Raw genomic sequence first — 72,089 nt, forward strand, 5'->3', positions numbered from 1 at the left:
TGAGAGTTCCTTATGATCCAATGAAGTCTGGGAAGAAAGACAGACACCAAGGTGGAGAAAAAAGAGAGTGTGACAAAAGGGTCATAGCTTTCACCAGCTATTGTGAAATCCCAGTCAGAGGTGTGGAGTTAATTGAGGGGAAAGACAAATCAGAAGGGGTTTTGCCCACTTCTATTTTGAACTCTGAAAAGACAACCTCCACACTGCGGTATTTATAGTAACATGGGTCAGACATGGCACAGAAAAAAATGAAGACATGGCAGCATTAAGCAGACAGAGTATCTGAGAAAATGGCAGAATTAAGCAGAGAGGGTGTCTGAAAAAAGGCTCAGAGCTGCCCTTGTTTTGTGGCGCACGGAGAAGACTCAGCAGTGCCCAGTGCCCCGTGAAGGGGGTGGAAGGTGGCTGAGGCCCGAGTCAGGAGGCCTACCTGGGGCCTCCCTGACAAGAGACAGGTGATCATGGCGCAGAAGCCACAGCACAAAGGTTAATCGGGCACCACGTGGGGGTGAGGGTGGGGGCTGTGTTTGAAAATAAGAGGAGTGGACCGTCACGACCTGACGTGTCTAAGAGACCAAGTGACAGGTTTACGCCGTACCTCAGAACATAGTGCAGGAATCCTGAGGAGGGACCAGTCATCCTACAGCTGACACCTGGGAGCACCTGGACAGCCCAGAGGTCAGTGCAGGAGTCCCAGGTCTCTCCTCCACTTCTGCAAAGGCATGAGATTCCCTTGTGTCCCCTCTTCACACTCCCATTTGCCACTTTGAGACTTGCGTGTGGCAGTCTGGAACACAGAACACTTTCCTGAAACAAAACAAAACAAAACAAAAAGCAAAAAACAACAAAACATTTAATCCAGAGCCTGAGATGCTATTAATTAGCCAGTTAAAATTTCTACCATGAACTCTGTCCTTATTGGGCAGGGTCGGGCCTGGGATAAAGATTAGATTTGCTGGGCAGTCGAGAACCCTCAATTACTTTGCACGTTGGAATGTCCTGAGTGTAAATGTGCGGCACTACCTTGGCACTTCGATTTAATCATCATGCCATTTATTTCAGTTCACTGACAATATATAATTAGTACACATATAAAAATGCATGTTTATTAAGATATGTGTACTGCTATTAAAGAAATTCTCTGAAATGGAAAGTATTCTGAACCTGAGTAAGAAATCATATGTTCTGTGGCTGACACTGTCACTGCCACCAACTGGCTCTATAACCTGGGGCTAGTCATTTAATTTCTCTGGGCATTAATTTTCTCTGAAAAATGAGGAGACTGGACTAAATCATTGCTAAGGTCAATTTTGATTTCTGATGTCCGTCATGTGAGTGCTAAAATGAGGCCTGCTGAGATGATGGTGGTTAGATTTGCATTAATCAAGAAACAATGATAATAAGTGTAGAACCATTTAATGAGTCCAGGCCATTTGCCTGGCACGAACTAAGTCATTTTACATGGGTTATTTCTAATCATCTAAATAAACCCATGAGGAAAGAGAGGTTCAGAGAGGCTGTAATTTGCTCCACGCTACAGAGCTGGTAAGTGGCAGAGCCAGGCTTGTAACCCACGTTTTCTCTGAAATTTTTGAATTAGATTCTGTGGTGCTTATAATCCATCTCCTCATATGGTTGGTTTTTGAAGATTCTGCTTTTTAGGCATTGTTAAAATTCTGTTCTTCGAGCTCCTTATGCTATGAAGCTATTTTTATAGCATCAAGGCAGAGCAAACTTGCCCCTCAGTTCCTGAAGAACTCACTTATTCATTTAGCACTTATTTTCAAGTCCTATAAATATCTCCTGTGTACCCACAACCAAACTACCTGTGTTCTGAGGGAATGTCAAGGGCCTGGACTAAGGAATGCTCGGGAAATGAGCGGCACCAGCAGGGCTGGAATTCAGCTGAGGAGAGTGAAATGCCAAAGGTGCAAAAGCCCAGGAGGCACTCACGCCTGGGGTCATTCATGCCAGTGTAGGGTCACGTCGCCCCAGCCTTGGCTCTGGGAGGCACAGAGCAGCTGGTGGCTAGCTAGCTCACTGGGATCACTTGAGGTTCAGCAAGATTAGTTTTCAGTAGTGATGCTTACTGAAGTCTGGCTGTCCAGGGAGACCCTATGTAGGTAGACCTTCCCTGGCAGCGTATCCTACAATAGGACAATAGGTCACCCGAAGAGCTGTATAGAGTAACTGAGCAGATATCTCTTGGTGCAGTCATTCCTTCTAACTAGACCGTGATAGAGCCGTGTTATAAACGGCTGGGTTTCTGAAGTAACTCCTATGAGTTGCTTCAGGCTCTTATCCATAGGATGTATTAATCTTCTAGGGCTGTCATGGCAAAAACATCACAGACTATGGGACTTAAACAATAGAAATTTATATTCTTACAGTCCTGGAGCCAAAAAGTCCAAGGTCAAGTTTTCAGCAGGTTTGGTTTCTTCAGAGGCCTCTCTCCTTGGCTTATAGATGGATGCCTCCTTCCTGTGTCCTCATGCAGTCTTTTCTCTGTGCACTTGCACGCCTCGTGTCCCATTGTGTGGCCAAATGTCCTCTTCTTGTAAGAACACCAGCCAGATTGGATTAGGACCAAACTAGAACACCCCGGAGCCTCATTTTAACTTTGTCACTTCTTTAATGGTTCCATCTCCAGATACACTCTTATGCTGAGGTACTAAGGATTGAAGTTTCAACATATGAATTTGTGAATTTGTGGAGGACACAACGCAGTCAACAACACCATGGGTCTAGAGAATTACAAGCTCTCACAAGTATTCCATGATGGCTAGCCATGTGCGTTAATAAATAATAAACATCTAATTTCCTCATTCATCAAAATCCAATTCTGATAACATCTAGGGAAACAATAAAATTTCTTGAATCAATATAATTGTTAGAATAAATGAATTTAAGTTTCATATCTCGGATGGTCACCATCACACTAACTAAATAGTGAAATTAAAGAGTTAGAGATGTTGCTGAGATGCAAATTGATAAATCATCCATTTTTTTATTACTTAAAAGTTAACATTTTAAGGAATTGAACTTAAGCAATGCTACAATTAAGGAAACAATTCTATATAGAAACATCAGTCTATTTTTAGTAAATATGTAGAATTGAGTTTTTCTCACTTCTTTATTATTAGCTTCAACCAGACCTACTTCATATACTCAGGTATAAATTGGGTATTTATTAACCTATATTAATACTAGATCATTTTGGGACTGGCTTTCTAGTTTCAGATTATCTTAAAGAAAAAAAAAATCACATTTAGTTTAGCTGCCAAAAAGGCATTTGCATCATCCATGCATACTTTAAATATTTATTTAACCCATTATGCTAATAATGGATAGCTTTCCTCGTATTTTTATTTATTTTATTTTTCAGGTTACACATCTTCAGTCAAAAGATCAGCATCTTTTCTCTTATTGCTTTGGCTCTAAGATCTTCTGATTTCTCTTTTTTACATAGCAATAGAAGGAAAAGAAAGAAAAATAATTGTGTAGTTTTCTTATTTTACACATTACAGTGTACCACCAACATTCTTGTCAACATTCTGTCTATTCAGAAGATTAATTTCCACTTGACTCTTTAAAATAAAATAGCTCATCACTCATCAATTATTACTAGCAAAAATCACTGACTTATTTTAACTTGAAATTTAAATTGAATAGTTCCCTCTCAGCAATATGCCAGCAGCAGTTGAGCTCAGAGTGTAAGCAAAAGCTCTCAAAACATCTGTTTTTGGTGAAGTCATATTTTTATTTATTAAATTTATTTTCATATTCTTTTTTACTTATGAAAATTGGGACAGATTATACATTAGGAGATGAAGCGATATATTCGTATACCAAGTAGAATTTCTTTATGAGTTTTCACAAGATTAATTTAAAACAACACTTAGCAAATAGAGCTTGTGCCAAGTTTAAAGGAGTACAAAAGACATAAATTCATGGATTATAATAATTATTCCAACCATTCATTTTACGGATAAAGAAACTGGAGCTGAGATAGTATAGGCCAAGTTGTATACGGAAGAATGATGTTGAAAGGGCTTTGATTTTTAGGTTCAGAAATTGCTTAAGAAACTTGTTCCAGATGGGACTGTTGAGGAACAAATAACTGCTTGGAGGTAAGCATGCATGCACCCAATATAACCCACTAGGAGGAGTGTTGAGTTACTAGCGGTAGGTTTTAAAGCCAATAGGAAATTGAGTTTTGCATTTTGGAAGAAGAGAGTCAGTTGAGAAATGGCATGGCGAAAGTTCAATATGACTTATTGGCATAGCCTGTGACAATGCTGGCTAACAAAGTGGACTAGTGATGGGAGAAGCCAATGCCACCCATGAGAACATAACTACACTGGATGCATCTGTGAATAAAATGGGATCTGGGGAAAGACTACGGTGATGAAAATGTGGTGGAGAAAAACAAAAGGAATCGCATCATGCATTCTCATATTAAGTTCTAAAGATAGCCTCATGACTACAAATCAGTCACGTCAAAATTTCAAGAAGTAATGATAAGAAAAAGTAGGAAATTTTTAAAAAGTTATCAAAGAGAACAAAGACAGTTAAAGATGAAAACATCTAAAATTTGTTCCTAATTATTTCTTGTAGAATAAATGAACCAACTCCACATTCATCTTTCCCCAGGAATTATTGTTCACAAATAGCTTAAAAATAGTAAAACATGGTAGGTTCTTTAAAAAAAATCATAATATGTATTTCAATTGGTCATGTGAAAAGACTTTAAAAAGCACCTCGCCCTTTATACTTTGTTTCTGTGTATAGCAGCTCTATTCAGAGGTCTTATATTTTATAGACCTGTGGGCCGGTCTGCATAGCAGCACATATTTGCAGTGATGAGGCCAGGGGGGAAAAATCCTCTTTGCTTTCACACATCCTTTGTGACCAAAGTCATTTGACAACAAGGAGAAACACCCTTTTCTTTCTTCCCAGTGGTGTTTACGGGAAGGAGGCTGCATATTGTTTCACAGTATGCATTTGCACGTTGTTTGGAAGCTAAGCGTCCCACCCCAGAGAACCCTGAGCTGGTGGGAAAGCTTAGAGTCAAGTCACTTGAAGTGGGAAAACAACTCTGATGTATTGCCCCCTTCTCTCTGTTTTCCTCAATTGCGCAGCCCCCTACAGTGTGCTCAAACCCAGAAGTGTGAAGAGCAAAGCACCGTAAAAATATCACCAAGGCTAAGGCTACGTCTCATCTAAATTCGTTCATATGCATTTAGTCATTAATTGTATAACACTTTCTGAAGAGGGAGCATATCACAGTTAAAGGCTGAGCAACTTCATGAAAAAGTACTAACTTAATTGGGGTTGAAGAAATAACTTCTTTTCAGGTGCTTCTCTGAGGTCATGAGACTTGATGGTTTAATTGAATAAGAAATATCCAAGGTTCGTTACTTCACCCCTTTTTTTAGTAGATGATTTGGCTTGTGGAAATTAGGGTTGAAAGGCTAATAATTACTTGATAATTATCTATAGTGGGTTGAATTATGTTCCCTCAAAAGGCTATGCTGATGTCCTAACCCCTGGTATCTGTGAATGTGACTTTATTTGGAAATAGGGTCTTAAAGATATAATCAAGATAAGGTCAGACTGGGCCCTAAATCAGATGGCCGGAAATTTTATAAGGAAAGGAAGATTTGGAGACACAAAGACACACACAAAGGGAAGAGAGCGTGTGAAGGCAGAGGTAGATATTGGAGGAATGCAGCTACAAGCCAAGGAATGGCTGTGACTGCCCACAACCATCAGAAGCTAGGGAGAGCCAAGGACAAATTCTTCTCTAGAACGTTCAGAGAGAGCATGGACCTGGAAATACTTTGATTTCAGATTTCTAGCTTCCAGAACTGTGAGAGAATACATCCCTGTTGTTTTACGCCATCCAGTTTGTAGAAAATGTTTACAGCAGCTCTAGGAAACTAATATATGCTCCAAACTACAATTTTTCACTGGTTATAAATTATCTACTCATTGTTACAGTTTTTTGAGTTCCTCACTTAAAAAAAAAATTCAACTCCTGATTCTGATTTTTTTAAAGATTGATTGATTGATTGATTGATTGATTCATGAGAGACAGAGAGAGAGAGAGAGGCAGAGACACAGGCAGAGGGAGAAGCAGGCTCCACGCAGGGAGCCTGATGTGGGGCTCGATCCTGGGCCCCCAGGATCAGGCCCTGAGCCAAAGGCAGATGCTCAACTGCTGAGCCACCCAGGCATCCCCTGATTTTTTTAATATAGAAAATATTGAGATATCTTAAAATACTTCTGGTAAACTTGGGGACTTCTGAACATAATATGCAGATTTAAAGGGAAAGAAACATTCATAATTTTAATGAATCAACATCAATTGTGTGAAAATAAATATCTTCATTCCTACCTGCAGGCTGGCCTTGGCCTGCTTTTACAGGCCTCCCACAATTAAATCATTTGGTCTGTTACCTTTCTGTGAGTCTCAGGGGGAGAGACTGATGATGGTGGTGATGGTGGTGGTAATTACTAGAAATGGGATAATTCGTTTCTTAAATCTTTTAAGGTTGATAATAATTTCTTAACATGTATTGCTATGTCACACACACGTATGTACAAATAGTATAATGTGTGTGTGTATATTTGTCTTTTAGTTTTTTGAAAGATTTTTATTTATTCATGAGAGACACAGAGAGGCAGACACAGGCAGAGGGAGAAGCAGGCTCCTTACAGGGAGCCCGATGTGGGACTCGATCCCAGAACTCCAGGATCAGGCCCTGAGCCAAAGGCAGATGCTCAACCGCTGAGCCACGCAGGCGTCCCATATATTTGTCTTTTAGATAAAGATGTTGTAAGTTTCCCTTTCCTTTTGTCTTTGCTTGGGTTCCCTAGAAAACAATGTCTGAGGTAAAAGAGTCTGTGAGAATTTTCTAGGAGGATACGAGATACAGCAGAGAAAAGCATGGAAGGAGGGGCATTTACTGTAGTTTTTTTTTTTTTTTTTTAAATCAAGTTGAGCACTTCTTTGGACAAACTTGGAGTTCATACCTTATGATAAAGCAACACCTCTCTATCCACAACAACTGTAATGAGTATGGCCTTCCATCTCCTTGACTGGGATAAGCTGGGCCTCCAAGGGTCACCACTTTTCTTGCAGTGGACCCAAGCAGAGAGCTTAATCTCTCACGCTCCACATATCTATGTCCCCAGTGAGATCAGAGATTTTCCTGACTTCCCTTGTCATGTTGTTACCCGATCTGAAGTTTGTGAATCCTACCCTTTGAATCTCGTGATTTTCTGTGCACTTCGGCTCCTGTCAACGTTGTAATGACTTCAACATTCACATGAAAGATGCACCAGAAATGTGGACTCAGTTCCCAGACCTTCTAGTTTCCAAAGACCTTGAACACTGGAGGTTAGCTAATTAGCTAACCTTCCACTATTTTTATCTTAACCTTTTAGTTTTACCAATACTTGAAACTACCTGGCCTCTAAATCTCACAAATGAAGGCCCACATCTAGAAGACACTCATGTCCAAGCTGTTTCCCAGAAAGCTGACTGTTGTGTTTGAGCTGTAAGGAGGGGATGTGGCAATGAATTGAGGGCAGCCTCTATCTATCCCAAAAGCCAACAAGGAACTGGGGCTCTCAGTCTAACAGCCTGCCAAGAAGTAAATCCTGCCCTTGACCACAGGAGTGAGCCTGGAAGCAGATCCTTCCTCAGTTGAACCTTGAAATGACTGAAGCCCTGACTAACACCAGGATAGCAATCTTGTAAGAAGCCCTGAGCCAGGAGTACCCAGCTAAGTGTGCCCAGATTTCTGACCCACGGAAACTGTGAGATAATAAAAGTTGTTTTTTAAGTCATTAAGCTTTGGTACAATTTGTTATTCAGCAATGGATAAAAAAAATGCCATTATCAATGGCCAAAAAAGAAAGTCCTCTGTTACTCTGGAAACTGACATGAATGCTGGGAACTAATGTTTTGCAATTAGGTAATTGTTAAGTGGGAAGTAACAATAGAGCCTCTGTGAAAAAGAGAGAAAATAGCTGAAAGGAGGAACATACACCCCATGATACACTCCATGAATGCATCCAAATTTCTGCCTTCCCCATAAAAGTGCTGTTGTTGCCATTGCTACTTATGATCAGCTCCTAAGGACTTGCTTTTCTAGTCAAACAGTACATAATGTGTAGAGTGACTCTAATGCATTCTTTGTGTCCTCTTTCCAGATTATGTGAACAATTTAATAACTACTTATTTCTTCCTGGTCCCAGCCTTCCCCTGCTCAGACAATTTTATTTTGTAATATTTTCATCTTATCATCCTATCCCTACTAGTAGAAGTGGAGGGATAGGATTTCCCAAATTCTCCTTCGCCACACTTTTCTGCCTGCTGCTATTTCCATGGACTATGATAATAACACTAACAAAGTGATCATGACATAAAAATCCAATCTTATGCAGTGATGGGCCATTCAAGAGCAAATCACTATCATTAACCTTGTCCTTCCATGACTGGACTCCATTGTTCCCATATGGACAATTCAGACGTTTAGAGTCTCTATTCTAACCTCATCCTGAGATTGTCTGGTACTGTATTTTAAGGACTTGTACCTCAAAATGGTATAGCTAAACCACTTCAGACTCCAGTCTACTTGTCCCGTAGCATAAGTATCTTACCAGTTTAGTCAGTGGCATCCATAAAACTTCGGTATAACATAAGGATTAACAACATGGATGAGTTAGTCGCTTAGTGTTTTAGTTTACTGATGATCTGTCCCCAACAGGGACAATAATCATCTCTACTTCATGGTGGTTGTGAGGATTAAGTGAGTTAAATACTTAAATCGCTTAGAACAGTATCTGGCACAGAGGAAGTTCTAGATGTCAGCTCTATATACCAAATATAAACTCCCCAGAAATAGGAAAACCTCACTTTTGTAAACAATCCTAAAAAGGTTCTCACACACAAGTATTTCACCCTACTGTGGCAAAAAGCATTGAGGAAGAAATGGCAGAGGGTATTTTACAGTATTTTCATTTTACAGATGAAAAAAGAGGTTTAAAAAAATTAAATAGCTAGTATCAAATCTCTTGTCAGGGATAAGATTGAAATCTAGGTTTTCTCGTGAAAATTCTTCTGAAGCTTCATCAGCCTGTCCTAGAGAGGAGATTAGGTGCCAGCAGATGGTCTCATCATATTGGATGAGGTTCAGTGGGTTGTGATTTTCCCACCTTTCTCCAGCACATGGTCAGCCTCAGGCTTTCATTGCAGAATAAGGTGGGAGGTGTGATGAGATTTAGCAACTGAGGTGAATACATGTAAAAGTCTTGCCACAATATATGGACATCCTTTTGGACAATCATTATCTAGTAGCTCAAGCTTGAGATGATGTACTCTTTATTTTTTCATTTGCTTTACTGTCATTGTTATTTATTTCTTTTTCAATATCCTATGGTAACATAGTAATTTGTGGCCAGTGTTAAGACTGTTGGGATAATGATGCTTGCGACACCACTTCTCAGTCTTTCTTGGGAAGTGCAGATTTGTTTTGTGTTTGTTTTCAGAGTAAGAAAATGTCTACTATCACCATTTGATAGAAGGAAATAAAACCACAAAATAAAGCATGATGTACACCTTATATTCTATGGTATTTGAATGTTTCTTGCTTTCACGTAAGCCAATATATTCTTTTTAGCCGTACAGAAATACAATAACACAAAAGAAAGTACACATGCTAATGGAAGGGAGCAGACCATGTATTAACCAGGGAGTTAAATCCCTCTTTTTTTTTTTCCACCTCTCTCCCATTTAATGCATCATTGCCAAGAGTTCTGGATATCATACTTATAAAATATCAGAAGAATATAATGAAAAATATCCAGAAGCTTGCTTTTATGTCTGGATTTAGTGTCTTTTTATATTTTACTTTTTTATTTTTATAGGAATTCACTGTCAGCAGAGAGCTATCAGGTCCTAGTGTTTATCTATAGTCCTGGTGAAAGCTCCGCCTGTCTACTTCTGGCTTGTGAGAGTTTCTTTCCTTTGGGGTGGTGGCTGGTGCCAGAATGAGAGGAAATATCATGCCCTCCGAGAGTCAAGAGCAGCTGGCGCAATTGCCCTGGTGTTTATGGGATATTATAGGCATAAAGGCACATTTGGAACTGGTTGGGGAAAGAACTTAATGCTTCTTTCTTTTATCTTTATAATCCACTTTCCTAGCAAGGATTATCCTACCGTTCATACTAAATTTAGCAAATGCAGATTAAAAAAAAAAAAGCTAGGCTGCCACAAGGTACTGTGAGAAGGCAATGTATGTGCTGAGTAGATAAACTGGCTTTTATCAAATGAAACAATAAAACACAAAGAAACTTGTTCAAATTGTTGTGAGTTTTTTTTTTTTTTTTGAACAATGAAAGCCATTTTTGTAAGAATTAACCAGAGGGAGTTGTGCATCTGGAAAGCGGTGAACACATAGTTTCTGTTGGGGAGAAAACTGGCATTATTGCCAAAAAAAATTATACATCCACAGTATGATCCAAATTTGTCAAGCTGGGGGTGTCATAGAGAGGAATTTGATACTAGAAATTTGCATTAGATGGCATTTTCACTATTTATTTTCAATGACATCTTTTGTTTTTGGCAGAATCTCTAGTGTTTGTTTTGTAAAGAGCTACAGAAGGAAGCCTAATATAATAAAATAAGTGAAGTATCAACAGGGCAAAATTAGGGCCTGTAGGGTCATAATGGTGACTTTTGCTTTACTCCCTATAGAAGTCAGGTCTTAGACCAAATTTTGTAAATCACAGAAGTTATTCCTTAGTGCTTTGTTGTCTGTTTTTTTATACTTCATATTTTCCATTATTCTTTCTAATTATTTTTTTTTCCTAATCCTATAAGGTAGGCCATTTTGAGTGCTTATTCTCCACCTTTCTAACAAACATCAGTATTTTGGGTGTTTGTGTCTGCTTTATGCACTTATAAATAACTAATTCAACAAACATTTGAGCAACTGTGGTACACATTTGAGGAGGTCCCGGAAATACAAAGGTGAATGCATATCAAGTCAGTATGGCAGAGTGAACTTCTGCTTCAAATACATAAAAATGCTGTAGAGATAAAAACTATTAAGTATCATATGGTTGAGCTCAAATAATACAAATGAAAAGGAAGCTGTCAGCTGCTACGAGTGAGGCAGGAACACAATCAATGCAGAACTAAAGTCAAGGTGGGGCTAGGGTTTTCCAACATAAATTTAAACCTTATGCGGTGGTTGGATCATGGGTTTTGATGCCCAAATAAGGATGTGAGATGAAGCTCTCATGCCTTAAAAGTCAGGAAGCCTCCAAATACATTTAGGAACCAAAAGGAATAGTCTGCTGTGTATCCTGGAATATGGAATGGAAGCTTTCCATTTATCCACAGTTCTGGTAGAAGAAAGTCACCTGGGGGAAATGGAAACCCAAGCCTACCCACAGGCAGGTAGGAGATTCAAATTCTTCTCAATGTTTTGAAAGTGAATTTTGCCTCTCCCAGGGGCAAACTTAAAAATCATGTGTATGCTTACACCTGTCAGACAGGTTTTTCCCAGGAAAGACAATTCCCCCTGGAAATAATCAAAACACCAAAAATTGCCAACTGCATAATGAGGTAAACATCTATGAAAGAGTCAATAGATGTAACAAAGATAAAGCAGCTGGAATTCAATCTTAATAGTTGGTAGTCAATGTAGAACAATATTAGGAACAATATCTTCCTCTTTGTTACAATATTTTAATTTTTCTCTCAGAATTTCTTTAAAAAATATAGAGGAATGAATTCTCGTTCCTACTTATGTATATCTGTTGGCTTGCCCTGCACTTCAGTTGGAAAAATTTTGTTGGATTCTGGAATTTAAAGGGAGATTTAATTTGCTTGCTTACTCATTCCTTTAACAAAACTTTATTGAGAGCTATGTTGTACCAAGTACAGTGCAGCATGCTAGAGGTACAGATTAAAGATGAAACTGACAGCGTGGCTATGGAGACAATGTCTGGTTGACAGAGAGATGAGAAAGTAGGAAGTTATAGTTCAGAATGATAGATGACATAATTAAACAGCACAGCACACACTGCTCTGGAGTTAACTCTGAAATTCTGGAGAGGTATTGGGTTAACCTACCCTGGTTACATTTTTAAATTTAATATATTTTTTAAAACATCCGATAAGCATCCGATTAAAATAAACATTTGCCTTAATAGGAATTATATGTTGGATTTGCTTTAAATGTCTACTCTCTAACCAAACCTCCAGAAGATTTGATGATGTCTGTGGAATTCTTGGTGAAAAAAATGGGTTGACCCAAAATTCCATACATCTAAGTTTTTGATCACATGAGAAATTGACTGAAAAGACAACCTTACATATATAGAAGCTAATTCCATGCATCTAAGTTTTTGATCACATGAGAAATTAACTGAAAGACCACCTTACATATATAGAAGCTCAGAAACTATGTCACTATGTTACCCAATAAAAATAGTTAATGGAAAGCACATGGCAGTTAAACCAGAGATAAATCGCTTCTCGGCCTTTTGGCTAAGATCAAGTGTAAACCAGAGATAAGCTGAAAAAAGGAAAAGGAAATTTGGGTTATAAAAGGATTTAATTTTGGACCACTTAGGTAGCTCAGTCAGTTGAGTGGCTGATTCTCCATCTCAGTTCAGGTCTTGATCTCAGGATGGTGAGTTCAAGCCCTACCTTATACTCCACACTGGGTATAGAGCCTACTTGAAAAGAAAAAAGAAAGAAAAGAAAAGAAAAGAGAAAAGAAAAGAAAAAAAGAAAAGAAAAGAAAAGAAAAGAAAGAAAAGAAATGAAAAGAAAGAAAAGAAAAGAAAAAAGAAAAGAAAAGAAAAGAAAAGAAGAAAAAAAAGAAAAGAAAAAAGAAAAGGAAAAGGAAAAGGAAAAGGAAGTAACTCCAAAGCAGGTATAATTTCAAAATAAAAGCAAGTGTTAAAAAGTATTCTTGAAGAAGAAAATACATGCTTCAAGCTAATTTAGCAACAATCAAGGAAGGCTCTTTGGCTCTTAGGGTAACATCATAGTAATCAGTAATATAAAGCACCTTATGAAAGCTGGCAAAAAGAAAGTGATTGTCTTTTCTTAAGTAAGATTGATATAATGTGAATCTGTGTTCAACATCAGAAATATTCTGAGGTGCCTGGGTGGCTCAGTTGCTTAGGCATCTGCCTTTGGTTCAGGTCATGATCTCAGGGTCCTGGGATCCAGCCCCAAGAGTTGAGAAGCCCACCTCCCCCTTTCCCTCTGTGTGTGCATTCTCTCTCTGTCTCTCAAATTAAAAAAAAAAAAAATCTTAAAAAAAAAAAAAGAAATATTGTGGCAGCATTAGTGACAGGGGTCACAGAACCAGAACCACATTGAATAGTCTCAAGTTCACTTTTTTTTTTTTTTTTTTTTTTAATGAGCCTTGTCAGTTTTCAGATGAGGACACTGCATCTACAAATTTCAGATTTAATCTAATTACTGAGGTTGTATAGAACAAAAACTGCCTGACCAACTTCCCTGAAATTGATCTCTTCCATGATAAAATGTATATTATTTATTTTTTTAAGAAAGGTAGCCTGTGATTTTAAATTCTTGTTCACATCAAAACCATCAATATTCATTCCTTTTCCTATCTTTCCTGTGTGCTTTACTAAAAAGTACCACAAATAAATACCACAGGCCTCTACAAGTAGTATCAACAGGTTCATCAAATCTGGAAGAAGAGGGCAGCTCCGGTGGCTCAGCGGTTTAGCACCACCTTCAGCCCAGGGCATGATCCTGGAGACCCTGGATCGAGTCCCACGTCGGGCTCTCTGCATGGAGCCTGCTTCTCTTCTGCCTGTGTCTCTGCCTCTCATTCTCTCTGTGTCTCTATGAGTAAGTAAATAAAATCTTAAAAAAAAAATCTGGAAGAAGATAATGGAAAGCATGAATGATCCAAAAGATAGGGACAAATGATTCAAAGTAAGTGGTCAGGCTTCTTCACCATTTAACACTGAGAATGATTAGAACACACTTGCCAGTGTATGTATGTAATATCTATTGTCTTTATCTTTTGTTTATTAGAAAAGTTGAAGAAAAAGCCCAAGTCTATAGTGAGAATTCTTTTTTTTTAAATATATATATTTTTTAATATTTTTATTTATTTATGATAGTCACAGAGAGAGAGAGAGAGAGAGGCAGAGACACAGGCAGAGGGAGAAGCAGGCTCCATGCACCGGGAGCCCGACGTGGGATTCGATCCTGGGTCTCCACGATCGCGCCCTGGGCCAAAGGCAGGCGCCAAACCGCTGCACCACCCAGGGATCCCTATAGTGAGAATTCTAATAGAACTCTATGATGATGTGGTTCTGGGGAAAAAAATTTATCAGTAGAAAATCTAGTCTGGATCAAAATACCAGTTAATCTGAACTAAAATTCAGAAGTTGGAAAGGCAACAATTAAACATAATAAAATTTCAAGGGCCATGTTGATGGTTCAGTCAGTTAAGCATTGGACTTTTGATTTCAGCTCAGATCTTGATATCAGGACCGTGAGTTCAAGCCCAGTGTTGGGTTCCATGCTGGGTGTAAAGCCTACTTAAAAAAATTTAAAAATTAAAAAAACAAATAAAATTTCCTTATCTTATATAAAAGAGAACTCAACCACTACCGTAACTTGTGATTATATAATTTAGAGAATGATCTGTGTTTTAAAATTGTAAATGAAAAGTCTAGGAGAATTAAAGCAAGCTATTTACTCTTCAAATCACCAAAGAATTAAAAATAAACATGAAAATAGAAGAACATAATGTAAAAATAAATTAAAATGAATAAAAGTGACTGGAAAATCTGAAAATAAAAAGAATGAATACTATATTCTAACATGACAGTGAAACACGTAAACATAATTTCTCAACCACAGTCTAGCAAATTTATCCTAAATATATATTTTTATCCTAAGTATTTTTGGAGTTCATAGAGCAGAATACTTTTCTGGACCTTATAAATGTTATTATATAGAGGATTTAAGGAAGTAATTAGCTCACCATATTAAAAAGAAAGACAAAATTGTAAAGATGTAATGGGTAATTACATTCAAATTAAACTCAAATTATTTCATTATGATTTAACTTGCATTGTACGGTGATTCAATCAGTTTTCATATTTTGTAGTTGGATTCATTATATTATTTGTCATAATCAAATGATATTTATTCAGTTTTGTAAAAGCTGTCATTATAAAAACATATTGACTAAATGCCCATGTGTAGACATTTAAACAGCTAATACAAAATACCTTTTTTTGTCAATGAGTGCAGATTTCCCTTTTCAGCTAAAATTAAAATTAGATGTGATACAAAGGAAAGACATCAACTCTTAAACCAGGGTAAGAGTTCTGGGATTTGAATATCCTTTAAATATGTTAAAGGGAAGAGCCTGCTTTCAATTTATAGGAAGCTAAATCTTGGAAATAGGTTGAAATAAGGTTGTTATAACGACCACTCTTTTCTTAATTATACCTTTTTAAGGCCCTGTTTCTTCTTGCTGTGGGATCTTTGCACATGCTGTTCCCTCTGCCTAGGACACCCTTGCTCTCCCCCACCCCTTCCACCCCTGCCCTTTCTTCAGATCTCACCTCAAAAATTAGTTCCTCAGGGGTTTTCTCTGAGTTTCTTAAGAAGGTCTATTTCCTCTTTTATGCTTTCATCACATTTTTTCATTTACTTAATGAATACCTACCATATTTTATTGAAACTAAAACAATGGTGATGGTAAGATATACCTTATTTTATGTGTTGTCACTTGGGAAGACAATGTGATGCCAATTAAACTATGACACAATGTTCATAGGATTCAGAATTTTTATTTTACTCTTTCAACTCTTTCAGAGATAGTTAGACCTCCTTTTACCATATATTCCTCTTGTGCATACATAAAAAAGAACTTTAAAATGAAATAAATATATTCCTAAAATGTTCACATTCAGGATTCAACTTTCAGTTCCTTTTCAAGAAAGATCAATACCCATGTATTTCCACATGCTATTGTCTTTTAAGCCATCAGAAGCATCGTTGGTATAGCGCTTCCTAAAAGTTTGCTCCAAGCTTTAAGTCACTGGCTTTTAAAAGTTTGCTCCAAGTTTCTATTTCACTGAAAGCCTTGCATAGGTAATTTACTGATTTTACCAGAAGGTTTCAAATTAAGTTTTCCTGATATTATCAGGACTCCTTTCTTCTTCAAATGGATCTGAAAAAAATGTCTAATCAAGCAACCAAAAATAAACAAGTCCAAGCACATGTGGATAATGACAACTGTCACACCCTAGGTTAGTGAATATGATATCGTTGATGATGAAAATAGTCTGATCTCCAAAATGTTAAACTACATAATTTACATCGATGAAATATGCTACGTATGTTAATGTTCCAAACCTTGTTTTAAGCACTGTATGAATATTAATTCACCTCATCTTCATGACCATCCTATGAGGTAGGTACAATTATTAGTCCCTTTTCATCTAAGAAGAAATAAGCACTGAGGTTAAATAACGTGCTCAGTAGTCAGAAAGTAACAGAACTGCGTAAACTTGTGTATCTCCTGTAGTTGAAACCAAGTTGTAACTTACATTATCTGTTTGAAAAATGAATTTTTCTACTACTAGATTGTAAACTCTATGAGGGCATATTGTTCTGTCTGTTGAAACCCCAGGGGGATATCACAGTGTTTGATATGAATTAAAAGCTCAAGAGATATTTGTTGTAGATTGGGCATAGACACCCTTCTCTGTACTCTCTCCAACCTCAGCATCTCTCCTTCCCTTTCTTCCTGTTCACTTTGACTTTTGTAATCTAGCTTTGTGAAAAGAGAATACATTTCCTCAGATGTAGTATGATTTGAGGAAAGTCAAGAGATTTTTTTCACTTGAAATGATCTTCTTAAGTGATTAATGAAAGCCCATGATTAGTGATCTGCACCTTTGTGTTTGACATTTTTCTTAGAGGTCCTTTTTAAAAAATGTATACGTGTGAGACTGTGATACGCTACATGATATTGTGTGAATTTGGTAGGCCTATCCGTCCTGTCGACAAGCAGACTAAAGATGGGTGTAATATGAGGACTCAAGATGCCCCTGCTATGGGAATCAGTGAATTCAGGGAATCTGGGAGGATTAAACTCAAACATAAAATAAGAACACACACAAAACAAAACAAAACTCCAAAACCTTTCAAATCTCACCAAACTCAGATGGTTTTAACCTCTATAGAAATATATAATATACACACAGAAAAATGTGCCATTCATAAGTGTATATATAGCCTGTGGGTTTTCACAAAGTAAACATACATTAACAAAACACAATATTATCAATATCCCGAAATGCCTTGTCATTACACCTTCAAGAATGAGACTTTCTGAGCTGTTTCATCATTGATTACTTTTGCCCATTTTTACACTTTATATACACAGAATCCTAAAGTATGTACTCTAGTGTGTATGGCTTCTTTCAGTCAATTTGTGTTTGTGAGACTCATTCATATTTTTATGCGTCATCATAGTCCATTCATTCTCATTGCTGTATCATATTCCACTGGGTAACTACATCATGATTTACTTACCCATTTGATTGTTGGTAGGTATTTGTGTATTTTTCCAGTTTGGGTTTATTGTAAATAATACTGTTATGAACCTTGTATCTGCCTTTGGTAGAAATAGATATTAATTTCTTCTGGGTATATACCTAGTGGAATTTTGGGGTCACGTCAGCTTCAGTAGGTAAGCCAAATGTTTTTTGAAGAGGTTACACTGGGGTGCCCAGGTGGCTCAGTCAGTTGAGTGCCTGACTTGGTTTTGGCTCTGGTCATGATCTTTGTGTCGTGAGATCAAGCCCCAGGGTGGGCTCCCCACTCAGCAGGGAGTCTAAGATTCTTTCTCCCTCTTCCTCTGCACTACCCCCTGCACTCTTCCCAAATAATTAAATAAAGTCTTTAAAATTTTTTATTTTATTTTATTTTTTTTAATTTTTGAAGAGATTGCACTATCCATCTTTTCTTTTTCTTCTCCTCCCTGTTTTTCTTCTTTTTGGTGATAAGGCGGGCCTATCCTGTTTGTCTTGCCTTATTTAGAAGGGATTCATGGCACGTGGAGTCTTCACTTGACATGTACACACTGAGAACATTCCAGGTACAAGGAAATATCAATAGCAAATTTTATGCTTCCGGGTTGAAAACATGCTTGTATATCCATCTCCCATTCAGTCATCATAGAATCACTGTAAATTAAGTGGTAGAAGGATTACCATTCTTTTATATATTTGGATCATGTTGCTCAGGAAGATTAAATGGCTTACTGTTCACAGCTGGTAAAGGCAGTGCTTGAACACAAACCCAAGGGCTCTGACAACACATCCTATGATTATTCGACTTTGTCATGTCACCTCATCTTAAGGATATGACATAATTTCGTCTATCAATCTACTTGTCATCTTTGAAAGGGCTGAGAGCAGGATACTTAGGGAATAATTTTAGCAATCAACTGTACTCTATTGTGACATCAGAGAAGTAACCTCTAATGGCCATCTACCAGCCGACCAGTGGAGTAGCTGGGTGCAGGCACAGTTTGGGGGTAAGGAGGTCAGCTCTTCTTCAAGATGTCCAGAAGTAACCCAGAGGTGAAAGGAGGCCTAACTTTTCTAGTGTGGCAGGTAAAAGCATCCCCCTTGAGACAGAAGAGGCAGGCAGGGAGACTAAACCATCATTGTCCAGCTTGCTCAGCACTGCTGTTTTTGACAACCCCTTATTTCACAGACTTTACTTTTCTTCCTCCCTGACCTAATTTTACAAATTAGTAACTATTTTATCACCTAAAACAAAAGAAACTTTGACTAACAAAATTTAGACTGGATGGAAAGATAGCCTGATCCAACAGATGGATTGTAAGAGGGAAAAGATAGAAGACAAAACGGAATAAATCTTACTTTTGCTCAAATATTGATACAGTATAGAAACTTGATATCCAATATTACTTCACAGATGAAAAATCCCCAGTTACAAAGTACTTTTCCTAAAGAATCAGGCCAAATTACACCTTTTATATGATATACCCATACATTTATGTCAGTGATCCTAGATTCGTTCGGGGTACTGAATAATGTGCTTTAATTGCACATAAAAATCCTGGAACCATCTTTTGTTTCTTTATTTACCTCTATTATAAAATGTCTTGGCAGACTTAGCCATTAACATTTTCTGCTTTCTCAAGGAAAAGATAATTTACCCGCTTAAAGATATTAGGCTCCTGTGTATTGTTTTTCTCCATTTGGTATCCCTGATTCCCCCTCTGAACACTTGAGTGCTTGCAATCAGAGCACATGACACTCACTAATAACAGCAGAACCACTGCACCCGTCATAACGCTGTGCAGCTCCCACATTCACGAGCACTGAGCCCCAGCTACATGCAACAGCACCCCAGAGCAGAGGCCGCTCTTCTCCACAGCTGCATCTGCTTCCCTTCTCCCCCTGGAGCATCTGCTATGAAGTTTAACTCCTGCTGAGCACATGGAGACCCAAACTTGAGCATTTTTCTCTCAATACACTCAGATCCTAAAATTCCCCTTGAACTTGAATACTCAGACTCCAACAGCCATTGGAACAATACTGGTATTCAGAAGAAGTAGTGTTCTTGTTTTCATTAAGGGTGTTTTTCCACCGACAGAAATAGTTACAAGAGGTTAGTGTGACTTTTCTGGCAGAAAAAAAATATATACCTATATTTCGATTTTTCTAATAGGTGGTATCTTTAAAAAAATATAAAGACCATATGAATGCACAGATTGTCCATACTGGAGGAGTTTTGACACTTGGTCAGTTGTTTTATTTTATAGTGCCCTGCCTTCATCCTCAAGGGAAAACATGTCATGTTTTATTTTTATTGTTTATGAATATAAAGGACTTGACCATTGAGCATCAACAGTTCGCATGATCCTCTTGAAATAATGAAGATAACCTACTAAATTATAAATCAGAACTTCTAAATTAAATTAAATCACAAGATAGGATGGAATTTCCTCTTAGAAACAACAGAATCATCAGGTTTCTCCTGGCTATTTTGGGTCTTTGGGGGAAGATCATATTCAGCATTCAGCGGACTATATTGTGGCCGGGCTCCCTCTCCACTATAATCTCTTAGTCCTTTTAAAATGATAACAAATACAAATGGAAGAGGGGAGTGGGGTGAGGTAGAGGGCTACATCTTTTTGTTTTTTAGAAAGAAATCCATCTTTCCTCTCTCCAGTCAGTGCTTCTAATGTTTCATTAGCCTAACAACATTCACATCTGCTTATAGTGTCCCGTTTTTCTCAAGCATTATCTGGCCAAGTGGATCATCTAGTCTATAAACCCCCTGAACACAGGGATCATCACGTGTACCATCCAGTAGCAACCGATGCGGCAGCAAAGCTTGCAGTAAATATCTATTGAATAGATGCATGATTAAAAACATGAATTACAGGGGATCCCTGGGTGGCGCAGTGGTTTGGTGCCTGCCTTTGGCCCAGGGCGCGATCCTGGAGACCTGGGATCGAATCCCACATCAGGCTCCCGGTGCATGGAGCCTGCTTCTCCCTCTGCCTGTGTCTCTGCCTCTCTCTCTCTCTCTCTCTCTGTGACTATCATAAATAAATAAAAATTAAAAATTTAAAAAAAAAAAAAACAAACAAACAAACATGAATTACAGGGTTTTCCACATGCTCAGACTAGACATTGGCCTTAGGAATGCCTATGATTTTAATGCCAAAATATAGTTGATGTATAATATCATTTTTAAAAGTATGAGTTTCCACTTGTTCTTGTGTGAGTTTCCACTTGTTCTTGTGTGAGTTTCTACTTGTTCTTTTGCTACAGCTGGTGCCCTGTAAAGTCCGACAGACATGTACCCTGAGATTAATCAATAAGCACTGATTTACCTCTGGTCCTCTGCTCACCTCCTCTTTCACTAACCAGACAGGTCAGCTATGAACTGGGCTCTGTTTCTCCCCAGGCCAGGCTGAACTAGTGCCAAGCTGCTGTTGGCAGGATTTTAGCCTGTAAAGATATTTGTCCAGGGATGAGACAGCAGTAAAATATTGCAGACACTTCCTCTGCTTTCTCTTAAAGCCCTTTCAACTTCCTTTTATCCCCGGATTTTTGTGATACCTGTCACCATGAGCAAGACCTACTGGAAGCAACCCCTTCAGCCCAAAGCACAAGGGTTCCCAAGTCCCTGTTCTCTGGGTTGTGTACCCAACACCACAGGGTTTTCTTCAGCATTAACCGACCTACTCTATGTGTTTAGTTTGTCTCCCTCCCTTTTCATGGTAGAAATTAGATATAAAGCTCAGCGTTTATATGAACTCCATCATTACCTCTCAGAGGGTTTGGAGGATCAGCTAACTAACATATAAAGGGACCAGGATGTCTTTGGGGACAAGGCATAACATTAATTACTGGCATGCACCTCCTGTCCCCTCTGCAGTAGCAGGTCTGCTGCCTGACAAGCACCTCCACAAGGACCTGGAGGAGCTCTCATTCTGTAAGTAGGAATTCGGCCGAAATTACCACCCATAGTCAGAAAAGCCTTTCAGCAACAGAGAGACTCTTTGTATGTGCAGAGTCTCCTGCCTGTGGCTGGTTGGCGTGGCCAGCCAGCTGCGGGGCACCTGTGGGCACCAGCCAGGTAAGGCCACAGACCAGTGAGGAGACCTGAGTTCCCACACCCCCTCCGCAGATGGGTGCAGCAGGGATCTGAGATGCAAGGGGTTGGAAGCGTGTGGGGTAAGGCAGCGTCAATGAAGATAATGGATCCTCACAGATAACCCAGCCAGGCTGCTCAAGCCAACAACACATTTATATCTCTCATTTTTACAAGGCACTGGTGAGATCACACACACACACACACACACACACACACACACACACAGCATGCTGGCAAAACAGAGAAGTGACTATGCAAAGCTACAAAACAGCAACTGTTTTTTTTTTTTTTCCTTACAAATAAGCAAAGGTTTAAATCACTGCAAAGCTTGCTATTTCCTCTTTTTTGTTTGTTTGTTTTCCGTTCAAATTTGGCCCAAATATCCATGGCAGAGGGAAGTGAGATGGAGAGCTCCAGTCAGGCTCTCTCGTTAGCTGCTTCTAAATCCTCTCAGCCCTACAGGAACCCTGATCTGTGTATTCTGAAAACGGCAAGAGATGCGTATTGTATATTCAAATAATATAGCAGTAAAACCAAGATTCAAGGGTTGTTAATCTCAAACATATTATGGGATTGCAGAGCAACTAAGGTACTGAGTGTCTCCATTTTAATTACCAGGATTGGCAGAGGAATCCAATTATGTTTCTGTGTCCCCAACATAACCCTTTCTGTCTTTGTTTGCTGCTCAGCTATTCTGAGCATGTTTTGATCACCTTTATTTGTTTGTTGTGTTTTGTTTTCTAGTATGCAAGCCTCCTGCTCTAATTTGAGAGATATTTTTGGAGGTTTTATTCTTATTGAAAGAGCTGCTCATCTTCCTCCTGCAAGCATGAAATGTTTCACGTTAAGAATATTTTTCCTTTTATCATTCCCTAGTGGAATTGAGGCAATGAGGATGACTGGCTTCCCATATGTGCCAGACCATTGTTTGAATCTGATGGTTACAGGCACAAATTAGTCTAACTCTGAGCTTCTGACACCACTGGAAATTTCAGGCTAGGAGTAAATTTTTATTCCATATGAATTCTTAGTGCAGTGCAAAGAAAGGATCCTTAGATTTTCTGATTCTATTTTTTTCACACCCTAGGATCTGTAAGATCCCAGGACTGAGTGGAAGTAAAACAAAATTTTTAATTCAAATGATCAATCACTCTCATTGCGAGTTGAGACAAAACATTATCTGCGTGGGTGATGGACAGCACTTTTATGATAAACGTTAAATTAGGCACCAATTTCTTTACATCCTACCCTCTGTTATCCCTGGAATCTAACCTTTCATTTCTGTTCTTATTGCCACTATCTGCCTTATCCCTCATTGTGCTTCGGCAAATATTTCAGTAATTTTCTAACTAATTTCTCTGCTTCTAATCTGTCCTTGCTCTTTCCCTCACTCCCATTTATTCCTCCAAAGCACGGGCATGACCAGCCCATTTTTTCTGCTCAAGAATTTTACAAGGTTCCCTGCTGTCTATAAAATATCACTCACTCTCCTCATCTGACATTCAAAATCTTGTCTGACATGGTGCCGATGTAACCTTTCTATCTGCACTCTATTTCCCCGTACTCAACACTTCCCGCAAACTGCATTTTCAACTCTCCCTCAACAGGCAACATATTTGCCTGACACTGCCTTGTTGTTTTTCTCGTGCTCTATTATTAGTCCAAAATTAGCTTTCACTTCTATTTCCTTACATTCAAATCTCATTGATCAGGATTAAGCAGAATTGTTACTGTTGTCCCCCTCAAATTCAAAGAAGTCTTTATCATAATATTTTTATACCCTATTTTGTGCTTGTTTTATCTTCATTATGTTCATAGTGATCTCATCTAACATATCATGAACTCCTTGATCATAAAGGTTATGCTTTACACATTGTTGTATAGCCCCTATTGCCTTGGTACTCTAGCATTTGTATAGGTGCTCATTCATTCATTCAGCAAATATTCATTGAGCTCCTATGTAGTGTCAAGTGCTGTACTACATGCTAGGGATGTTACAATGAACATAAAAACAGAAACTTCCTGTGCTCATGGAATATATATTCCATTGAAGGAGAACAGATAATAAATAAGAGAAGTTGATAAATATGTAGAACTGAGGAAAACTGTGAAAAAGGTGGGGAAATGTCATTGTACAGAGGGTGACATAGGGGAAGGTGATGTTTGGAAAAGTAGGAAAGCTGAAGAAAGTATGAGGAAAGGTCAGGGAACATCTAAGGGGAAAGAGCGTTGCAGGCTGCTGTGATAGCAAGTGCAAAGGCCCTGTGGAGGTGTTGCTGAAGGTAAGAGACAAAGGGGGAGAGTAGTAGAAGATGAAGTGGAATTGTAGGGTGGATGGAATGGATAGTGATGAGAAGTCATACAGTAGGTTGGAGTTAATTGTAAGGACTTTGGCCTTAATCTGAATATTATGGCAGATTATTGTCAGATTTAGTGCATTCCCCCATTTCTGGAAAGGAAAAAGGTATCAATTATAATTTACAGTATCACATCACTTTCTGAAATTGTAATGGATTGAAGGGGGCCAAGCGTGGAAGTAGAGGGAAGAGTTACAATGTTATGAACCCTTGAATTTGAGTAGGGGGTGTGGTGCATTCTGGATATAACTGCATTGGATCTCTATTAACTCCTCTTTCTAACCAATAGCATAAATGCCAAAAAAAAAAAAAAAAAAAAAAAAGCACTAGATATACACTCTGTGATCTTGGAAAAGAATGAAAGTTTCCATGCCTAATCTTTGTCTATTATAATGATGCTTTGAATGGCAAAGTTAACTAACCATTATATAATGTGACCTAATCAAAATGAGATGAAGAAGGAGGAAGAGGGCAATGGAAGGAGAAAAACAAAAAGATCCTCTTCAAGTATGGCTGCACTGATCCGTGACTGCCACTTGCTCCACTAGATGTAGTTGATAACAGAAAATATGCCATAGCAAGTTGTTGCAGCTTCTTTGATGAATTGTTTTCCGTATATTTTTTTTTACACGCACATGCTTCCTAAAAGAAAAAAATATCTTAATTCTATTTTTTCCACTTAAGACAGGGAATGCTTTATTCAAACTCATCAGGAAAATGGACAACTTAAATCATATTTTGTTTTTTGTGTTTTTCTTTTGTCTTTAAAAATTTTTTTTAAAGGTTTTATTTATTTATTCATGAGAGACACATAGAGAGAGGCAGAGACATAGGCAGAGGGAGAAGCAGGCTCCTTTCAGAGAGCCTAATGTGGGACTCGATCCCAGGACCCCAGGATCATGCCCTGAGCCAAAGGCAGATGCTTAGCCATTGAGCCACCCAGGCATCCTTTAAAAAAAAAAAACTAATTTAAATTCAATTTGGTTAACATATACTGTATTACTAGTTTCAGAGGTAGAATTTAGTGATTCATCAGCTGCATATAACACCCACTGCTCACTACATCAAGTGCCCTCCTTAAGAGACATCACCCAATCACCCAATTACCCCATGCCCCCCACCCACTTCCAGCCAGGTGGGGAGATGGGGTAATTGGGTGATGTAACAAAACATGTTTTAAAGCACAGGTCAGTAATTGTATATGAATGTATATACTGCTATATACAAATTAGCTGATCAGAGCACAACTGATCAAAGCTGTTCATGGTAGGCTTTCTCAGCAGAGATGACAGGAGCATATGCAGTCAGAGGGAAAGTGGATGTGGGGATAGGGTTCCAGACCAACCTGGAGCCCTATCCAGATCAACATTCAGGGCTCCATCAAATCTTAGGCAAGTAGTGATGGAGAACACAATTTGACCTATCAATCTATTCAGGTTAGTGTAGGTTGTATATTCAATATCAAAGTTTCTATAACAGAGGACCTAGAAGGCCTCATTGTCTACCATGAAGGCACAATATGAGTGCTCCAGGGTGCTGTGGGTAGTGAGGATGGAGTTGTAGGACTTGGATACAGCTGTGGAAATCTGGGGGACAGAGTAAATGGGGAACTCTACCTTGGACTTCTTGCCATAATTGACAGAGAGATGTTCCCTCAGCAAGGAGGTGAACCTAGAACCAGATCCACCTCTGAAACCGTGGGAAACCAAGAAGCCCTGAAGACCTGTGCACTGGTTGGCCAGTTTCTGAATTCAGTCCAAAAGAAGATCAATAATCTCCTTGCCAATAGTATAGTGTCCTTGGCATAGCTATTGGTAGCATTTTCTTTGCCTGTGATGAGCTGCTCCAGGTGGGAAAGATAGCAGTAGGTGCCACTGTGAACTTCATCAATGACTGTAGGTTCCAGGTCTACAAATACTGCCCTGCGCACATGCTGGCCAGCACCAATCTCAATGAAGAAGATGTTGAAGGAGTCATCTCCTCCCCCAGTAGTCTTGTCACTTGGCATCTGACCATCGGGCTGGATGCCATGTTCCAGGCAATAGAGCTCCCAGCAGGCATTGCCAATCTGGAAAACAGCCTGGCCAACATGGAGATGCATTCATGCATGGTTGCTGCTTTGTGGCTGCCAAGCAGATGGCAGAGAAGAAGAGGAGAGATTGCTGCCTCTTACAGTGTGACTCTCAAGTTGATTGATATAAGAGAACCTCTTAATTCTATTCTTAAAATTCAGCTATTTTGTTCAGTCTGTGGATACAGAAATTCTCTTTCCTTGGCTGCTCATCAATTCTGTCATATGTGAATCAATAAAAATTACAAGATTTAATAAGCACCTTCAAGGCATAGTTCTATGCATAGAAGCAAAAGTCTCATAGATTACAATGCAGTTGGGAAGACAAATTACGACATGTGTCCTGAATAGGGTAGTGGCTCAACACTAGCAACTGAAAAAACGAACAAACAAAAGCAATGTATAGCCAACTGGTTGTGTCTCATAAGCAGGAAAAAAACCCATAAAACACACTAGTGATTCTGTACAAGGACCATCCATCCATTCTTTGCTAATGTATTAGAGAGATTCTATCGAAGAATGAATAGGAATAAGATAAATGTAAAAGAAGAAAATTCTAGGTGTAAAGAGTATATAAAGAAATTCTTGGGAGAGTGGGCAATACACTATCAGGAATGGATCAAATAAGTTGGAATAGAATAAAAATAAGATTGTCCAGAAATCTTAAGCTCTAATAACAAGAGGCTTAAATACCCAAGTGAATAAAGATGAAATCTGGCCAATACATGAAGAATATCTGCTAAAAGATTTTTAGGAAGTATAAAAGGGAAAGAAAAATTTGAAATTATAAAAACTTCATTTAATAAAGATCAACCAGGAAGCCAGGTGCAAAAAAAAAAAAAAAAAAAAGAAAAAGAGTTCTGGGCCCCACATAACTTAAACATTGATAAATCTGAGACACCTCTAAAAGCCCATCTGCCATCTTAAATAATATGTTTGCATGCAGTCTTTGCAAACCTTTACACTGACATTCCATAAACCATAAAGGAGCAGAATTGTGGTTGAATCGCTTTTGTATTTCTAGGTCACAAAGCCAGTATTTAATTTAGGCTAAATAGTAGCTTGGTCATTTCACAGTCAGTAAAGAAAAGCACAGCATTTAGAATGGGACTTTTCCTGTTATAATCTTGGCTAAAGTGACATTGCTTATGCTATTAGTAGTTAATCCAAAGGCCACAATCCAAAGAGAGGTACTCCATGCATCACAAAGGGACTGTTGAAAAGAAAGCCAAACTGACCCAGCTCCCGTTAGTTCCCTGAAACCTATATAGATTAAAGCTAGGGGTGCATTGGTGAGGACAGGATTTCTTGAGATGAAGGAATTTGTAAGAACAAAGATAACTGTCAGAATTTCCCTCTCTTCCTTGTAGGTACCCCTTAAAATGAGTTATAAAGTTCTAAAATTCTTTGAAGAAATTAGAAGTTGGGGTCAAGGAGCAGAAATGAACTTCTCACTCCCTGATTGCATGTTCCTGAGCTCAGAAATCTAGGGTGTTGCCACCTGGCTGGAGACTATTGACATTTTAGGAGAGCTTGACCTGTTGCCTCCTAGAGTTTTGGCAGCCCGGAAACTGCAACTTGACACTCACACCGAAAGTTTTGAAGCTGGGAGGATGCCTGAAGCACCCCTACACTAAAGAGGTAAAGAGAAGAGAAACCATCATAGAAGCAAACTACAATTTGACATTCTACAATTTGACAAACAAGGGGGTTTACGTTTCTTTGAGTCAGGTGAATACCTGCAAGATAGCTAGGCTGAAGTATTATGGAAGGTACTGCCCCTCCCTCATCAATAAATTTAAACAAAGGATACTTGCCTCAGTGAGGACCTAGTGTGGTAAACTGCCAGAGGCACTAGCTAAGAGTGAAATTGAAAGGTTAGCTCGGCATTGCCATATTTTTGCCAGAGAACATGTAATAGTGGAGGTCATCACAGGGTGGAGAGAGAGAGAAGTGGTTCCTAAAGAACCCAATAGCATGCTTCATAAAAGCCCTAGTGTTTGGATGTCTGCCATGACGGAGGGCAATAACCAGCCAGTGTGAGCCATGAAAGAATAGCCAGTAAAGCCACCTGTGAAACAGACCTTTCATCTCCTTGAAGCCTTCTTTATTATACTTTAGTTCTTGGAAGAACCAAGAGGATGAGGAGGAAGAGAGGAGTGCAAGGTGAAGGCAGGGGTGGATTTACCTTGAAGCTAATGAGGCTCAAACGTCAGAGCCCCTCCTTTGCACAGATTTCCTTGGGATGCCATGGGACACATTTTGTATTATTAATTTATAGTGCTTTTTGGTAAAAGGGGTGCCTTTCTCCAATTGTAAATGCTCTAGGTTCCATAAAGCCTGGGTAGAAGAAGAGACAGTGCATGTCCTTTTCCTTGATACTACTTGCCTGGCCCTATGTTAGACTAGGTTGGGGCTAGTATTTAAATGGAAGGAGAAATTGATGTTTTAATATGGGTTAGGCTGAAATTTTAATATCAGAGATTAAGACACTTCTATTATCTGAAAGTCACTGTAAACTCATGGGATAGGCTTAAGTTGCTACTAAAAGGCAAGGGAAAGGAAATCAGAAAGAAAGTTGGAAGGCTGTGGAATAGAGGGAAAGATAAGCTGCTTCCTGGTGTACTTTAGCAAGTTCAACCAATTGAATATTGTCAATTGAATATTGTTCAACCAATTGAATATCTTGTTAAGAAAAAGATACACAGACAGTATAGCTGTATTTTATGGTGAGACTTAAATGTAATTGGGAAAGAAGGGAAGTGAGCTCTCTCCTTCCCATTTGCATGCTTTATTCTGGGACCAAATTCATATCCTTAGAGCCAAGATTCTGGAGTGATTCAAGGGAAGATGGCTTAAGTGCTACATGCACATGAACACGTACACACACATAAACATACACACATGAATATATATGTTTTTCTAAAAGAGCACGTGAACATATGAGCGGGAGAGGGTAGGAGAGGGGCAGAGGGAGAGAGAGAATCTTAAGCAGGTTCCATGCCCAACATGAAGTCCTATGCGGGTTTGGATCTCATGACCCTGAGAACATAACCTGAGTGGAAATCAGGAGGTGGACACTTAACTGACTGAACCACCCAGGCTCCCACACATACAAATATTTCTAATGAACATCTGTCTAATAAACTGTAGCAAATTTATGGGAAAGTTAAAATTCCCAACCTCATGCTGGTCTCATGCCCAAGGAAATCATTAAAAAGGTGAGAATTTTATATTTTTGCCTCATGCTCACACTAGTGTAATTGAAACATTTGTACCTCGATGAGTGACATATTTTGTTACCTCAGGAAAAATGCTCATTTTGCCTAAGAAACTTCTGCTTCTATGTACGCATAGATATTGTTGACATGTTTATCATCTGACAATAAATAGCTTCATTTAGTCTATAATAAGCGAAAGAGAAGAAATGTTCTCTACGGACAGGAAAACGAAGCAATAGGTTATGATACTAGTGGTAATAAAATGTAATATGTGAAGTGGAAAAAAATTCTGAGCAAAAACTAAATCAGATAGTGAAATTTCAGATTTGGGGTATGTAGAATATATTATTTCATGTAGCTATGCTGCCGTTGTCTTCTTATTTATAAAAATATTATGCACATATTATAATTTGCCCCCCACTAGTTATAATCAGTTCATCCTTTATGTGAGATATGTCATTTTTTCTTCTTAGAACATTGTGCCCTCAAGTCACATTTGTTATACTTCTGGTCCCATCATAAACCCTTTGGAATACAGAGTACTATTGAATTGAGTTTCCATTTGGATTTCTTCCAGAGCTATTGCTTTGAGAGCAGCATATGAAATAACAAAATTGGCATGGGCTGGTTTAACTCCATGGCTAACTCTGTTGTTTCTGTTGATGATAAGTGTGCGGCATGGTTGAAAATGTAATCTACAATATCGTTCTTTTATGCAGGCAGATTACATTATATATAATTTAGCATTTATCTTTAGTTATATTCTGAGGCTTCACACATTTCAGTAAACATGTCTTTTATAGCTTTTGATAGATAATTGATAACACTAGAGTATTGAAAATAGAGAAGCAGAAATGATAGCACTCTCATTCACTAGCTACACATAATAGAACCTTGGGTTTTTCTTTTTTATAGTGACAGTTTTCTGGCAAAGGCAGTAACATGATTTGGGAAATTGAGATTCTCTTTATATTGCTATGATATCAGATAATGGTAAACATCTTAGAATTAATATAACTTGAAGAAAGACAGAGGATTTAGGTAGTATCAGAGTACTTCTGAGATAAATGTGTCAGGATACTATTGGGGAACTTGAGGTCTTCCTTTGGCTTGCTAAAGCATCATTCCTGAAGCATGCTTCTAAAAAAGTCAGTATTTAGTAAAAACACATACCAATGAAGTTTGATATTCAAAAAAATTTACAAAACATGTTTATTCTCATAACCTAGGATGTCAGCCTGGGTGCATCTAGATTTAAGTGAAATTGCCTCAATTCCTGTTTCATACCACATGCCCATGGAATCTTGAGCTCCTGAGTATCTTATAGCTACATCTAATTCCCCATTTCTTGATTATGTTACCTGTAAAATGTATCATTTCACTTGTAATAGTAAAGGAAAAACAACAGATGGATATCATGATGAGAACCTGAAGACTGGTCGACTATATGAAGGCAATGCTTTCAATTTCAACTTTGTCAAGGAATAAATATTTCATTAGTTTACATTTTAAAAATATGTGAACCTTTATTAAAAGCTACTAAGTATCAATTTGAAATGCTAGAAATTTATTCATGTTTAAGAATTAAATTTTTTCTAAAAATTGAATATGAATAAGCCTCAGGTTATTTAAGGAGAAAAGAGAACATAGTGTTTTATTAAGCTGGACCCTTCCCTTCTTGTGAATTAGCTGATGATGTTCAAGTAGTAAATAACAACTAGTCCATAAACTTAAATTCTGATCCTAAATCCTCTGAGATTCTACCCAAACATGTTTCTACGTATTACATCCAATTGGATTCCAGGAGGCTGAGTTTACTTTTACGGTACCTGTATGGCCCAGGGTGTGATCCTGGGGTCCTGGGATCGAGTCCCACATCGGCCTCCCTGCATGGAGCCTGCTTCTCCCTCTGCCTGTATCTCTGCCTCTCTCTCCCCCCCTCTCTCTCTCTCTCTCTCTCTCTGTCTTTCATCAATCAATAAATAAAATCTTAAAAAAAAAAAAAGAATGTTAAAAGGCACCACAGTATGGCAGGATATATTTGCAATTCATTATCTGACAAAGGACATCTCCAGGTTATGTACATACACACATGCACACACACACACATACACACACACACACACACACCTTCTACATATTGATATTACGAAGACAAATAGAAATATAAGCAAATACTTAAATAGGAACTTTATTTTAAAAGATCAGAATTGCCAATAAACATTTAAAGAGGTTTGACTTCATCAGGGATGGGCCCCATTAATATGACAATGTGAGGCAATTTCATAAGTACCATAATGGCAAATTAAGAAGACTGATAATTTCAAGAGTTGACAATGATGTGGAGCAACTAATAGTCTCACACACTTTGGAAACCTATTTTTGCTAGATCTATTATAGTTGAATTTATGCAATTTCAATCCTATATAAATATCAGATATATGAACATAGGTGAACCAGGATCTTCATAGTAGCAATGTTTGTAAAAACCAAAAACTAGAAAGAGCCCAAATGTCTGTCAACAATAGAAAGGATAAACACACTGTAGTATGCCCCATATGCCATGAAATACTATACAGCCATGAGAATGAACTGTTCTTACGTGCAACAATATGGATAAATCTTACAAAGGTTCTGTTAAGCCAAAGAAGCCAAATACACACACACACACACACACACACACACACACACACAAAAGAGAATACCTATTTATGATTCTCTTTTTATAAAATTCTAAACAAAAACTAATGGTTATAGAAATCAAAATCATTTTCTAATCTTTGAAATCAAATAATGACTGGGAAGAAGTAGGAGAAGGCTTTCAAATTGTATATTATAATTACATTTATTGATTTGATTGTATATTATAATTACATTTACTGATTTGGGGGAGGTAATAGGGTATATTCACTTGGTAAAATTCAATAAAGCAGATAGTTGTAAATTGGGTCTTTTTTTGTGTACATACAGAAAAAATCTATTTTTAAAAAATTCTTTTCAGTGCTGTAACCAACAGATGCCCGAAGGTATAAGGTATAGTAAGGAAAGCTTATATTCTTTTCTTACACATGAGTGGCCTCGATCCTCATTCAAAACCTTCTTACTTTTACTTTATATACAATGGATACCAAATCACCTCTCTTGATTTCGAAACAATAGGAGGGTAAGGTAGGGTGGGAGTATTAGTTTCTTAAAGAAGGTTTACTGTCAACAGAAAGATAAGTCAATGAGCCTAAGAAAACCAAACACATGAGCACTCAAAATATACAGAAATCTGGAGACTTAAAGTTCCAAAGGAGCTTACCATATTGCAAGAGAATAAAGTAGCAAATACTCAACATGATAGTTTTCAATCAACAATAAAAGTTAAAATAATTCATTCAGTAAGTTAATTTAACTACATTTTGTATTAGCTCTTATATTAGTACCTGGCATGGGAAGTATATATGAAATATCTGGCATGGGAAGTTACAGTGACTACAATGGGCAGGTACTTTGCTTTCATGGAGCTTGCACTTTAGGCAGGGAAACAAAATAAACACAGGCAAACAACTGCATAAGGTTTCAGATAATGCTAAGTACTAGGAAAAATATAGAATGATGAGATCAGAAAATAACATTTGGTCTGAGACATGAATGAAAGGTAATGGTTTGGGTAAAAGCCATGAAGTCAAAACAAACTAGATGTATTCAAGGACAGAGAGCATACAAGGATGGATGAAATGTGGTAACCATGGGTGGCAGAGGTTGGGGGCTGCTGGGTGCTGAAGATGGGGAAAGAAGTAGAGTCAAAGGAGGAAGCAAGATCCAGATCAAGTAAGGTTTAAAGACATGTTTTATTTTATGTATGAATTTAAATTACCTGGGAGTCTTGAGCAGGAATGATGTAAAATAATCTGATATATATATATATATATATATATATATATATATATTTGAAATATATATACATATATACATATACTTTAAAATTAGTTAATGTAGAGAATGGCTTGTTGTTGGGGATAAGTGGGAAAATGGTACCAATGATGTACTATCATTTTGAACTATTTTGATTTGTGACATAGAGAAGTAGGAAATAGTGTTTATAAATATAACCGGTAAAGATGACGAGTTGTATGGCTAATCGTATATATCTTTAGCTATGCTGATGCGCCATATATCTGGTTTGATATATTCCCCAAGTTTAATAAAGAACATGTAAGCATGTTTTTAAGACAAATGAGCCCAAGACAAGTAAAGACATATTTATTTTCATAACTGTGATTTAAAAAAAAATAATGGAAGAGTTGCAATGAGGAACCAGAACTTTGAAAATTTCACTAGGAATCAAACTCAGAGCATCTTTCAATAACTTTAAGTATGAACTAAGATTTTACTACATTTTATGAGGTTTGCTGCTCTATAGCTAAGAAAGTCGCTAACTCTCTAAGTGTTAAGTATTTGGTTTCTAATCATAGAGCTGCTGTTAATGTGAAATTTGAAGGATTAAGTGATCATTCAGGATATTATTCCATGATCAACGTCATTAATTAATTAATTAGTTAATCAATTAATTAGAGAGAGAATGTACAAGCAGGGGAGCAGCAGAGGAAAGGGGAGGAGCAGGCTCTCCGTGGAGCAGGAAGCCCAATGCTGGGCTCAACCCCAGGACCCTGGGATCATGAATTGAGCCGAAGGTAGACGTTGAGGCTTACAGGTGCTCCCATCATCATGAATTTAAGTGATTCTTTCAGATAGAAGTAAAGAGCACAATTAACTATATTATTATAGTTGTGTAGAATTGTTACCCATTACTAGCACTTAAAACAAACTATCTCTGAAAGTACAGTATTAGCTTATAAAAATCTTTTGGGACTTTCACTTCTGGAAAGATGGACAAGGCATACCTCATTCCTCCCACTAAGCACAGCTAATAATCTTGAATTACATATAAATAGCCATAAGAAGACTGTGAATGGTAAGAGAAGGCAGACCAACTATGACTTGGGAAGCTAAGGAAAGACAGCATGGTCAATTGCTGGAATTTTCTTTTTGCCTCATATATCCTAGCTGAAGCTGGCCTCTCAGAAATACCAAGGGTTATAGACATTAAAAATTCCTTACAAAAGTCTGCCCTCTTTTAGCCAAAGAATCAGAAAAGGGGGCAGCCTAGCAGAGAGAAGTTTCACACATTATTCAACATGTAATTTGTAAAAATTCATACTACCATTTTAACAATATACAGAAATGTGTGTGTTCATAGACTTATAGATTCAGAGTCCACAAAATCACCAATGATGAAATTTCCATATAACCATAGATAATCAAATATAGTTAACCTTTCAGTTTGAATTCATAAGATGACTGTGCCCTTTCAGGGAATCAACTAATCTAGGTCATTCATTCTTTTAAATGTTCCCATTCCCAATTCAAATTAAATTCTGGTAATAGTTTATTTGATTATGAATCAAGCACTTATTTTTTCTCTGGCAAGGAATTTTAAAAACATAATAACAGTAGTGTAATCATCTCCAACTTTTTCAAATAATAAACCTAAAGTACAGCCATTTACAAGAAAATCTGAATATTATATGTCTTTAGAAGAGAAATAAAAGGAATATATTAAAAATACTTTAATTGTGAGGTTTTAAAGTACCCTGGACTTCTAAAAAAGATCTCTATTAAAAATTACCATGTCTTTTTTATATGTATATTTTTATATGAGTTCAATTTGCCAACATATAGTATAATACCAGTGCTCATCCCATCAAGTGCCCCCCCTCAGTGCCCGTCTCCCACTCACCCCATCCCTACCCCCTCCCCTTCTACTACTCCTTGTTTGTTTCACATGCTTTGTCACCTTCTCTGATTTTTCCCACTCATTTTCTCTCCTTTCCCCTATACATTTACCATGTCTTAATATAACAATGATCAAAAGCCTTTCCTGTCAAGATCCCACCTTTCTAAAGGTGGGTTTCCTAATGTAGTCTAATTTTATTGTAGAAATAGATTATAGTTCATACCACCAGCCTTTAGTATTTTGTGATCATGTTGGTTAATTTGGTAAAATCACGTTCTTGAATAGTTTTCAATTCTTTGCAAACAATTCTTCAATTTCATTTTCTCTTGACCATTACATATGAAGGAGAAAATTAAGAAAACAGGTCTAAACTTCAAAGAATTACTGTATAAATTATTTTTAAAATCAGAAAGCTTTCTTATCCTTGGTTGTCTCTTCTTTGTTGGTCTCCACAGACCCTTTTCACCCGTATCACCATTAACTGTATTGTTGATTACATTAAATTTAAAGAACTTGGACACCTGAGTGGTGCTGTTGTTTGAATGTGGACTCTGTTTGGGCTCAGGTCTGATCTCAGGGTCATGGAATGGAGCCCCCTCTTGTGTTCTATCTCTCAAATTAAAAAAAAAAAACATGATGCTTTCTCTCAAATAAATAAATAAATAAATAAATAATGAAAACCTTTAAAGAACTCATAAAGCTATTAAACTCTATGTTCAAGGATTGAAATTTATCAAAATTCTAATTTCCCCTTTTTTTTTCTCTACCCCCAGTCTATTTGCTATTTAATGTGAGGACAAGGAGAAAAATCATAAACCTGTGGGAACCAGGAAACCATTCACTTAACCTACCCCATTTAATCACTTAATTATATGATATTTAATCCAGACCTTTCCTTCAAATGTCATATTTGCATTCTTCTGGAAACTATATGTTTTTCAAGCAAATATGGGATGTTTTATATTTCTACACCTTGCTATATCCATTTACATGAGCTTCTTAGCTTAAAACCATATTAGCCTTATAAAACTTTATTTTTGTTGGTTACCATATACATTTTACACTTAGGAACAGGTGTAAACTCTGACATCTGGGACATCCATCAGAAAAGAATCTCCCTGAGGCACTTACACAAGAGGATATCAATACACATTCCCACAATGACATTTCAGACAGATAAGTGCCCTTATATCAGTGCACCAAATAAGAAAAATAGAAAGCATGAGCAAAGAGGACATGACATAAAATGAAATACATATGTAGGGACTGACCATCATTCACAGGGTTAGAGCCCTCTTCCATAGTGAAACCGAAGTCCATTTTAAAATGGAAGTTTTAACATTTAACAGCTAAGCACATAAAAAGGAATTTATAACAGAAAAACCTACATCAATTGAAGTGACCTTTCTCAGAGATATCTTTTACAGATTTTCCTTCTGGCTGTCTCTTTTCTTCTTTGCTCTACTTTAGACCTTTTTCAGTAGAGACCTTTTTCTTTCTTTCCTTATAGATAACCCATATTTTAACATCTTTAGTCTTATGAATCAGATTCCACTGTGGAAAACTTTAAGATGATATTTCTATCCTGGTGTTTGACAACTTTGGGAATCCCAAAATCCTCTGTATTGTATCAACTTCCTTCTGTCAGGAATTGGTTCAAATTATGACAGCAGGGAAAAGGGAAAAAAGAAAACCATGAAAGCCTATCACTGTTGATACATATTAAACTCTTCAAAAAATTTTGTCATTTTTTCCCTTTATTTTGTCCCAGCCATGTAAAAGGCTAAGGGACCCCATTTACTAACTCCAACTCCTTGAGCTCAAAGTCAGGGAATTAGAAGGAAGATACAAATTTGATATTTAGAAGACTCCTTGAATGATTGTGTATAGCCTCATTATTATAATAAATTTGATTAATATTCACTAAGAAATGGATTAAATAAATATAGAAATATCAAATTGTATCTTTTTAATTCTTGGTCAAAACCTTTGTTTTCATTGCAGTTAAAACCTACAGAGGAAGGGGAGGTAGGCAGGGGATGGGGGTGACTGGGTGGTGGGCACTGAGGTGGGCCCTTGACGGGATGAGCACTGGGTGTTATTCTGTATGTTGACAAATTGAACACCAATAAAAATAAATTTATTTAATAAAAAAAACGTACAGAGGAAAAGTTTTGAAAATTTACAAAAGTAGTCAGAACAATATGTAAAATTTAATCAGGTTGTGTTTTACTACCATAAGCTTAAAGGAGGCAGTTTTTGGAAGAGACTACAAAAAAATATCATGCGTGGAAACTCTTATGACCAGGACTTCTGGAACCTCCTTCACTTCCTTCTTTTAGGTATACGCGCAGATGGTGAGAGGCTTAGGTGTCTGTCTAGAGTGAAGACTGAATCCTAAGCAAGATTAAGGGAGCATCAAGAAAGGGCTTTATAAATTTCTTATAGGTCCTATCACTTAGGAATGCCAATATTATATGGTTTTTATATATAACAATATATAAACCATGTCACAGGTAGACTTAGTCTACAATTTCTTACTAGATCAATATCCTGTATATGTATTTTTTACAGAATGTGCAAAAATGACGAGGCATCATTCATGTATAATAGTTTTGAAAACGTGAGAATGAACAGTATGGGCATGTGCAATGATTTATTTGTTGTACATAGGATTAGAAGTGACTGAGTCTAAGAAACATGACCAAAGTCTATAATGGCAAAAAGACTAATTTATTTATTTATATTTAAATAAAGATTTTATTTATTTATTCATGAGAGACACAGAGAGAGAGGCAGTGACATAAGCAGAGGGAGAAGCAGGCTCCCCGTGAAGAGCCCGATATGGAACTCGATCCCAGGATCCCAGGATCACAACCTGAGCCAAAGGCAGATGCTCAACCACTGAACCACCCAGGTGCCCAAAATACTAGTTTCTTAAAGAAGTGCTTCTTTGAATAAATCATTGTAATAAATCAAAATGGTGCACTTGGTGCTTCAATCCCCTGAGAGGTCTTGAGAATGGCCAACATGATTACTCTTGGGAATAGCACTAATTCTTTCCAAGAAACTCAGTCAGTTACCCTGGTATCTTTCCATTCAAAATGATACTAAGAATCAGTGATCCCTTTGTTCCTCTATTAGAAATGTCACAAACACATGAAAAAATGTTCCACATCACTTGCCATCAGGAAAATACAAATCAAAACCACACTGAAATACCACCTCAAGCCAGTGAGAATAGCTAAAATTAACAAGACAGGAAACAACAAATGTTGGAGAGGATATGGAGAAGGGGTAACCCTCTTGCACTATTGATGAGAATGCAAGCTGGTGCAGCCACTCTGGAAAACAGTGTGGAGGTTCCTCAAGAAGTTAAAAATAGAGCCACCCTATGACCCAGAAATTGCACTACTGAGTACCCCAAAGAGACAGATGTAGTGAAATGACAGGACATCTGCATCCCAATGTTCATAGCAGCAATGTCCACAATAGCCAAACTGTGGAAGGAGCCATGATGCCCTTTGACAGATGAATGGATAAAAAGACGTGGTCTATATATACAGTGGAATATTACTCAGCCATCAAAAAGGATGAATACCTACCAGTTGCTTCAATGTGGATGGAACTGGAGAGTATTATGCTGAATTAAATAAGTCCGTCAGAGAAAGACAATCATCATATGGTTTCACTCATATGGGGAATATAAGAAATAGTGAAAGGGACTATAAGAGAAAGGAAGGTGACTGAGTAGGGAAAAATTAAAGAGGGAGACAAACCATGAGAGGCTCCTAACTCTGGGAAGCAAACAAAGCATTGCATAAGGGGAGGTGAGTGGGGGGATGGAGTGACTGGGTGACAGCCACTAAGGAGGGCACTTGATGGGATGAGCGCTGGGTGTTATATGTTGACAAATTGAATTTAAATAAAATATTAAAAAAATTAAAAGGGAGGAATAAAAAGAGAAACGTCTGTTGGTCTTCAATGTAAATTATGGCACATTAGGGGCAAACATGATAAAATAATTAATTTGAGCCCATTCACCATTTTATTTAAAATAATGAAGAAAATAGCCTGTTCTTGAATAGAATTTTATCATGTTAATATATGTACATATATGATGATGGCAACTTAGCTTGAGAGATCAAGTTGAGTTCACCCTAGGATCCAGATATGGTTCAGTAAGTCTAGTGAATCTGTTTAAATGTCTACCTGGGTCTGTTTGCATAAAGGACTAATGAACTTCCTTGGAAAGAACAAGTATCTTTGATAAAGAGAGTCAGTGCATGCAAAAATGAACTTTAAGTTTTGAGAAAAGATGGAAAATTTGTGTACAGATCAGATGTTATGTGTCTGCTTGCTTCCTTTAAAGACATATAGCAGAGATCAGAGTGTAAGGAATATATATTAAACGGAACTGACTTCTTAAAATCTCGGTAAAACATGAGGAGAATAAAGCCACCACAGCTTAGTAGTCTGTATAGCTGAGTGTATTTAGGTAATTATTGATCTCTGTAGTCACATCAGCTGAAACAGCAAACCAATCCAGCCTCTGTGTAGAATCAAGGGAAAGAAAAGAACTCTATCAGGGCTGGAACATCAGAGCTTTAGAAGAAAGACATATCCTCACAGCAGCTGGACTAGGAGACAAGAGAAATAGAGGACTCCCTGGGGTATCCAAGAAGAATATGTAAGAGGAAACCATACTCGCTGTGTGTGAACTGAATGGACTGCGTTTGGCTATTCCCAAGGGGACGGCTTAAAGTCTGTTGGAGAAATCTAAGGAAAACTGAAGCTTCTGAAATTTTATGCATAGTGACAAAAACAGAAATACTCTTTTATTACCCTTGTTAGGCCATTATCTCAACTCCTAGACTAGTTTATTTTTGAAAAACATGAGTTACAAATACATGTTGTTTGGAGATATTTTTTTCCTCCTTTAGATTATTTTTATAATGATCTCATCTTGGAAAAGCTGAAGTAAAGTCAGCCTGAGTAAGTTTTTTCATACAATGCACTATTTTGATCAACTGAGATAATTTTGTATTGTCAGAATTGTAAGAGCTGGCTGGAAATAGAAGTCTGTTTTCAAGATTCATTAGACTTCGCCTTCCTAATCAATGTCTGATCATTAATGAAGAAGTCTTGCCTGTATGAGTGGATCTTAAACAAATGAACAAATATGCAAGAAATGTCCGCATTTGATACCCTAAGTGACAGAATCAGGAGGCAGATTTAGTGAAAGGACTTTCCCAGTCACAGTGTGGGAGACACCTCATGCTTGCACATATGATGCTATACAACTGTGTGTGAACCCACTAGCTTTTCCTCTTGTACAAGACACTGAAATCAAGGGGCCCAGAGGTCAGAGTCAAGGTCAAGGTTTCCATTAGTTGATGCCATGTCTTTTACTGTTCACTTCCATTCCAAGGTAAAAACACTTTGGGTACAGAGTTGGAAGATGGGGAACTGGGGGATGGAGAGGAAGACATAGAAGTCTTACGCTATGTGCTTCCCTGCCTTCTCTTCATGGTCTTTATTTTGTTTGTTTCTTCTCTTTATTGTTTTAGCTCATCTGATACTGAGTACTCGAGTAATGTGGTACATATTGGTGCCTTAGAAAGGATTGGTATTTGCTCCAAATTCCTCTAACTTAAAAGGAGCCATCTAAAATATATATGTAGTATTCTCTTTTCTCCTCTCTCTTTCTCACACACACACATACACACACACACACACAAACCATACACATATATTTTCATAGTAAATGTACTTGGGGGAAAAAGTAGACATACACACAACCATTTTCATTCCCTATTTTGATATTTTTGCATTTTTGTTTTGTTATCCTATTCTTGGGAAGAAAAGAAAATGAATAACTTAGCCACTGGATCTGGAACCATCAACAGTCCCCTTTTAACCAAGTTTTCTATTATTAGGTCAACATCATGAATTTTCATGATCAGAAAAAAAAAGACAGTGTTATTCATGGAAATTAAATAATCCCAAACTGTTGTCTCTGTTGATGTTTTTCTTGCATTGTTATATGTCTGGTGTCTGTAATATGATGGTCCCAGTAGAAATAACTGGGAGGATAATTAAAATCACAATCTCAGAAGAACTTTAGTTTTTGGTCTTTCTAAAAAAATGTTCTTTCCTCCTCACAGACATAATATGCTAATGATTTATATGGCATAATTTAAATATTAAATAGAAAAACAAAACAAAACAAAACAAAACAAAAAAAAAAAAAAGAAAGAAAAACAAATGGCCCAACCTGATTGAACATCATGCTAACTTACCAAGATCAGAATTCAATGTTTAGTAGACTCTTTCACCCTTTTCTGTTTCATGGTGAAGAAACAACACCATTTTATTAACCACAAACCACCTTCAAATGACTACCTTTAGCTAAGCTGTTTATTAGGTAAAAATCATCCCAATTAGAGGGAAAGTACCTCACCAATATCATATTCAATTAATTCATGAATTGAGTTATTTCATTGTTTAAATGGAAAACACCATGTTTTGATCAGTTTTAAAACATAACCAGTTTTTTAAATACATCCAATATCTATTAAAACCATGATTTGGGTATGCCTGGGTGACTCAGCAGTTTAGCACCTGCCTTTGGCGCAGGGCATGATCCTGGAGACCCAGGATCAAGTCCCGCATCAGGATCCCTGCATGGAGCCTGCTTCTCCCTCTGCCTGTGTCTCTGTCTCTCTGTCTCTCTCATTCTCTCTCTCTCTCTCTCTCTCTGTCTCCTCTGAATAAATAAAATCTTTAAAAAAAACCCATGATTTAGTGAATGTTTAATTACTTTCTAAACAGTTTTCTATCAATAAACTTGTTTTACCCTTAACATTAAAAGCAGGTTTCCCCCAAACTTCTCTCCTCTCCCCCAAATGGATAAAAACAAACCAAAAAGAAAAAAATCTTCCCTTTTTATTTTTAAAGGTTTTTTTTATTATTTATTAATGAGAGACACACAAAGAGAGAGGCAGAGACACGGGCAGAGGGAGAAGCAGGCTCCATGCAGGGAGCCTGATGTGGGACTCGATCTCAGGTCTCCAGGATCACACCCTGAGCTGAAGGGGGGGCCAAACCGCTGAGCCACCCAGGATCCCAAATCTTCCCTTTTTAAAGTAGAGAAGGAAACATTTACAAACAGGTATAATTAGGATAGAAACTTAACATGATTTCAATTTGTCAATTCAGTGGAAAGAAAAGGTCACATTTTAATGCATGTTCTGAAATGAAGTTTTTTTTTTTCTGTCTTTTAAATAAGTAAAGGAAGAGATAATTGAGACTGGGGAATATAATGTGCTAAGAAGTGCTCATGTAAGGAACACACTGCCTTTGAGATTCTAGAAGTCTTTCACAGAGCTGAAATATCATGGGAGATTCAGGATGGTAGGATTCAGTCAGTTTCATTCCCATTGTGAAAAAATTCTGATTAAATATAGTTTTATTATCTCTTAATAAAGTTTTAACTTTTCCTACAACACAAGAGTTTAAAGTTAATCTGAACTAAATTCTTCACCTTGGAAAAGAACAAATTTATTTTTTGTGAAAGATAATTTATTAACCAACAACCACACAAACGGTTTTTTCCCCTCAATAGAAAGCATATTCATCAGCAGACAGGTTTATTTACTTTTCAATTTTGATTAGATTCACACAAGTGCATTGGGTGAAAATTGATTTTTATTTCCCTTTTGTTAAACTGACAATCTTCTGTACTTTCTATGTAAGAATCAAAAGTGTGACTTCTACATGTGGATAGCATCCTGGCAGCACTCTCTTAAGTATATTTTGCACAATAAAACACACACAAAAATTGTTCTTTATATTACTTTCATGTCACTCCTTGTGTAACAACAATTGACACTGTGAGCACAATTGAGAAAAAATCAAATACATAGGGGGCAATTCTGAACAACTAACTTTTTGAAGGTTCGAAACTGTGTTTTAGTTAACCATTTAGTTCATTATACTTTATTTTTAGACTTACACATTTGTACAGATTTATTTTTAAATAGGAAGATCTATGTAAACAACAAAAATAATTAAAAATGCAAAACCTCTCTAGTCTGTACCAATCTGGTACTATCCTGACATAACATTGTATGGGAATAAATCCAGAGGGTTTTACCTAAAAAAAACCATGAGCATGTGCCCAAACATACACACAAACTTCCTATTTGGCAGGAATAACAAGAGGGATGGAAGTAGGGCTCTGTCTTCTGTTACAAAAAGACAATGAGGGGACATGGTCATATAGAAGGCAGAGTGACAAGATGTGTCATCAACTAATCAGACACTTCCTCCCAGGGAGTCAAACCTTGAGAGAGTGAGAAAAACAGTGCAGGGTTCAGTAGAGATTATTTTTGGCAGATATAGTAGAGTAGCAAAGGAGCTGATATCAGAGACACAAAAAGTCCCAAACTACACAATGTTCCAAGTTGACAAGTGTTAGGGTCTTAGTCTTTCTGCCTAAGCCTGGTTTTCCAATCTTCCTTTCTATTCCATGATGTGTCTTTTTTTTAAAGATTTTATTTATTTATTTGACAGAGCACAGGCAGAGGGAGCAGCAGGCAGAGGGAGAGGGAGAAGCTCGGCAGGGAGCTTAATGTGAGGTTGATCCCAGGACCCTGGGATCATGACCTGAGCCAAAAGCAGATGCTTAACCAACTCAGCCACCCAGGTGCCCCTATTCCATGATGTATCTTTCCAAGAAATTCCTTTATTTCTTAGCTACCCAAAATGATCTCTGTTGCTTACGTCCAAGAAGCCCACTCATATAATGTTTCACCTTCCTTATGCATTGAAATTAATCCGTGATAGTTTAGGCTTGGCATGGACAAATACAGGGATAGAGTAAATGAGTTATCCTGAGTTATCCCTTTGGAATTAAAACTCACAAGAGGAAATGTAGTTAACATTATTCATGGAAACACATTTGGTGGTTATTTAGTATGAAATGTGAAATTGCTGATATTTTATTATTTTTGACATTTAGCAGTGATTTCATATAGTTCAAACAAAAAGAGTATCTTACAGAGTTGAATACATCCTTCTATGACATACTTTATTCTTTTTTTAAATCTATTTATTTTTTTAAATGTTTTATTTATTTATTCATGAGAGGCACAGGCAGAGGGAGAAGCAGGCTCCATGCAGGGAGCCCGATGTGGGACTTGATCCTGGGTCTCCGGGATCACGCCCTGGGCTGAAGGCAGCATTAAACCGCTGAGCCTATATGGGATCCCTGGGTGGCACAGTGGTTTGGCGCCTGCCTTTGGCCCAGGGTGTGATCCTCGAGACCTGGGATCAAATCCCACATCAGGCTCCTGGTGCATGGAGCCTGTTTCTCCTTCTGCATAAGTCTCTGCCTTTCTCTCTCTCTGTATGACTATCATAAGTAAATAAAATTAAAAAAAAACAAAACAAACAAACAAACAAACAAAAAAAAAAAAAAAACGCTGAGCCACCCAGGCTGCCCTACATACTTTATTCTTAAGAGTCACAGAATAATGGATTTTTTTCCATGTTAATATTCTTATCTTCTAGATGTTACTGGATTTCTGTGATTACTTATAAAGTATCAAAATGTTACCTGGGTTCCAGAAGGAGGCTTTCACGATTAGAAAGGAAATAAATTTTGACCATGATTTGTTTAGAAAGAATTATATGGTGGTTTATTTTGAAAAAAATTATGTATTCTATATAACCCACATATCAAACATACCTTCCCATGAGGTCACTAATTTCAGAATATGATGTTAACTAGCATATTCTCTTTAAAGAGACTCCTGGGTCTATCTCATATAACAAATGGAACACCTTAAAATATTTGCAAAGTACATACTTACTTTAATACTTAAAATGGCTAATATTTATTGGGTACCTCCTATGTTTCAGGCACTATATATATGTTATGTGTCTTTATATGTGTTATTTCATTTAATTTCACAGCAAGCCCATCAGAGGTATATTATCATTATTCACTATGCTCATTTAACAAATGAAGTATTAAATCATAGAAAGATGAAATAATCACCTAAATATCACAGAATAAAAAGTGACATGGCTAGGATACTAACATAGGTCTGTCTGACTCTAAAATGCATGATTACAAACACTATTTGCTGAATGCTACAAGTCATCAGGCTTTTAATGAGGAGAATTTCTATGAAAATTTTTTAAAAGCCCGAAGATTAATAGTTGAAAACCCAGTTTCTGAATCCAGAGGACTACCAGTTGAAAAGATTTCTGGATATTGAGCTTGAAGTGTCCTCAGATAGTGGAGTGAAAACAGCAGTCTTCTGGAAGACTTATCCATGACCATCCACCAGTGCCACATTGCCAGCATCTGCTAAATGCTAAATCTGCAAAACTGCCTGGGTGTGTTAATCCTTATTACTAGTTCATATGCTTCACTTTTGAGAGGGAGGAGATAGAGACGTTTTTCCTTAACTAAACTTCTATCCTGTTCTAAATAAGGACCATCATCAATTGTTCTGTAGCTCCTAAGCCTCTGGTTCCTGCCGTCCGGTCCAGTCCACACAGCCCAAAAGGATCCTGAAAACATTCCATTTAAACATTCCACTTAGGTCTTTGTTAATTAAACATCTGCCCACCTTGAAACAAATAGATCAGTTTAAGATCAGGTTATGTTTGTTAACTTCTAGGCTAGGCAGCTGGTGACTTCTAGAGAGTTTAACAATGCATAGCCCAGAAAACTTTAGGACAAGGGAAAATATCTTATGACGATATGAGTTCCTTTCTGTTTCTGTGGTCTTTATGCCAAGTGTTCAAAGGTTCAGCATCCTCAGTTTCCATTCATATCTACAACTTTGAAATCCAAATTTGCGTCCACAAAACAGTAGACATTTGCCCTGGAGATGTTTATATTTGTCTGGTAGATTAATTGCTCTCAAAAGGGCTTTAAAAATAAATATATATATATATATATATACACACACAATTTATCATCTTTATCATGTATACAACATCATTGCTGATTAAGAATGTATTGCCTCTGTCATAATCTATGGTCATTAGGAAAGTCTAAACCTGTCCTAGCTCTTTGATGGGTCAGGAACAGTACCATGAAGGAGCAAAAAGGAAGAATGCTAAAATGTACCATTTAACTTCTTCCTATTATTCACTTGAGTGCCACAATATAATATAAGCTCTGCAAATATATTTTAAGAGAGGTTTCCAGGATACAGAACGACAATCTACTCTGATGCAAATTAGTGGTCTCATTCATTAGCTGTTGAAAGCATCTCCAAAAATAAAAAATATTCTCTTGTAGGATGATTGTTTTGGTATTATCTTAATTTCTTTCTTTGTGTATGAGAAGAATTGAGGGTGAATAATAATGAAAGCATACTGTGCACAACAGTTCAAGTGGCTGTTTAAAACCTTACTCCTTGTTTCATCAGAAATAATCAATTTCACAATGTTTCATTTCCTTCCTTCTCTTTCTTTCTCTCTCTCTCTTCTTTTTCTCTCTCTTCTTTTTCTCTCTCTTCTTTCTCTCTCTTTCTCTCTTTCTTTCTTTCTTCTTTCTTTCTTCTTTCTTTCTTTCTTTCTTTCTTTCTTTCTTTCTTTCTTTCTTTCTTTCTTCTTTCTTTCTTTCTTTCCTTTCTTTCTTTTTCTTTCCACTCTTACTTGCAACATAAACCTTTTACATTTCAGGTCATACTTACAAAGTTTCTCCTCTTCAATATGTGTGCCTGAATATGAGGGTGGGTTTTTTGGTATATATTCGTGTGTGTGAGAGAGACAAAAGGAGTCAGATAAGAACACAGAGAGGAAAAGATAATCTGCTGTTTCTGCATTTTAGCAATCTTCATTCTCAAAGAATTTTCCTAGATTCGGGAGACAATAGTTATGCAAGAAAATAAATTTATTCCTTTAACCAAAATTCATTGAATGTGTCAGGTATTTGGAATGATGCATAAATGAAAAAAATAGTTAAAAATAAATTTCTGCCTTCATTAAATTTGTATTCTTGTGGGAGAGGCAATAAATAATAAATGGTACAATTTTACTATGTTATAAATATATGTAATGCTGAGAAACAAAACTCAGATGGTGAATGGCATATATAGTGTTGGAGACAGGTTGTAGGGATAGGTCTAATTTAGAAGACAGCACTGAACAAATACTTAAAGGAGTGAGTGGGTGAGCCTTATAGATATGGTAGTGGAGGGATCCCTGGGTGGCGCAGTGGTTTGGCGCCTGCCTTTGGCCCAGGGCGCGATCCTGGAGACCCGGGATCGAATCCCACATCGGGCTCCCGGTGCATGGAGCCTGCTTCTCCTTCTGCCTGTGTCTCTGCCTCTCTCTCTCTCTCTCTCTGTGTGTGGCTATCATAAAAAAAAAAAAAAAAAAAAAAAAAAAAAAAAAAAAAGATATGGTAGTGGAAGAGAGTTCCAGGCAGACAAATGGCTAGAACAGATTGAATTGGGAACAGGCATGATATATCCAAAAACAGCAGGAAAGTCAGTATAGCTAATAAAGAATAAACCAAGAGAAGGCTTATAGGACCTGAGGTCAGAGAGATACTAATGGGAAGGAAGCAGATATTGTAATATCTTACAAGGACTGTGGATTTTTTTTAGGTATAACTGACAAATAATATTATATTAATTTCAGGTGTATAGTGTGAGTCTACATTTATATACAGTGCAAAATGTTCACCACAGTCATTCTAGTTATCGTCTGCCACTATATAAAGTTACAATTTCTTTCTTGTGATAAGAACTTTTTTTAAGTGTGGTTGACATGTAATATATTAACTTCAGGTATATAACTTTCCCCTATTTTGCCCATCTTCCTACCCCTTCACTTTGGCAACCACCAGATTGTTCTCTGTATCTATGAATCCATTTCTGTTTTGGTTTTATTGTTCATTTGTTTGTTTTTTTAGAGTCCACGTGTAAGTGAAATCATGTGGTATTTGTCTTTTTTCTGTCTGACAATTTCATTGAGCATAAAACTCTCCAGATCCATCCATAATGTTGTAAACGTCAATATTTCATTATTTTTTATATTTTCTTGTGTGTGTGTGTATATATATACATACTTATGTCTTTGTGTCTGTGTGTGCTAAGTCTTCTTTATCCATTCACCTATTTACGAATACTTAGGTTGCTTCCATATCTTGGCCGTTTTGAAAAATGCTGCAATGAATATTGGATACATAAATATTTTTTGAATTTGTGTTTTTGTTTTCTTCAAATAAATATTCAGAAGTAGAATTGCTGGATTATATGGTAGTTTTATTTTTAATTTTCTGAGAAAATGCGATATTGCTTTCTATAATGACTGTACCATTTTGCATCCTCACTAACAGTGCACAAGGGTTTCTTTTTCTCCACATTTTTGCCAACAGTTATTATTTCTTGTCTTTTTTGGTAATAGCCATTCTAACAGGCATGAGGCGATATCTCATTGTGTTTCTAATTTGCCTTTCCCTGATTACGAGTGTTGTTGAGCATTGTTTCATGGGTCTGTTGGACATCTGTAGGTCTTCTTTTTGGAAAAATACATATTCAGGTCTTCTGCCTATTTTTTTTTATTTTTTTATTTATGATAGTCACAGAGAGAGAGAGAGAGAGAGAGAGAGGGAGGCAGAGACACAGGCAGAGGGAGAAGCAGGCTCCATGCACCGGGAGCCTGACGTGGGATCTGATCCCGGGTCTCCAGGATCGCGCCCTGGGCCAAAGGCAGGCGCCAAACTGCTGCGCCACCCAGGGATCCCTCTTCTGCCTATTTTTTATTTAGTTTGTCCATTTTTTGGTATTTAGTTGTGTGAGTTCTTATATATTTTGAATATGAACCTCCTATTGGTTATATTATTTGCAAATATCTTCTCCCATTCAGCAGCTTGTTTTTAATTTTGTTGATGGTTTCCTTTGCTATGAAAAAATTTTTGGTTTGATATAGTCCCTTTGTTTATTTTTGCTTTCATTGCCCTTGCCTATGGAGACAGATCCCCAAAAAATATATTGCTGAGATTGATGTACCAGAGTGTACTGCCTTTGTTTTTTCTAGATTTTTTAATGGTTTCTAATCTTATATTTAAGTCCTTAATTCATTTTGACTTTATATTTTTGTTTGGATGTAAGAAAATGGTTTAGTTTCATTCTTTTGCATGTAGTTGTCCAGATTTCCTAACATCATTTTTTTTCTAACATCATTTATTGAAGAGATTCTTTTTCCCCTTAGATTTTTGCCTCCTTTGTCAGAGATTAATCATGTACACATGGACTTATTTCTGAATTCTCGATTCTGTTCCATTGATCTATGTGTCTGCTTTTGTGCCAGTACCATTCTGTTTTGATTACTATAGCTTTGTAGAATGTTTGAAATCAAGGAGCTTGGTACTTCCAGCTTTGTTCTTCTTTCTCAAGATTGCTTCAGCTCTTCGGGGTCTTTTGTGATTTTATATAAATTTTAGGATTGTTTGTTCCAGTTCTGTGAAAAACATCATTGGTATTTTGATTGGGCTTGCACTGAATCTGTAGATTGCTTTGGATGGAATGAACATGTAAACAATATTAATTCTAATCTGTGAGCACGGTATATCTTTCCACTTGTGTCATCATCAATTTCTCTCATGTTTATAATGTTTATATTTGGTAGAGTAATTGCTCTTCAAAGGACTTTAAACAAAATATTTCTCTATGTATAGACACATATATCACCTTTATCATATAGACGATGCCTTATTAATTAAGAACTCTGATAAGAATGTATTGCCTCCATCATAATCTATGGTTGTTAGGAAATTCCAAATATCTATTAGCTCTTTGATGGGGCAGAAACAGTATGGCAAAGGAGTATAAGGGAAGAATGCTAAAATATACCACTTAACTTCTTCCTATTATTCACCTGAATGCCTCAATATGAGCTCACAAAATGTATTTTAAGAGAGGGTTCCATAATAGTCAATGACAATCTATTCTGATGCAAATTAGTGGTCTCAGTCATTAGCTGTTGAAAGCATCTCTAAAAATAAATAAATAAATAAATAAATAAATAAATAAATAAATAGATATTTCTCTTGTAGGATGATTGTTTTGTTTTATCTTAATTTCCTTCTTTATGTATGAAAAGAATTGTGGATTAAAATAACAAAAGCATATTGTGTAATGTCTTACACTTTTCAGAGTACAGGTCTTTTACCTCATTGGTTAAATTTATTTTTAAATATTTTATCAATTTTGATGCAAATGAGAATGGGATTGTTTTAATAATTTCTTTCTTTTTTTTTATTCCAAGGTCTTATTTAAATTCAAGTTAGTTGGGGATCCCTGGGTGGCTCAGCGGTTTAGAGCCTGCCTTTGGCCCAGGGCGTGATCTTGGAGTCCCAGGATCGAGTCCCACATTGGGCTCCCTTCATGGAGCCCGCTTCTCTCTGCCAGTGTCTCTGCCCCTCTCTCTCTGTGTCTCTTGTGAATAAATAAAATCTTTAAAAAAATAATAAAAAAATAAATTCAAGTTAGTTAACACACAGTATAGTTTCAGGAGTAGAATTTAGTGATTCATCACTTATATACAACACCCAGTGCTCATCACAACAAGTGCCCTCCTTAATGCCCATCACCCATTTAGCCCAACCCTCATTTCCCTTCCAGCAACTCTTAATAATTTCTCTTTCTAATAGTTCATTATCAGTGTATAAAATGCAATGGACTTATGTATATTAATAGTGTATCTTGCAACTTTATTAAATTCTTGTATTAGTTCTTATATTTTTTTGGTGGAATCCTTAGGGTTTTCTATATGTAGTATCATGTCATCTACACAAAATAACTGTTTTACTTCTTCTTTTCTAATTTGGATGCTTTTTATTTCCTTTTCTGATTGTTATGACTAGAACTTCCAGTACAATGTTGAATAAAAGTGGTGAGAAAGATCCTGCCTTGCTCCTGATCTTTTCACTGCTGTGGTTTTGTCACATATGGCTTATATTATTCGAGGCATGTTCCCTCTATACCTACTTTGTCGAGAGTTTTTATCATAAATGGATATTTAATTTTATCAAATACTTTTTCTACCCTATTGAGATAACAATATGATTTTTGTTAATATGGTCATATTTGTGGTTAATGATGATATATTTGTGGATATCAAACCATCTTTGCATCCCTAGAATAAATGATCAATCACTTGGTCATGGTGTGTGATCCTTTTAATGTATTGTTGAGTTTGGTTTGCTAATATTTTGAGGATTTTTGTATCCATGACTAATTTATTTGATAACTGGAAGTCTATACCTTTTGCCTCTCTTCATCCATCATGCCCACCCCTCCAACAATCTTTGTACTCAGAGATCACCATACCGATCTCTGTAGTTATAAGTTTTGTTTTGTTTTTAGACTCCACATATAAGTGAAATCATACAGTATTTGTCTTTCTCTGACTTATTTTCACTTAGCTCTCAAGATCCATCCAGGTTATTGCACATGGCAAGATTTTATTCTTTAGTGATGGAGTAATATATCATTATATTATATTAAACACAGCATTTAGGTTGTTTTCATATCTTGTCTGGTGTATTAATGCTGTAACCAACATAGAGGTGCATATGTCTTTTCAAATTAGTGTTTTCATTTCCTTTGGATAAATACCCAGAAGTAGCATTGTTGAAGCATATGGTAATTGTGTTTTTAATTTTTTGAGAAATCTCCACACGGTTTTCTATAGTGGCTGCTCCATTTTTGCATTTCAACCAATAGTGCATAAGGGTTTCCTTTTTTTAAGATTTTATTTATTTATTCATGAGAGGCACACACACGCACAGAGAGGCAGAGACACAGGCAGAGGGAGAAGCAGGCTCCATGCAGGGAGCCCGATGCAAGACTCGATCCCAGGACTCCAGGTTCATGCCCTGGGCCGAAGGCAGATGCTAAGCTGCTAAGCCACCCAGGGATCTCTGAGGGTTTATTTTTTTCACATTCTCACAAACAGTTGTTATTTCTTGTCTTTTTTTATAACAGCCATTCTAACAGGCTTGAGGTGATTAGTGATGGTGAGTGTCTTTTCATGTGCCTGTTGGCCATCTATATGCTTTCTTTGGAAAAATGACTATTCAGATCCTCTACTAATTTTTTTAATTGTATGAGTGTCTTATGTATTTTAGATATTACCCCTTTATTGGATATATAAATTGCAAATACTTTATCTCATTCAGTAGGTTGACTTTTTGTTTTGTTAATGTTTTCCTTTACTATGCAGAAGCTTTTAAGTTTGATGTAGTTTCACTTGTTTATCTTTTGTTTCTGTTGCGTTTGTTTTTAGAGTCAGATACAAGGAATTTGTATTTTATTTTGAATTGAAATGAGCCCCTGAAAGATTCTGAGCAGAGGAGATATGGGACCCCTCATTAACATTTTGAAAGTGGCACTTGGTTTGCAGTACTGGGAATCATGATAGAAGGGGAGACCATCTAGAGGACTGTTGAAGTAAATGAGGTGAAAGATGATGGTGATAGCAAAGGCTGTGGTTAAAAGTGAACATTTTGAAGATAGACAAAAATAGATTTTCCTAATGGATTTGATATAGAATATGAATAAAAGAGAGACATTTGAAAAAATACTAATACTGTGGAACAGTAGCTTTCCCATCAACTGAAGTCAGAAAGATTGTGAGAGGGAATCAAGTGTGCAGGGAAAGTTCAGAAGTTCATTTTTGGAGACAAGCAGTTTGAGATTTCTATTAGCTATCCAAGTGGAGATGCCCAGTGGGCAGTTGCATATATGAGTTTAGAGATTTAAACTGGGGATTTATTGGCACAGAGATAAATATATGTGTAAATGTATAAATCTGGGTGAGATCACAGAAGATGAGACTATAGATAGAAGAAGATGAATTACTGAACTCTGTGACAAACTTAAGAGGAGTAAAATGGAGTAAAATGATGATCCAGTTAGGAAACTAGAAACCATTTGAGTATTTTCAGGTAGAGTAAAATGAGAATAATTTTACCCAGAGACTGGAAGAACAAAAAAAGAAGATAGCACTTATCCCAAAGGTTAGGTACCACAAAAAGATGTTAAGGCTTCCACAATAGCAAGAGTTTGTTTAAACTACAGTACCCTCTGCAGCTGTTTCAGAAGCTCCATAATCTGTTGGATATTACTAATGAAGAGCCCACATCCACAGCAATGGTCACTGCAAAAACTCTAAAATATTGGAAAATCCTGCAATAACCTTCAATGGTCCAGAGTCACCCATCACTATCACTAACTCAGCTACATTCAGAACTCTGACACAAATGTTAGAACCTCCTGGGCTTTTGCAGGAGCCTATAGTCATTCACCTACTGCTGTCAGAAAAGAAGTTTCTATCTGACAGGTTTCTCAAATAGTGCAGGGTCTCCATTAGCAGTAAACAACCAGAACCTCGTTGGCAAGATAGTATGTGAAATGTAATTTGCAATCTTCAGCCTGGCTGTACAAAAGGGATTATAGAAGAAGGAAAAGAATGACAGGGTCAAGTTTAAGTAATAATGTCTGTTAACTCTTGACCCTTTGATTGCTCAGCATCCATATACTTTCTTTCCATATTTAAACTTCTGAACAGTAATAATAATGTAGCAGTATATTTTTTTACTAATGTGACCCAACTATTCCTCATATAAATGATGGCACTTTCATTCCTCCCAACAAAAAAAGTAGGAAAATAGTCTTAGTGGTTATAATTATTTTTGGAGAATGTTAGTTCCTCTTCTAGTTCAGTCATAGTTTCATCCTCAATACTCTTTATTTAAAATAATAGGAAAAGGAGGAAACAAATGTATAATTGATCACAAGACAATGTTTGAGATTTATGATTTCCTTCTTCCACTATCCATTCCTTTAATCCCACCTGAGCAGGATTTTCCAAAGTAGGATGACTTAACAACCTGAACATGTATTTGTTTCTTTTATTTCTCAAGGTCTAAAAATAAGTAAACCTTCCTTTATTGTTTACATGTAGTCTTCTATTAACTTTTACCACTGAGTACTGAAATACTGAGAGATCTCACATAACATTGGTTTCTATACAAAGAGCTCTCTCCTGTTAATAATTTCCATTTATTACAATACAGTTGATTACTTTCTTTGCCTATCAGCATGACGAGCCCCAAATACTCAGGTAGTTATCACAATTTCCATTTTCAAAAATCATTTTTTGTCCTTTATTGAAATTTTTTCTCCCTTTTGAACTAAGATTTTTGAGCTAGTAGAACCCAGAGGCCCTAGATAGGAAGCAAAAAATTAGCAAGTGAGTTATTAACTCTATAAGTGAAAGGACATTCTAACTCCCACCTGTTTATTCCTAGATCTGTATTACTGGCCATAAAAACTGTTGGTCCAAAGCATGCACTGAATTTTGTAGGAAAGTGACCAAATTTGCAAGATTTCGTTCTTCAGCTATCACTGAATCTCCAGCAAATTATTTCATGTTCCATTGTTTTACAAGGCCACTTGCTTCTAGTAGGGTATGTTGTCGCAGCAATGAGTATCACAGGCATGAGCCCATTGATTTTTTTTTTTTGTAATAAATACATTCCTTAGCCAGAAACAACATTATCTGGAATGCCATGATGGAAAATAAAGCCTTTAGTAAGTCCATAGATGACAGTTCTATCAAAACTAAAGCAGATAGGAAAAGAAAAAATCAAATAGAACAAATATCCATCTCTCCAAGGACCCCTCCATGTTGCAAGTATCCAATGTAGTCACTTTGTCATCAACAGACAGATGGTCACCAAAATTCAGGTGCCATATCTTGAGTTCCGTTCTGGCCTTTGCTAATGGCAAGTTGGCCACTCATTAGTGGCAACTACTAGAGAAGTTTTGTTGAATGAGAATATTTTTTGCTGAGCCTTTTAAAAAAAGATTTTATTTATTTATTTGATAGAGTAAGAGAGCACAAGCAGGGGAAACAGCAGAAGGAGAGGGAGAAGCAACCTCCCCACCAAGCAGGGAGCCTGATGTGGGGCTCAATCCCAGGACCCCGAGATCATGATCTGAGCTGAAGGCAGATGCTGAAATAACTGAGCCACCCAGGCATCCCTGCTGAGCCATTTATAAAACATCTTTTCATGAGGCCATGATCAAGCTGTACATGAACCCATTGGTCTTAAGTTGGGATTACTAGGGATAGAAAGGTCAACTGGCATTCATAAAATGGATCGTCATCTCTATCGAAAGAGTCTTCTTTGCAGTGGGTGTTCTTTTGTTCATTTGGGGAATATAAATAATAGTGAAAGGGAATATAAGGGAAGGGAGAAGAAATGTGTGGGAAATATCAGAAAGGGAGACAGAACATAAAGACTCCTAACTCTGGGAAACGAACTAGGGGTGGTGGAAGGGGAGGAGGGCAAGGGGTGGGGGTGAATGGGTGACGGGCACTGAGGGGGGCACTTGATGGGATGAGCACTGGGTGTTATTCTGTATGTTGGTAAATTGAACACCAATAAAAAATAAATTTATTTTAAAAAAAGACCAAAAAAAAAAAAAGAACAAAATGTGAATATCCTAATATGCTGCGCCCTTTCCCCAATAACTTATCTACATACATTATTCTTTTTCTGTAATCTTTCCGTCTTGTTTTTAAGTCTTTTACTATCTATTCAGATTAAAGAAATAATGAAAAATATAATTTAGAAAAATATGCTTTATTTTTCTAAAAATAAGTTTGGTTACCTGTATCTGGGACTCTCCTGGCTATTGGTGATATTATGGTGACTAAAACAGCAAGGGATCCCTTTTGCTCAAACAATGCTGAGCAAAAGGGATCTTTTATCAAGGAGCTTACAGTTTAGTAGTGAATATACTAATCAATTAATTGCACAAGAATGTAATTCCAAACTCTCATGGAGGAGTTTTCCTCTCTATGGAGGAAAAGTTCATGGAGTTATAGAAGCATACAACAGATCTAGAATAGTGGGTCAGGAACAGTTTTCCTCAAAGTGGTATTTGAGCTGAGATATAAAGCTGTGCTCTGCATGAGTTAATTATGAAAAAGTTGGGGAGTGGGGATATATTTCTAGACAGAGGCATGTATAAAGGCCCTGATGTGTTTCAAGCATCTGAAAGAAGGCCAAGTTACCTGGAGTGCATGGACTAAGAGGAAGAGTGGTTTGAGATGATGCTGGAAATGTGAGATGCGAGAACCAGCTTATGGAGTACTTTGAAGAATAGATGAAGAATTGGGGTCTTCAAACACAGCAAAGGAAAACCTTTGAAGAAGCAACAGAGATATAATGAGATTTAAAGTAATACCTCTGGCTTTTATATTGAGAAAAGATTAAAAGGAGTAAGAGAGAAAAGGAGGAAGTCATCAGTGGTTGAAATATCACCATTAGTAATGTAATTCTGCTATATTTAGACTAAATGGGCTTTGGGGTGTTGGCTTTGGAGGTCAACTGCCACTTAAAATACTGAATATATGGAATAACCAGTTCTTCATTCTACTTGACAACTCAGGTATGTAGGGTCCTCTGCTTCTGAAATAGTAATCACTGTTCTATATAACTCTTCTCTGGCCACAACTCATTCAGTATCTATGTGGCAGAAAAGGCTGCACAGACACCCATGATATGAGAAAGACCTTCCTAAAGTTATGGTGGCAAAAAAAAAAAAAACCCTCTAAAGACACTGGCACTCTATAGGGGTAGGGTGGCTAAGAAAGACATGGACTTCAGTGAAAGAGTAACTTGATTTAGAATATCAGATTCATCCCTTGTTAACCATATGACTTTGTATAAATTGTTTAATTTCTTTAAGATCTGGATTCCTTAGTTTGAAGTAATTGTTTGGTTTAAGATGTAAATAATAAGAACTACTGCAAAGGATCATCACAAGGATTGACAGAAGATAATGGGCACATAACACCTAGCATTGTGTAAAGTTTATAGAAAACAACCTATACATGTTTACAACCTTTGATAAAATCATCTGAATGTCTGGTGATAGAATCTTCAGATCTATTAATATTGCTTCCATATAAAGATATCATTACAATTTATTATTTATCTTTTGCCATAATTGCATTCCATTTTATGCAATTTCCATTGTTCAAATTATATCATAAACAGAGCAAAGTAGGAGGAACCAGATCTTTTCATTCTTTTAATTAAAGCTAAAACACCTAGGGTATGGGAATTATGATGGACAATAGCTCAATAAATACTGGTTGATACTTTTATAAAAATGGAAAACACTTCATCTAGGGAAATGACTTTATTTCTGTTACATTTAGAGGTCTTAAGATTTTAAGATTTTTCTTCACTAAATAGCCAGCAATGCCTTTATTGTCTTCTTTATCAGAGAGGAGAAAATAGTAATTTAAAGTCTCATAGAAGTCAGACTCTGTGGAAAGTATTTCATAAATTTGTCCTATATTTCTTCTGTCTTCTGAAATATTTGTCATTTGAATTTTCCGTGGTATTTGCCATGTAAAATTACTGTCATTTTACACTGAATAAAACTAAAGGGGCACAGAGAAGTTAAGGTCTGTAGCCTAATGGCATTCAACCAATAACTAAAGGAGCCAGAATTCCATTAAAGACCAAACTAACTCACATTCTTTCCTTTCTACCCAGTTGCTTTCTGGGTCAGCTACCTAGAGGTCCTGAATTCCCTTTGTATACTCTCTCTCTCTAAGGCTGACTCAGTTCCCCTGGGGGACCTGAACATCATAAGGGATGAGAACTACTCCATAAGCCGATGCTTTCTTAATGTCATGAAATCTTCAACAGCACTCAATAGATAACAGGAGCTCAGTACCAAAATATTTTATGTAAATTTTGAAAGTAAGCAAACATTAATAATTCTTCTTTCCTACTTCTCTTTTCTTTTATCTATTCATCTCAAGAGAAATTGCCCTTATGAGGAACTACTAGAAAGTACTTAAATGTGGTATCTAAATATCTGCTAGCCAAGAAGTAATAATAATGTATATGATGTTTTTATGACAACATGTTTCCACCAGCTGTTTAAAACCACATATGACTTTGTTATTGTGGAGTGTACTAAGAGCAGACTCCCCCCCCCCCTTTTTTTTTTACCTATATAGGTCCCTTTGGGAAAATGTGACATTTATCCAGATGTTTAGCCAAAATCAGTCTAATTAATCTGTATATGCTTACAAAGGAAACAAAAAGATTTAAACCAAAAATTACTTGGAATCTAATCTGGAAGAGCGAAAAAATAGAACAATTTTTTTTGTTTTTGTTTTTGTTTTTTTTTTTTTACCTGAACAATTTTAATGATAATCTGTGACTCAATTAAAATATTATTCCTTGCAACTTATGAATTTTAATGATGATTGGTAACACTTCAAAATCTTGTTTATATATGTTACTACAACTATGTAGATGGGTTCTTTTTAAATTGTGAAATGAAAACAGTTTGGAAATGTTTATATAAATATTAAATTCAGAAAATGAGATTTCAGGAGTTATAAAACAGAGTGTAAGGTATTAATTTAAAAGTGTCTTCATGAATTCTGCCTTTAGGATCCAAAACTTAGAAGATCCAAGTGATAATGGTCCATGTTTCTCCATGCTCAATGAGGATTCCTTGTTCAGGGACCACTGGCCAGAGAAACCATCCATGCTTCCATGAAACCTTCTCTCTCGTCTTTAGTACAAGCTTAATGAATTTGTATATCAGAAAATGTTAAACCTAGGATTTTTATCCTGAGCATGAGCACACACAAACATGCAACACACAAATGAGAATTATTACATATTAAAGCAAGTTATTTTTTATTAGGAAATTTTTTTTCTCGGCAACTTTACTCCATAAAGGAACCATCTTAGGAAACTTACTATAATATTAAGTAAATCTTTATCTTTCACCTTACACAAAATTGAGAAGTTTGAAAATCATTTCACTCTTGCTTTGCAATGGTCTGTTTGGGCTTTCTCAAATAAATGTTTTATAAGAAGGAAAAAAATCTATTTTTTTAAATTCATATAGTACAATAATTCTTTTTTAGAGGAAAAAATACACTACCCCAGCAAATCAATCTCTGCTTCTTGTATGGAAGATAATCTGTTTGTAGATGACACCTTAACGCTGTCCATTTTGATGCACAGTGGGTGAACACAGTTACCAGAAACTATTCTCTCCCTTGGCATTCTTTTGGTGACCCAGTAGATAGACTGTGACATCACTGGTAGAGCTGTGCACATAATGTAAAGGTCATCTCTAGTATTAAACTGAGGTCAGGGAAGATTTGGAGCACTATGAGACATCCTTAAAGTGCTTTATACACACCAGGCCATAGAATCCATTTACAAATGTGTTTTCATTGTACTTCTAGTCAGTGATAGAATTAACTGGATTTGCACTTTGATGTGAAGTTAAGAGAAAATCTCTTAGTACTGCTGACCTTTTTAAAGCACACACAGAATGTCTGGGGTTTTTTGTTGTTGTTGTTAGGAAAAATGCAGAATATTTTGTGTAATTTGAATGTCCTTCCATTAAAATAGACATTATATGTAAGGTGATTTAGGTCCCATGCTCTTCATAGATACTGCTCTAAACTCTTGGCTCTATGAAAGAACAGAATAGAATGAATTGCTTCTGAATGGAAGAGGCGAATGGAGATAAGTGACAAGATAAACAATGCAAATTGATTTTTGAGGAAAATGATAAAATAATCGGCTCTTGTATAGTTTTTGAACCAAGTTTCAAACACTGTTATCAGGATGTTTTTTTTTCCCTCATCTCTCTGCTCTGTTTCCTCAAATATACTTCCTTTCTTGGGAGTAATTCCAACCATATTCTTCGGGGTTCAAGTAAAGAGTGAGAGAACACCTTTGTTTCCAGCCCAAATCCTGGATTAGTTCTGATTGGCTCTGACTGAGTCATGGGCTTATCTGTGACCCAATTTTTATGGCAGGAAAGGAATAAAAGGGCGGCAGGTAGTGCTTCCCCAAAATGAACTCAGGGTGTGTTACCCAAAAAAAGAAGGAATCAATGGCAGGCAACCAAACAGACAAAACATTTTCTTTACATCAAAAATGACTTTGATGGGTCTGAAAATTAAAAGATGCCTCTGTAGGTTTATCAAATTGTGAGCTCAAAGAAAAGAAATTTCAAATGTATTTGAAGAATAGGTGGATCAAAATAGCTAGGATATATAAAAAAAAATTATTTAAAACTGTAAGGAAAAAAAAAACTGTAAGGAAGTTAAGACTGAGTTCAGAGTGTGACAAAAATTTCATGAGCCAATGAGATGGAGTTTTAGTTTTGTTATCTATGAGGGATCAAAATTAATAATTTGAGGGACAAAATTGTTATCTGTGCCTAGGGTATATCTTGTATACACTCAATGAAGGATGCATTTTAAGAAAACTAATATGATAGTAATTTATACCTCGGAGTAGTGAGCTAATAGGATTCTGCTGAAATAATTCAGTAATGAAATTCAAATAATCTATCAATTCTAATTTGTCAGAGGATTTTTTTTTTATGTCTGTGCTAATAAATTCAAACTACATTGAAGCTTTCAAAATTGGCTTAAAACTGTTAGGAGAGTGACACCTGGGTGGCTCAGTGGTTGAGCATCTGCCTTTATGATCCCGGGGTCCTAGGATCGAGTCTTAAATCAGGCTCCCTGAATGGAGCCTGCTTCTCCTTCTGCCTATGTTTCTGACTCTCTCTATGTCTCTCATGAATGAATGAATGACTGAATGAATGAACTAATGAAATCTTAGTTTAAAAAACTGTTAGGATAGTTTAAAGTAGATTCTCTCCTTTTTGTTTTGGATACTGACTCCAACTGGTTCAACAGATTGTAAACAACTTGAACCAATTTAGAGCTAATTCAAAATTGTTTTCATATTGAAACTGAATATTTGGAATTTTTTAAACTATTGTTCTCTTGAATATTCATTTTCTTGGAATTAGGGATTTTTAGAACAGAGCACTAAAAAATAATTGAAAATTTGACCAGCGAACTCTGCATGGATGAAAAATTGGAGCAAGCTGTGAGGACTACAGAGTCTACCCAGGGCCTCCTTTTCTGCATACTGAAAATCAGTCCTTACTTTGGAGAGAAGACACTTAACAACCCATTCCCTCTCATATTAAAAAGAATGGAGAGAAAATTCAGTCTTTTGCCTGTCACTTAGAATCTGTTTTCTACTTTCTAGTTTGAACTTTGTACCCTGCCCATTTTTCCCCTCCCCAATGGAAGACAGGTGACACTTGTTCTCCACTCATGCTTGTGTCATCCCCCTGGATCTGGTTCCTTGACCGTCAAACAAATCCTATCTTGAAATGGTCTCTCATGGAAAAAGCTCAGTTCAAGCATCCCAGAGGCTACTGAACCTCACTCTTTCTGGCATTTCCAGTCTGTGTCTAGCCACAGAAGACAAAAATGTTTGCTCTAAAGAAGCAAAGGCCGAGAATGGAGTCAAGAACTTTCTTTAAGTAGTAGTTAGGTGAGTTATTTCATGTGAATAGTAGAGTTCTCAAAATCGGATGACTGGGAATAGTATAGCCATGTTTCAGGAATGATCTTACAGATTCCTGGTGCTTAGTCTCTTTAAGCCTCAGCTTCCTTGCCCACGTTTTAAGTGTACAACTGAATGACTTTTATATTTTACTTTACAGAGTGGTGAAACTACCACCATAAATTAGTCTTAGAATATTTTTACCCCCTCACTAAGATTCCTCATGACAATTTACATTTTTTTATTTTTAAATTTTTAATTGAAGTATAGTTGACATATAAAATATTAGTTTTGGGTGTACAATCTAGTGATTCAGCAATTATATACATTACAAAATACTCACCATGAGAAGTATAGCTACCACTGTCATCATACAAAATTATTGACTATATTTCCTATGCTGTACTTTTCATCCCCATGACTTATTTATTTTATAACTGGAAGTTTGAATCTCTTAGTCCTCTTCAATTATTTCACCCATCCCTCCATTCTCTCACCTCTGGTAACCATCAGTTTGTTCTCTATATTTGAGTCTGTTTCTCTTTTTTGTTTGTTTGTTCACTTGTTTTGTTTTTAGATTCCACATATAAGTAAAAATCATGTGGTATTGGTTTTTCTCAGCCTCTGTTCTAAAAATCCTTTAATTCCAACACTTAACATAACACTTTCTAGGTCTATCTATGTTGCTGCAAAATGCAAGATTTCATTCTCTTTTATGGCCGAGTAATATTCCACAGTAATATTCCACCACATCTTCCTTATCCATTTGTCTTTTAGTGGATACTTGGATTGCTTTAGTATCATGGCTATTGTAAATAATGCTGCAATAAATGTAGGGGTGCACATACTTTCGAATTAGTGTTTTTGGTTTTGGGGGATAAAAACCCATTAGTAGATTGACTGGATTATGTAGTATTTTTATTTTTAGGTTTTAAGGAACATTTATACTGTTTTCCACAGTGACTGTGCCAATTTACCTTCTCATCAACAGTGCACAAGTGTTCCCTTTTCTCCACATGCTTACTAACATTTGTTATTTTTGTGTTTTTGATTCTAGTCATTCTGACAGGGGTAAGGTAATATCTCATTTTGGTTTTGATTTGCATTTCCCTGATGATAAATGTTGTTGAGCATCATTTCATGTCTCTTTTGGCTATCTGTATGTCTTCTTTGGAAAATCTCTATTCAAGTCCTCTACTCATTTTTAATTGGATTGTGTCGGTGTGGTGTTGAGCTGTACGAGTTCTTTATGTATTTTGAGTATTAACCCATTATTAGACATAGCATTTGCAAATATCTTTTCCCATTCAGTAGGTTGGTTGACTTTTTGTTTTGTTGATGACTTCCTTCCCTGTGCAAAATGTTTTTAGTTTAATATAGTCTCAATTGCTTCTTTTTGCCTTTGTTCTCTTTGTCTGGGGAAATATATCCAGTCTGCCTATTATAGGGTCATATTGAGCCACATGGAGAAGAGCTATGCTTTAAATCTTCTTTTTCTTTTTAATTTTTTTTTTTTTTTTGCTTTAAATTTTCTGACATGGCCATCTCACCTGTGCCATCAGTCAACAAAAGGGTAGGGTCAACTCAGATTTAGTAGGTGGAGCTAATTCTTTCAAGGTAGTCCATTAAAAAATTTTATTTGAGAGAGAGAGTGAGCACATGCACACACAAGAGAGTAAGGCAGATATTAAGAATTTCAAAAGACAGATATTTTTCCCAAATACTTTTGATTTATTTAATGTTTTGAAGTTTTAAAAATAAGAGTGCTTTTTTTTTTTTAAGATTTTATTTATTTATCCATGAGAGACAACAGAGAGAGGCAGAGACATAGGCAGAGAGAGAAGCAGGTTCCCTGAGGGGAGCCCAATGTAGGACTCAATCCCAGGACCACGGGATCACAATCTGAGCCAAAGGCAGATGCTCCACCACTGAGGCACCCAGGTGCCCCAAGAGTGCATTTTTTAAAAATTCGTAACTACAACATTGTGCTAATATTTTTACCATTTTTAAGTGGAAGAATGTAGAAAGGATATTTTATAATGGCTGTTTTTTATCTCTTTCATTTCTCTTTGATTCAGTGTAAGCCTGAGATTTCTATAATTTTTAACAAATATAAATACATATATAGATAACTGTTTACTGCTAAAATTTCTATAATTTTTAACAAATATAAATACATATATAGATAACTGTTTACTGTTTACTGTTACTATTCCTGGTGAATAGTCTTTTCATCTTTTCAGTAAATTTCTGTTTGTCTTTTGTCTAATTCTATTTTGTTTGAATCCTATTGTTAAAGAGTACATATGTCCTCTAAAGGAAAAATAATTTCAAGCTGGTTATAAGAAAACAGTTTGATTATAAGACGTACGCCTTTTGTTCCACAAAGTTGATTTATTTGGTTCCTTAAATAGATTGGGGTTAAATTTGGGCTTTTCCCTAAACTTCCCCAGAGCAATTATGAATACTTTCTTTGGTCTCTGTGCTCTAGCAAAGGAGAACTAACCATGGACTGGCTCTAACAAAATGCTATTCATGAGCATCCAGACCAAAACTTGCAACCAGTCTTAAGGGCTTGTGAGAGTCATGTGATAAATGACTGCCAATTCAAAAAAAAATAATTCAAAAGAAGTTAATTCAAAATAAGTTAAAATAATTAATAATTAATTAAGTTAAAATAATTATTTAAAATAATTCAAAATAAGTTAAAATAATTAATAATTAATTAAGTTAAAATAATTAATCCAAATAATCAATTCAAAATAAGTTAATTCAAAATAAGTTAATCTCATGGTCAGCAATCTGTGGGCCAGATTCCATTCTGTGGTTGTTTCCATATTTACTTTGTTCATGGTTTGAACCTATAGTCATATTCTTTGCAAAACTGCTACACTGGCTTCCAGGTACTGGGAACAAGGGCTACTATAGTAAGAAGTAAAACAAAAACTGCTGGGCCTGGCTTTTACTATCACAGCAGTGAGTCGAACACTGTAACACACTTCTGAGAGTATTAAAGTGATTATTATTATTACCATTACGGCTGTGGAAACTTGAGATTTACTGAGTCCTATCATATTTCTGATCCTTATTCTGGCTAATTAAAATGACTGGTGATACCTGAAGAAAGATGGTGGATTTTTTCACTTGATCAGGTTATGACTCATGCTACTGCTGTTCCTGATGAGGGCGCCTAACTACAGAAAATAAAGTGTCTCTGGTACTTGGTGTGCATTCAACTGGTAAGTACATGGAGTACACTCCTTCTCATGTACAGAAAATTAGAAAAACATCTTAAGGGGACAGCAGTACACATAAAATATTCTATATCAAGGATAAAAAACATTCCAGCTAAATTCTTCAGCCATCACATTTTTCCACAGAACATCAGGCTAATACACTATATTGATGCCATCATTGTAATATGATCTAAAGAGCAGGAAGTAGTAAGTGAATGTGGTCTATTTAAAAAAAAATGTCAAACACCATATCATAGAGTTTTCTGGGGTTCAGTTCGTTAAACATGTTGAATAATCTTCCTCTTCCTCATTGTACTTTGCGTCCTACAACATCAAGAGCGAGGAACAATGCCTAGTCAGTTACCTGGATTCTGATAGCAACATATATAATCTATAAGTGTCTTCCTCCAAGTCCTTTGCCAAGTGATCAAAAGTTGAGTGGGGCTCAGAAGAAGCATGCAACCCAACTGGTCTAGACCACAATCTGAACAGCTCTGCCACTTCTTTTGATCTAATGAGCCAATGCTGCTAAAAGCATCTTGAGGTCCTAGATGGGTCAAGAAGAAAACCCTGGTAGAGCATTCACAGCAAACATCACCAGGATTTTGGAAGTAGGCTATATCCTCTCCAGCAAGTTATTTCTTGTTAGAGAAATAGCGAGAGTCATGTGATAAATGGAATTCTGGTTGGACAGAGTTTTGGTTAGACAGAGCTTAGGAGATCAGCTGACCAACTGACCTGAGCTGTCCATCTTGAATTTGGTACTATGTGATCTGATTAGCCATAAAGAGGTCCTTGCTTGAATCGTTCTGAAAAGTATGGATAAGTCCTTTAGGGAACTGCTTACACTCCCAGAGTATCTTTTCCTATCATAACTCAGTACCATAGATGGGGACCTCATGTGGAGCTCCTCTTCAATTTGGAAAAAGGAAACTGGAGAGTAGATTATAGCTAGCTCTTAGCAAAGTGTGGTCACCTGATGAAAGTAAAAGTTATGATGTCACAGTCCCATTATGATGTCAAGTCCCAAGAGTGGGGCCTTGGAGAGTGGAGAATAGGACCCTACCCAGTGGACTGTAGAACTTGTAGCAGTATATTTCACTGTTATGGCTGAGATGATTGACCCCAACTCTCAGGACTAAATGGAGTAAGCATAGGAAATTCCTGTTGAATACATGCTAATTCTAACTTCTCAAGAAGTAAGAAATATGGCATCCCTATATTGGCAGGGCCTACTAGGAGCTCTGAACCATCAGGAATAATAACTTGAATCACTCTTGATAGATAAAAACCTCTGAAAAGCAGATACTGAATATGGAAAATATGAAATAGCTAGTAGAGGAATTAAGTCAGAAATACAAGCTCTGCCTTTCTGGCTATTTTCAGCAACGAGGAATATAGTCCATTCCTTGCTTGCTGAACATATGATATTTAAAATTCTCTATTATTTTTTCTCTTTTTTGTACATATGATGTTTTGAATGGCAATTTTATATATATATATATATAATTGGCAATTATATATGTGTGTGTGTCTTTACTAGATCAGTTTCACAATTATATGTATGTCATATATATATGTCATATATATGTGTGTGTGTGTGTGTGTGTGTGTGTGTGTGTGTGTCTTTACTAGATAGGTTGCACAATCTCATGAGAAAATCATAGTAGAACTAAAGGAAAATATATTACTCAGAGATACTGGACCGAAAATAACAGTGGCATCATTTTTGCAAGTAGGAGCTGGACATGACTGGGTTATCCCCCATTAGGAGGAAAAAAGCCCATTTGAGGTCTTACATGGGAGAGAATCATGTTCATGTTTTTTAAATCATTTTTAATCATTTTTTAAATCAGATGTTTAGAAGAAAAGAATATTGGAGAAAAGGATTTAGGGAGCTATTCCTTCTATCTATCCTGAATACTTTTCTTTCCTACCTTATAATAGCACATTGCATCCCATGGACCACTAAGATGAGTTATATTTCATGGGTCATAATCAATAAATTCTTAGATAAAAACAGATGTTTGGAATTGGTTATTGAATGAAACAAAAAACACTGAAACATGTACAAAGAAAAGAAAGTAGCAGTCAATGGAAAGGAATCTTAAACACCTATAGTGGCTGGCTGGGTCCTGGGGCTCCTGAAGAGGAAGTTGGGAGAACAGGTAGCTTTTGCCATAGATCCATTCAGAGGATGAGGAATGGTAGGCCCAGTGAGTAGAATGGCTACATCCAACAGGCCTAGCAATGGAATTGGAAAAGGAAAAGCTCAGGCCCTACATGCTTCAAAACACAGGATGAAACTCATAATCATTCTGTAAGTGTGCGGAACAGTCTCTTACTGCTTGTGGTTGTACAGCTAAACATCCTGAAAACTAATTCCAAAGATGTATTTTGTGCATTTCTGAATTATAGTATTAGTGTAATTCACAAACTCCTCAGGTCATTTATGTGAAAGTGAGAACATTGATTAAGAGGGGTGAACTCAGTATAAAGTTGTAAGATATTGGTATCCAAATTCTGGGTTCAAAATCCTATCTCTATCTACCACAGATAACTGCGAGATCCTGATTAAGTTACTTAAATTATATCTTTTATTAGATATTATTACCGAAATTGTTTAGTACATAAATGTTATTTTTAGGGCTGAATTAAGTAATCTACATAAAACCCTTAACACAATGCCTAGGGCACAGACAATATTCAATACATTTTAACTATTCAAGTGTAACCTTTAATAATTTTTAAATAGATGATAGAGGATTTATAATTACACATAGATTTATCAGATGCCTACTCTAATAGAAACTCTTCATGTTTCAAGAAATTTAAAGTGTGGCAATCAGGGAGCTGCCAATTATTCTGGGAAGGCTGAAATAAAATATGAAAATTTAAATGATAACGTAGGAGATAATAGAAGAAATAGAAGGACAGTGTAGTGAGGCAAAAGATCACAAGGTTTTATAAGATTAGTGCCAGAAGAATGCTCTTGTAAAAAAAAAAGCATTATAATTTTTCTTAGATTTCTTCTTTTATCTGTTTGGACTCTATTTGGTTTAGTGTATTCAAATAGCTTAATTCATTTCTACCTATATCTTATTTTTGTTTATATTCTTTTAGCAGGGATCAGTCAAACCTAAATAGTTGTTGCAGAACTTCACACTTTGGGTTTTGACATTTATTTTCAATTTCCTAAGCCAACAAATGAATCCTTAAAATCTGTAAGACAATACAGTAATCCAAGTGGAAAATGCTTTGAAAGCTCTTTGTAGTTGGCAATAAGGCTTTATTAATGACAACTGTTCTCACATGATGGATGTACTTGCCATAATACCTATGGGCTTATACTGTTACTATTAGTATTTCCTTGAGCAATTCCCTAAGTGACCATGTATAATTTAATACACCCAGCCTCTCCAAACATGCTGTCTTGTGGATTTTTCAGTAGCGTATCTTAATGAGAAAAGTGTCCTTAAGTCAAACGTAAATTACTTTTTTGAAAATAATTTAACTACAGGTATAACACACTTTATAAAAAATATGATCTTGCAATGTATTTATTTTAAAAAATTATTAATTGAATCATGTTTCCCATTGACTCACATTATTACATTAGAGATGTGTTCTTATGGGAAGAAATTTGGCCCAAGATAAATAAATACCACAACGTAAAGTATTTAAGGACACATATTCAGAGGGAAAACATTTTGCTAAGATAATACATAAAACTTATTTGTAAAATGTTCTATACCACCATACTCTAATCACAAAGCTTTTATAAGAAGCAATCAAATTAAGACTCTAAATGCTATAAATTCTGTATTGTGAAGTATCTTTATGATCATCTTCACAAACAAGGTAGATGGTCTGTATTCTGCTTTGCTTGCTCTACAATGATCACATGACCATCTGGTACATAATGGTGCTCAAAATCATTTCCATTTCTCTCTTTCTTCTAAATTATTTTATTACTTGTTTGTCAATATTTTTATGTATTGAAGAGCACATCTATTTTGACTATTTTTTCCACCGATACCTGCCCTCCAACAATATCTTGGTTTTCTATTTATTCCTTAAATTTAGTTTGTATCATAACAGGTGAGTCTATCCTTCAATAATGATTAGAGAGAAGGAGTTTGTCATTTATCCTGGAGATTTCAAAAGCTAAGAAAACTTCACTCTGGTTATAAAATGGGAAAAATGACAGAGATATGTTGAACAGACATCTTTCTATTTTATTACTATGGTTTATCTCATGATTCTAATTCAATATCCAAAGTTAGAGTCTCTTGGTGCTACCCCTACATGACAGAGATTACTGAAATGTACTCTTAGCTCTTATGTTTCTTTAAACCCACCCACAAAGCATGTCTCCTTTCTAGTCTGTCTTCCTCATTCTATTTCCATATCTTGAGTTCTAGTGGACTTTTATCTCCCTGAACTAATATGTCCCAACAATCATATGACTACACATAACACCAGTCATTTTGTAACATTGATGATTATCAAGCAACTAGTCTTCCCATCCAATTGACCTTCCCAACTACTAAAGAGTTATATTCTTGAATACAACTTAATCATCTTTCTGCAAAAACAGTAGTATCTCTTCATTGCTTATGGAGTGAAATTTAAATTTTTAAGCCTGCAACTGAAGGGCTACTGTAATCTCATCCTATTTCTCAACCATGCCCCATTTCTCCCTGACATGCCAAACAAATAAGAGCATTTACTCTTCCTTATCACAGCATTTGAGCATTCCTATTTGTGTTTCTTTGTTTGTGTCAAGTCTGGCCAGGTTGGCTCCATCTTTGGACACTGATGATATCTAATCCCTCAGATAGAAGATTTTTCTTCTTTCTCTGAATACCGAATATTTTATTTTTAATGCTTATGTTCATGACTTATTTGTCTTAATTTTTAAAAAGATTTTATTTATGTATTCATAAGAGAGAGTCAGAGTAATAGAGGGAGAAGCAAGCTCCATGCAGGAAGTTGGAAGCGGGACTCGATCCCGGGACTCTGGATCACGCACTGAGCCAAAGGCAGATGCTCAACCACTAAGCCACCCAGGCATCCCTATTTGTCTTAAATTATGTGAGTTTTAGAATTTTTACTAATGAAATGAAGAGATTAAATTTAGATAATCTCTAAGGCTGCTAAAGTTTCAAAATTCTATTCCAGGTGTTCAAATTGTCCTAAAAAATGGAATATTTCTACTGATGAAAATATTACACTAAAGTTGTGTTTGAAAGATATTTATTGATTCTTGATTTTTTGCTATTGCTTTAATACTTGAAAAGGTCACTAGAATCAGATGGCCTTAATCTTCTAAGACACCATGATTTCTCATTTTCCACTACCTATGACAGTGCCTTGTTCTTACTAAACACAATAAGCAAGAAGTAAAAGTTTAATAACTCTTTTTTTAAAAAAATGTAACTCTCATTTGGGTAGTATTTTATCCTTAAATCCATATTCTATTTAGGTTATAACAGTAAATATTTAGTAAACTGCAAAATATTTAGAAATGTTTAGAAATATTTAGAAATGTAGAAAATGTTGCACTGGAAAAGGACAAACATTATATGGCACCAGAAAACATCTTTGAGAAGCTGGTTTCCTTTAGGCTTGATACAAAGACTTCAGACTACCCAAGAAGGGGTAATTCAGAATTTATAAACTCTTAAGCACAGTTGCTTTGAAGTGAGGATTCTCCTTATGAATAATTTCTCAACCACAGTTCCAAAGCTTCGAGAAAGAAGCTGTTGGTGATCAGTTTATGAGGAGTCTTAATTTTAATTAAACTTTGATATTTTGAAGACTTTCTTTATATATATAATTTGACATTACTTGATGGATTTCGGAAGAGAGATTTGAATCATTACAACAGACTCCATGGACAAGAAAGATGACCAGATGAATTTCCATCATATTTACAGTGATTCAGGAAACAGAAGATGAATCCATGCTCTCCATTCACATACTCACTCAACAAACAAATATTGAACGCATCCTGTGTGCAAAGCACTATTTGGGACAGGGTGCCACAGCAGCAAACAAGTAGGCAAAATCCTTGCTTCATGGAGTTTATTTTCTAGTCGGAAGAGACAAACACAATTAGTAAATAAACTGTACACTAGATCAGAAAGTGATATATACTATAAGAAAGGGAAAGGGGGGAGATCTGGATAATAATGAAGGCATACTTTTAAATAAGATAATCATGGAAGACTTTGCTGGTGCTGTGACTTGAGCAAAGCAGCCTCGCCCATATCATTTTCTGGATATTGTTGAAAATGAGAGGGTACTCTAGATACCAGTATCAGATAGATGTTTCCCCCTGACTGTTGACCTCTCCTATGAGGGAGGAGGTACAATTCAGCACCAAGGGGAGCAGAAATGGGCTCTCTAGAAGAGCAGCACAGGGCAGAGGAGTCCAGGTTCCATGTTTAGGAGTAGTCCTGGGGCACAGACTCAGAGAAGGAGAGACAGGGACATATCTGGGGAAAAAACATTCTGTTTGGAAGGAGCTACAAAGAGTTCTGAGACAAACTTGAAAAATGATGGCAGGATGAGTTGAGAGTGAGTGAGGGGAGACAAGGTCAGAGTGAGCGGCAGGATTCTGCAAGGGCACTACAAGGACAGGCTTTTAATCTGGGTTAATTGTAGGGGAGGTGCCTTTAGAAGAATTTGAACAGAAGATTTTCATGATCAGTTCTATGTTTTAAAAGAAGTGTGGCAAATAGCAGATGGTACAAAAGAAGAGCTAGCAGACATCCTTCATTTACTTGGATTCTCATTCAAGGTATCACCTCTGGATAACAGCTGTTATTTGTGTAAATAGATCTGTGAGCTAGGAAGAAGGGCCAAGTAGACATGTTGTTTTGGAAAAGCTTCTCCATCTTGATATCACTGTGGTTTTTTTGTCCTTACCTATAAAGTTAGCCTGTTAGACTAAATGGCCAAATATCATAACTTTGTGGAAAAACATTATTGAAAATGTACCCTAAGAACCTTCTTGAATTATTGTGATTTTTAAACTCGTTTTTCAACATTTTTCACTTAGTTTTAGGTTTCAGGCAACTCCAATAACCATAAATTTCATGCTGCCTTAAGTTTAACAGTTCATTCTGACATTAATGAAATTATTGCGCTACTTAAAATAGAGCATACTCTG

General features: G+C 36.5%; 1 long non-coding RNA gene across 2 annotated transcripts; it reads right to left on the reverse strand.

Moving 5' to 3' along the window:
* Window positions 1-18,059: 18,059 nt before the first annotated feature.
* Window positions 18,060-59,349, reverse strand: LOC102152800. 2 transcript variants are annotated; one of them, XR_005376734.1, is made up of 4 exons: window positions 59,224-59,349; window positions 56,312-56,441; window positions 24,531-24,750; window positions 18,060-18,291 (listed from the first exon to the last, which is right to left on the reverse strand). It is a non-coding gene; the product is annotated as an uncharacterized LOC102152800 (long non-coding RNA). The 2 variants fall into 2 exon arrangements; XR_005376733.1 differs by lacking the exon at window positions 24,531-24,750.
* Window positions 59,350-72,089: the final 12,740 nt, after the last annotated feature.

This window comes from Canis lupus, chromosome 23 (assembly GCF_011100685.1).
Source record: "Canis lupus familiaris isolate Mischka breed German Shepherd chromosome 23, alternate assembly UU_Cfam_GSD_1.0, whole genome shotgun sequence".
Classification (NCBI taxonomy): domain Eukaryota; kingdom Metazoa; phylum Chordata; class Mammalia; order Carnivora; family Canidae; genus Canis; species Canis lupus.